Source organism: Adiantum capillus-veneris, chromosome 7 (assembly GCF_014529385.1).
Source record: "Adiantum capillus-veneris isolate H3 chromosome 7, ASM1452938v2, whole genome shotgun sequence".
NCBI lineage: Eukaryota > Viridiplantae > Streptophyta > Polypodiopsida > Polypodiales > Pteridaceae > Adiantum > Adiantum capillus-veneris.
In genome coordinates this window covers 124715558-124787646 of record NC_140937.1, presented here as the reverse complement: position 1 = coordinate 124787646, position 72089 = coordinate 124715558, and the positions used below count along the sequence as shown (strand labels likewise).

General features: G+C 40.9%; 2 pseudogenes; both read right to left on the bottom strand.

Moving 5' to 3' along the window:
- Positions 1-36600: 36600 nt before the first annotated feature.
- LOC147454566 (uncharacterized) lies at positions 36601-36945 on the bottom strand (annotated as a pseudogene).
- A 24-nt stretch (positions 36946-36969) lies between these two features.
- Positions 36970-47544, bottom strand: LOC147454565 (uncharacterized; annotated as a pseudogene).
- Between the last annotated feature and the right edge of the window lie 24545 nt (positions 47545-72089).

Genomic DNA, 72089 nt, shown 5'->3' with positions numbered 1-72089 from the left:
ATTTAAATAGAAAAAAGATGGCCCCCCTCGCTCATGGCTAATCATGTGTATCATGAGTAGATCGAGCTCCTCCTAGGGAAATGTGGAAGAGTAGCCGCCCGCAATGTCATCTGGCAGAGTAAGTTAAACCCAAGCATCTCACGGCATAGTAAAAGATTGTAATAAGTAATTTTTTCACCCATTGTAACCATCATACACTTTTAAGGGTCCTATCTTATGTTTCAACAGTAGTAGGTCCCCTTAAATAGAACCTAGAGTATTGACAAGCAAAGTACTCCTTAATTTGATGCTTAAAAAGGCTATTAGCAAGTGGTTAAATGTGTGTGTGTGTGTGTGTGTACCAGCAAGTGTGAACTAAGCTTTGAAAAAATTATTACCAGCAGGTGGTGAAATGTGTGTGTGTGTGTGTGTGTGTGTGACAGAGAGAGAGAGAGAGAGAGAGAGAGAGAGAGAGAGAGAGAGAGAGAGAGAGAGAGAGAGAGAGAGAGAGAAATTAAAATTAAAATTTTGTGAGCGGTAATAGAGGCGGTAATGTACAACTACTGAGTTGAAATTATTGTGAGAAATATGAACCATGATGGTTTTGTAACAACCATCGCCAACTATCGAACTCTATGTGTCTCTCTCTATACTTGACCATCTCTCTAGTAGGATGGCTCAGAGTGATATTTTCCTAATTTAACAATAACCAAAAAGGTTTCATAAGCCAAAACATCTTGCACAATTGAAAATAAGTTACATATTTATCTTTCCAAGGCTCTTTGCCTCCCGAACCATAGTGCACGGGACTTTTCCTTGCCCGAGCTTCGCGTTGTTGACTGTGGGATGAGCTTGTTGCAACTTGATCACTATTTTCTTGCATTTCCCACTCCCACTCTACATTTGCCATGTTGCCACTACGATAGCTCTTTTTTGAATTTGTTACCTGATTTGTAGTTGCACGTCGTACACTTGATTGCTTGTTTTTTTAAAATGTTTTGATATACCCCTACAACCACTGTTTCTAGAAACATTGATCGAGGGAATTCAAAAATCAAGCATGAAACACTTCTTGATGTATCATGCATGATCGGGCACTTGTTCTTTGAATTTTATAAAACAATCCTTATACGTCGAGTGTATAAGAATCTGCAGATGGCGCTAAAATGATCTACCTTGTGCGGTCCCAAAGTTGACCTTGCCACCATACTTTACCTTGTAGTAGCATCCATGCTTGTCTGACAGGGGTGCATCAATGTCCTTGTCCTCATCAGCAGTTGGAGCGGCACGCTCCAAAATAGGTGAATTCATCCCCCCTCGACCACCAAAACAAATGTTCCAACAGGAGCCTTTGCCACTCCGTCTATCATGACGCTCGCTACTCTGAGACAAACATTGTTGTGTGCTGCTAGAAGATGCTCATTGACCACTTGTGGACTTTTAACAAAGCTCAAGCAAAGCATGAGTGAAATTGAATGGTGTGGGGCCATGTGATGCAAGGGGGATGGTTCCCTGCAATGGAAGGGGGGTGGGTCAGTAAGAAGGGAGGGTAGAAGGAGGTGCTATTGGTGGAACTCTCTGGACATATAGAGTCCCTCCTTGGATCCCCCACGGTGTAGTTTGCTATGAAATACCATAGGTCACAAGCTATTGTGGAGTGTAGCGACCGAAAAATGCATGCGTTGAACGTAGGTAGTCCTTATGTAAATATATTGCATGCTCCAAATCCGGATCTACCACCGGTGGAGTAACCTATGTAGATGCACCGACACCTCCAAAGCTGTAAGGGCTATGCCTACAAATAATAGAAAGAAATTTATACTCATGCTCACATAAAACTAGCTACAAATAAATTTAAATCTATTGTTTGGATGTATCGTCTCAAGACTCGGGTCCAATAGAGGTGAAGTACACTCTGGATGGATGGGCGTCCACCTGGGACGCGAACCAACCAAAGGACGAGTGAGATGGTCACTCTCCACCAAATGGTCTCTCCTCCGGCATCTACAAGAGATTTGTTGGAAATTATTAGGCCTTAGGAACCCTAATATTTTCACAACTCTACTCTTAAACATGAAATTTTTTATTACACTGTGTAGCTGTTGTGGGCATTCATCTTCAAAAACTTGCTGACATATCCAATTTGTACTTTTGGACCTGGTAACACTTTTTCCAACCCTAGGTAGACCAAGGGAAAGACGTCCTTCCTACTATATATGAGGTTATGATGTGCACTACTACCATGTCTTGCTCACAAGAAACAAGAATTTATCATTCTACAACAGGACCTAGATAAGGTGTATGATAGGATCACCTGGTCATTTGTTCAATAAACATTGCAAAATTTGGGGTTTGGCCCTTAAACCTATCAAGCAGTTAGTACTCTTAGGAAAGGGAGCTCCTCATAGCTTCTTTTCAATTCCAGATTAGTTGGCATCTTTGATGCCAAAGATCCTTAAGCTGTGTTCCTTGTATCCATCTAGCATCTTCAAAAGGATATTTTTTGAACTTAATAAGATACATTCGGATGATCTTACCATGTCATAGTACCTTGTCTTCATGGAAAAGGATGGATTTGGGTTGGAGCTCCTCTTCCTATTCCTCGATCTTGGGAGGGTCCTCAATCTTTGGTTCTCTTGGTGGCTTTCCTTTGTAAGGCTTAAGTAGGCTCACATGAAAATCATTGTGTATGAGCCAATGATTGGGAAACTTTAGTTGATAGGCCATCTTGTTGATTGGTTTTAAGATTTAAAAAGGACCATAGTATCTTTTTGCTAGCAAGAAAAATACTTTATGTGCCCCGTAGGATTTTTGCATGTCGTTTGCCTCAATCGAGCCTTGGGAAACTTGAGTAGGACGCAATCATTTTCCTTGAAAGTTAAGACCCTTTTATGCTTGTTAGCAAGCAGCTTTTTTCCTTTGTTGTGAGATGGATATAGCCTCCTTAATCTTTTGAAAATATTCTTGTAGGTCTCGGTTATACTCATCAGCAGAGAGAAGATCTTCACATGTACCTTAAGTAGCAAGGGACTTTTAGGTCTTCCCTCAATGATTTCAAAGAGTGCCTTCCCTATAGTAGTATGAACAATATTATTGTGTGCATACTCTACAAGAGGTAGCTACTTCTCCAATTGTGAGCTTTGATCTACTTCTGTGACATAGGTCTTGAGTAGATGTAGAATTGTAAGGTTAGTTATCTCACTTTGTCCATCCATTCGTGGGTGATAGGCCGAAGAGATATTTAGCCTTGTACCGAGATTCTCAAAGAGACCTAAATTACTGGTCATTTGAGGATCTCTATTTGACACTATGGATGTTGGCAAGCCATGGTGTTTGAAAATCTATGATATGAAGAGGGTTTCCATTTGATGTGCCTTAATAGTCTTTTTGATGGGTATAAAAATGTGCTTGTTTTCTAAACCTATCAACTAGTGTCCATATTCTCGTATTTCCATGCATAGGCTTGGGTAATCCAAAGATAAATCCATGGATATACTCTCCCATTGCAAATTAGGAATTGGCAATGGCTGGAGTATCCAAGTTTCTTCCCTCTATCATCCTTGGTCGTTTAGCATACCACACATTTTGAAACACACTCTTGGATGTCTAATTTCATGGTACATTAGGAAAAATTTGCACTCATTTTTGGGCCTTTTAAGAGTGCCACATCATCAAAGTTGTACAAAAGAAAGTAACCCGGTAGACCCCTGTAAATATTGCTTAGAACCCCATGATATGACCTATCATTGGAAAGTTCTTGAAAAATGGATTCTAAAGAGCCAAGGTCCGAAAAGTTTGGATGACTTCTATGAAAGTTATGCCATTTTTTTTCAATCAGCAAGGTTTTGTTACCGCTACGAAAATCTAAAATCACCTTTTTCTAGATCTACATGAAGGCAATGTCCGATACATGCATGCTATATATCAATAGATAGCAACCTCCGACAAGTTTGGATCTTATTTGCAAAAAATTTACCGATCCCCACTTTTTGAAAGCTATGCCACATCAACAATTCTTACAAGGCCCATTTTTTAGTCCAAACTTTTCCTAGTGGGCCAACAAAAAACCTCTCTACTCCTCAAAGAGTAGGTTGAATTCCTCCATGCCCCACATAGGGAGGAGCATGAAATTCATATATTACTTTCTCACAAAGTGAGTAAGTAATATATTACTTTCTCACAAAGTGAGTAACACATAGTCTATTTTTATGGAGAAGATAACCATCTTGCAAGGTGAATGATTATTTTTCTTCCGTAAGAAGGGCTGACATTCTATCCTTGAAATGAGGGTCAATATCATACTCATCTATCATAGAAGATAGATCATTGTGAGTTGCTATAGACAATGCATTTACTTTTTGGTTGTCGTGATAGTGCATCAGCCACTTGATTGTGCTTGCCAACAATATGGGCAATATGAAAATTAAATTAAAAAAGAAAACTTTTCCACCTCATTTGTTTGTTGAAAATCTTGGTTTGCATCATGAAGAACTTAAGACTTTGGTGATCCGTTCGTAGGATAAATGGAGTCCCCAAAAGATAATTATTCTAGGTGTCAAGGGCATGTAGAACATCTAGTAGCTCCTTTTTGTATATGCCCAACACTCGCTCATCAAAATTGAGTCTTCAAATTTTGTATGCTATGGCATTCCTTTCTTGACGCAAAACTGCTCCAGGGAAATCTCCACAAACATCACATTGGACCTCAAATGATTTTGAGAGATTCGGCATTGCAAGCATAGGTTGAGAGGTAAGCTTTTCTTTGAGCTTGTCAAAAGCATTTTTCTCTTTTGCAGTCTATGTATACTTAACGTTCTTCTTTGTTAAATCATGTAATGGTCCTTCTATTTGGGAGAATTTTTCGATGAAGCGTCTATAGTATGCACACATACCAATAAATATTTGTAACTCATGTAGATTCCTTGGATTAGGCCATCCTTTTATTACCTCTGACTTTGTTGGATCCATATGGATACCGTCTTGAGAGATAATGTGACCTAAGTATTGAATCTCTTGAAGAAAAAATTCACTCTTCTTTTGATTAATGAAAAGTTTATTCTCCCTCAAAGCTTGAAAGATTACCTGGAGATGTTGCTTATGTTCCTCGAGAGAATTGGAGTAGATGATGATATCATCAAAAGAACACTTTATTCTCCCTCAAATCTTGAAAGATTACCTGGAGATGTTGCTTATGTTCCTCAAGAGAATTGGAGTAGATGATGATATCATCAAAAGAACACTCCAGTAAAATTGCGGTGGGCTCTAAAAAATTTCTCCATTGGGCGGTTGAATGTGTCTGAAGCATTTGTCACACCAAAAGGCATGAAAAGATATTCATAAAGACCAATGTTGTGCGAAAAGTGGTCTTTACAATATCTTCATTCACTATCCTTATTTGATGATAGCGAGCTTTAAGGTCAATCCTATTGAAGTAGGTAGATCCTTGTAGGTTATCAAGCAGATCTTCTACCCGCGATACGCGAAATTTGTTCTTGATAGTAATCTGATTTAGTACTCTATATTCAACACACATATGGTATGTGTCGTCTTTCTTTTGCACTAATAGGACGGGTGAACCAAAGGGAGAGGAACTAGGCCTCACCATCCCCTTGTCTACCAGTTCATGCACTTGCCTCATAATCTCCTCTTGTTGAGCTTGAGAAACTGTATAAGGAGTCTTATTAGGTAGTGAGCTCCTAGGTAGAAGCTCTATCTTATGGTCAGCATCCCCTTGTTTTGAAGATAACTCTCCATAAAATGTCATCTAAAAACATATGGGAATCCATTTAGGAAATTAGAAAACTCTAATTCATCTTGATTCCTACCATTTCCATTGGATAAAACATTAGAATCATTTATAGACTCTTTGAAAAAAATCATATACGCGAAAATTGAGCTTTTCATTGACTTATCAAAAGCAAGTGACAAAATTGAAACTTATACTAATGTATACCATATACTTATGTGCATCAATCACACTACAAGAGGTATAGTATGACCCGACTCATTAGCATCTATATACATGTTCTTTTCCATGTGGGTGAAATAAATTCTCCTTTTAGAGGACTTCATATTGGCAGCCATGCGGTTGAACCATGGTGCCCCTAGGATAACATCCTCATGTTGGAGAGGGAAGATGAAAAATTCCTCTTTGTCAACATAGCTTTGGACATAAATCCTTAATTTCCTAATCAAGGGAGTAATGAAGGCTTGTTGTCCCTTGAAAGCTCCATCGGCAGTCACAATATCTGCCATTTTGAAAGCTTGTAATGCCAGCTTCGTTGATATGAAGTTGTGGTTAGAGTCAGGGTTGAAAAGGATAAAGGCATCCCTCACCTTTCCCCGAGCATAGGAAAGGGATGATACTTTGCAATGAGTATCCTCTTTTGGAGCTTCGACCGTGGAAGCTCTAGGAGTCTCATTGCATGCATTTCTTTTGGGGCAAGAACAATAGCCATGTCCTTGCTCCCCACACTTCAAACATTTATGATCTTTGCAAAAAGATTCTAACTCTACAAGAGATTTCATTTTTACCTTTGTAGACTCCTTTCTCCTTGGTCTTGTTGTTGTTGTAGTTGTTAGTGTTGTTGTTGTTGTTGTTGTTGTTTTTGCTAAAATTTCCTTGGAAAGAGTTTTGAGAATTTTTCTTCCTTCTATGTTCATTTTGGTCTTTAGTTTCCTTGAGCTTAAAATTTTTCTTAGCCCCTTGTTGGAAACGGATTCATGAAGAAACCATAGTATGGTGAATCACCTCAGTGATGGTCCTAGGCCTTTGAGAGTTGACATGATCGGCCATATCTTTAGTCCCGCACAAAATTGTTGCTTTTGTTCGGCAAAGTCTATCTTTTAGTAGATAGTAGCTTTGAGATGTAAATCCAAAAACTTGTCCACATACTCATGGATAGAATCATTGGGAGTTAGCTTCAAACTTCACCATTCGGTAGCACTTTGTCTTTGGCATCTCTTGCAGGAAATTTCTTCATTATGAAAACTCGTAGAGTTTTCCATGTCTTTTAAATTCTCATTGGACCTCCTTAAAGGCCATCTAATAGGCTTTAGGCACACTATGAGGGAAACCTTGTTAGGGGCTTGACATGTGTCATATATGTCTCTTGTGGGAAGGGTGCCCCTTGGTGAGTGGTAGTGTGTTCTCTCTCATCCCCTAATCTTGGGGCTTGCCCCCTCCTTTGTAGGCAACATGTTGACTTCAAGCACCTCAAGATCCTTGGTCATCAATCACCTCAAGCATATTAGTCATCAAGCATCTCCAGCACCTTAGTCAACTCAAGCACGACAAGCACCTCAAGAACATGCCTAGTTTTCTTGCCTAAGGTCTTAAGTACCTAAACATCCTAGGTCTAAGGACTTTTAACACTAACCCTTGAATGTCTTTAATGAAGCTAACCCTAAGGTCTTTTAAGCTCCATTACCTACTCATTGCTCTTTGGTAGACCATCTCCCTTTTGGACCCTTCATGAGATGTAGCCTTCTCCCTCTTTGGTCGAGGGCTGAGATAGGTCTAAAAGCACATATCTATATTCTAACTCGTGTTCCCATTTAATTTTCTACACGAGATGATCAGTTCAATATGAGAAAATCATTTGGGATAGTTAGATACTAGATTTTATGACAACTCGAGAGGTTGTGAAGAGAGGTAACATCTTTCGTCTCTTGGGTATGCATATTGGGGAAGGAATTACTCACAAGACTGGGGTCAAGAAAAAATTAAAAAGAAAATGAAATGCCGGCAGTTCATCTTGATCCCCTTTCACTGTATATCCATGATAATTAACACCTTCTTCATCCTATTTATAACATTCACGTCACCATTCCTAAAATTATCCCGAAAAATTTGGAACTCCTTGTCACCAATCAAAGAGTTTTTGTGGAGAAATAAACTTTTTGATAGCAAACCTTGGAACTGGGGTAAATGGGCGGCAATTGCTAAACCAAAAGCTCAGGGAGGACTTCGCATCCTTGGCACTGTCACTCATGATACAACATTATGTGTCAAACTTATCCACGCCCTTGCCAATTCTGAAGAGAGTTGGGCAGTGATGGCAAGGGAAATGGTAATGGAAACCCCTATGAGGTCTAAAGGAGGTTATTGGTCCAGCCTCGACATACAAAATTAGGCTTCTCCCCTCCTTTGAAGTTAGGGCTCAAGTAGGAGGTTTTGCTGAGAAATTTATCAAAAAATGTTGTAAAGCCGCAGATTCACTCAAGTGGAAGGAAGAGATAAGATACTGGAAAGGTACTGCCCGGCACTGGTCCTCGTGGGGTCCCATTGTGGAAGGCTTGGGTCTAAGTAACCACTAGATTGAATAAGCCAGGAACCTTAACAACAAGGGATTTGTCAACTTAGAATCTCTTTGGGATTATTAGAAAGGAGATTGGAGCTCATTTGAACATATGAAGCTCTACAACGATCTATCACTCTAGGAGGAAATTCTCATCTCAACCTTACCCTTCCTCCCTCCACTTGATTGGAAAGCTTGGAAATGGCCTAGAGAAAGCCTATTTTGCATGCCCAAGATGAAACCAATTTATGAAAAGCTTTGCACTGTAGCGGTATGGATAGATCCCCTCAACGGGTTTGGTCCAAGAAGTGGGTTGCAAGCAAATAGAGCCAAGTGGTCGGCAACATCTAGAAGGCCAAATGCAACAAGAAAATTAAAATGTTCCTTTGTAGACTTCTCTTTGGGTTCATCCCCACTGGGGACAAGACTAAAGCAAGAGGTATATCCGAAGGTATATGTGTCAGATGCAAGCACCCGTACGAATGCCTCGTGCACCTGTTCTGGGGTTGTCCAAAAATCAGAGCTTTCACAGGCTCTATTTGCAAGTGGGTATAAACTCATTTGGGAACTCCATTCTTTAGAAGTAACCTTGCTATGGGGTCTAGACACATCGACAACACCAATATCTTGACGGACATTTGCATTCTTAGAGCTACTATGTTGAGAGAAATTTGGAATTCCATAAATGAACTACTTTTTCAAAAGAAGGGGAATCCTCTGGACCCCAATGTTGTTCTAGAATTGTGCCAGTGGAATCTCTTAAAAGCTTAAAATGTAAGCTTTGTATGTAAATGTAATTGAGCACTCGTAACCCCCTTTGATCTATCATTTTCTTGAGAATCGTGTGCAAAGGATATGCCAGGGTAGTTTGTAACCCTTTGGATTTAATGTAATTCAAGCTCAAATGAGCATTTTTAAAAAAAACGAAAGATGTAAGGAAAGAAGAAAGTAAAAGATTAGAGCAAAGACATTGAATCCAATTGTGTTCCCATTGTTAAAACCAATCTAGAGCCCACTCCATTTTCAAACAAAGTTTTATTATTACACTAAATTCTCTTAGCTTTCGTCTGTTCACACCATGCAAAATTATCTGATCTATATAATCAAGCTTGGTAGCATTGCTAAACCACAATAGACCAAAAGGAAGACTCTCTCTCTCTCTCTCTCTCTCTCTCTCTCTCTCTCTCTCTCTCTCTCTCTCTCTCTCTCTCTCTCTCTCTCTCTCTCTCTCTCTCTCTCTCACACACACACACACACACACACATAGAAGTAGCGCACCTCATGAAAAAAATAATGTCTATAAGAAGCTCCCAAGCTTGGTATCAAAGAATGCTTTGCAATATATTACATATACTTATGTTTCTTAGAATTTGTCAGGAGGTTTTGTCATGCATCACTTTTAAAACTGCAATAAACAATCTCTCTCTCTCTCTCTCTCTCTCTCTCTCTCTCTCTCTCTCTCTCTCTCTCTCTCTCTCTCTCTCTCTCTCTCTGTGTGTGTGTGCACACGCACCGCATTCGCGCACTCACAATTGGTATCAAAGCGCATTGTGATGGTGAAGAGCACGATGGCTTTGAGAGTGATAGCTCGCTCTCTCTTGATGGTGGAGAGATAAAGAAAGCTTGGAAACTTTGTGAGAATGCAATGGAAGCTTGTGAGCTCAGTTGAGAGTGATGTATGCTCTTGTGGAAGCTCAGAAAGGAGTGTGGAAGATTGTGTGTAAGTGAAGGTGCTGCCCTAAAAAACTGTGTGCGCAGCAACACTGTTTTCAGATTCGTTTTTCTCCTTATCGAATGTAGATCTGCGAAGTTTGCCCCACGTGCTCATCTGTTGTAAGATCTCTAGCTTTCTGACTGCCGGGAATGAACTCAAGCTTTAGGAGAAAGCATTGATCAGGCAATTAGGTAAAAAAACTATCTCAAAAGCAATAAAAAAATGGTATCTTTGGAATCGTAAGCACAGCAAACCTCGGGCTAGAAATTTTCAGAACTGAATTCCGATAAAAACTAGCATAGTTATGGCCCTTGGAAGTCTACACTGTGGATTAAACTAATTAAATAAACTGTAAAGTTTTGATAATCATTATTGTAAAAGACTTTTATCATAAAATCCCTAGATATTTATAGATAATTGCATATATTTCTAAAATTGATCATGAAAAGCGTCAGATAATAGCAAAAAATCAATTTTGTGTATCTAGGGGGTTGTGTGGGGCAATAATGAACTTACCTAGGCTGGAATTAGCAGTCGGGGGCGCTTGTGGACCTGTCGGGCTGCCTTGGGATGCAAGCTACTGCCATTTCCAGTCTCTGACTGCCCAAAAACCTATAAATATGACCCATTGCTTCATTATTTCAGACAGACTCGGAGTCCTGGCCATTTCTCTCTTACCTAAAGAGAACTCTACTCAAAAATCACTAGAGAGCAAAAACTCTAGTTGATTATTCCACGATAATTAGCTTAACCTTTTTAATTAGTAAATTAGATTAGATATCTTTGGGATAATTTTCAAAGTTAGAATACATCATTAGAAAGCTGTGATAATTAGCTTAGACACAGAAAATTGGTTTAGCTAATTATCTTAGTAAAAAAACCCTATTTTTGAAGGTGAATCAAAGGGGGAAATTAGAAAATTAGATTAGATAGATTTGGGATAATTTTTAGAGTTAGAATACATCATTAGAAAGCCATGAAAATTAGCTTAGCCACAAAACATTGTCAATCAAAAGTCTCTAAGAATATTACAGTAGTGTGAACCACTGATATAAAGTTGAGAAAATAAAATCTTTAAGAGAAAATAATAAGAATAAATATTAAGTTCAAAATAAGCAGATTCCAAGCTTAAAATTCTATGGGGAAATATCAAAATAGATATAAAAAATTATAATAGAATTAGGAGAGCTTAGAAAACCCTTAGGGAAGCTGTGGAAAAAGTTATCATACCTATATAGGCAAATAATAAATTACTAGGTTAAGAATTTACCGATTAGGACTACAAATTTAACTTAGATTTGGGTAAAATTGGTTACAAAGGTTAAGTCTAGCTTTTGGATAATTTACCTGATGATTAGACGTCCTTTTTATAAGGATAAGAAGTTATGGCACCTAAAAGGACCCGAGCCAATCCTACATCTGATGATGAGAGCAGAGCTCTAAAAAGAACTAGAGTGCCGCACAATGATGAAGCTGGGCCTAGTAGTAGGCCTACAGAGGAAATTCTTCAGGTGCCAACGCAGTAGCAGATGGCCGATCAATCCCAGGTCGGTTTTCCATTATTCACTTATGTCTTTAAATAGTTTAAGTTCTTTTATAAGTTAACATTGCTTCTAACGTGCATTTGGTTGTAAATTAGGAATGAATTGTTCGGGTTAAAACTGGTTGAATTAGGAAAGGTATGATTGATCATCCTTAAGAAAGCTTGTCTCAAGACACCTCCGACTCCTCGGTATAAATTGATGATAATGATAGCTTTCCAGCCACGGAAAAGTCGGTTATCCCCATGAACGATGAGTTTCTACTCCTTGTCCAGTCTTGATGTTTCTACATAAGTTTGGATACAGTTTTTATTCTAAGGGAGCCACCCGGTTGTATGGGCAGCTAGTTTGGTGTATTGGCACCCAGAACCTTGGGTGCGGGTTTATCCACTCCGGATTGTGAATAAGGAATGGGTGTCATTTTCTCACCCTTAGGTGGTCTTGAGACAAGAAGAGTACTGGTCATGGATATTATGGACAATGTTTTGATTAACAGTACCCTTTCTTAAGTTTAAATATGTCTGTTTTTTAAAAGAATGCTTTTCAATAATGTCTTTAATACTTGATTGAAGGAATTACTGTGATGGGAAGTTGAAAGAAACCATTAATTTAAATGTTAAAACAATGTGACAGGAATTAGAAAACAAAAGAATCATGTGTGAGTGCGGGGTGGTAAGTGGGGATGGACTAAGGTTGTCAATCATGGACGGGTGGACCTGATTAGTCAGGTAACTATCCATCCCTGCGCACTAAAAACGTTTAGAAAACTTCTTCACTTGGAAGAGAAGTCCAACAGCGGCTGTGCCCTCACATATGTTAGGGGGAAAAAAGTGTTGGTTGAGGATATCTTAGCTCAACTTGTGGAAGTTATAGGGCCAAAATAGTTTTGAACTTCTAAAATGTTGTCCCATTTCCTCTGCAAGATAGGACTAGGTCTTCGTCTAGGGCTATAGACCCAAGCCATTGTCAATGGTAAAGGTCTATTCCCTAGATTTTTCTTGTTAGGAACTCTGATTTTTATTAGACCTAGAGACCTGTCAAGGATCCCGTCCTGATCTTGGTTTAACGGGTTGGGGACCTCACAAGTGGTATCAAAGCCTGTGTTAATTAAAGTCTTGGACCTAGGGAAAAGTTTAAGGTGTTAGATAGAAATAAGTGATCTTTGACAAACTCAATTATAGAGATATTTAATTGAAACAAGAGAGAGAAAGAAAGAGAGAGAATTATCACCATCTTTGCAGGAAGATTCCATCAGGCCTATCGCAAATTCATGGATTTTAACATTAGATTTATGAAGGATTGCCTATCCCGACACTATTCTATGCGAAAAAGCGTGATGAAATGGCTAGACAAGAGATTTTTTCCTCCCACTTGGAGGATCAAATGGTCAGGATCTGGTGGAATTTTCTTCATTAATGCGGGAGAGTTAGAAGGTTTAGAACTAAATATGAAGGGACTCGAATGGGCCGAAGATCTTCATGTGATTGATGTATACTTTTTCATTGGGACGGAGAATCCAGAAGAAACCCTTGTAATAGATGATGTCCAAGTATCACAAAATCAGTGGGTGTTTGATCAGGTGTCTAAAGTAATCTACCCAGGTAGAATTAGACTCATAGGTGTAGGCCCTAGTTTTAGTGGACCAAAAGATGTTGTATATTTTGATCCTATATCTGATCCACTCAAAGTCCACAAGATTCTAGTGTAGGATTATCGTCGCCTTTGTACATAGTAGGATCTTCATGGATTGTATTAACTCTTGTACATACTATAATTCTCATGGGTATGCTATAAGCAGTTTTGTTTATGGTCTGGCAATTGCCTTCATCCTGTGTGCAAAATTTTTGAGTATAAGATAAGTTAAAAGCATGAGGAAGAGATATTTCATCTGGTACTAAATCCCACTAGTTCAATCTCAGGGAAATACTCGTGTAAATAGCCTTTACACTGTTACTCAAGAGAAAAAATTACTACTAAAGCAAGTCCAACTCCCTACCTTCAAGGGAGAGGGACCCAATTTAGAGTGAGATGCCGAAGCATGGTTAGATGCTATGCACGACTATTTTAAAACTGTAGGAACTGCTCAGGAAAACCAAACAATGTTGGGTATGTTCCATCTCAGCGGAGATGCCAAACTTTGGTGGAAGCAACACTGCAGAGATAATCCCACGAGTAGTCCATCTTGGGAGAAAATGAAGTAGGAAATCAAAGAACGCTATCTCCCTCCTGCACATCAGGCTATCAAGATGAACGAATTCTTTGGTCTACACCAGCTAGGACTCTCTTTGGAGGAGTACTACACAAAATTTGTGTCCTTACGACACTATGCTCCTCAGATGATAATGGAGCCGCAGATTGCTTGCTTTTGTCAAGGCCTCAACAAACCCTTGAGTACACGTCTCGAAGCCATGAGGCCTACATGAATACAGGATGCCCTTCTCAGGGCCAAGCCTCTCGTAGCTAAAGGAACCAACTCTACAAGGAACTATAATGGATTTGATAACTTTAGGGGAAGAGCCAAAGGAACTTTCAACCAAGGATATCAACAATGTGGTGTAGCTGCAGCAGTGAACTTGGAGCAGACCTTTCCAAACATTAGGTGCTATGGATGCAATCAAATGGGACACTATAGAGATAACTATCTTGAAGAGCAAAACCCTCGACTACTGTTAGAGCCATTTCTCAAAATCAAGGAGATAATCTAAGAAATGGAGGACGAGGTAGAGGAAGAGCATTAAGAGGAGCCAGAGCTTATGCATTCATGGGAGAACCAACCTTATTGAACAAGGAAGATGAAAGAGCCACTCGCTTGGCTACAGTTAGTAATCCTAGAGCTCAGTAATAGTAGGCAGTTTTGTAAACCACAATAAAATGATAATGTAAAACTTGGAGTTACTTATATATTATAATGGTATACATTATTTTCTTTTCCAATTTAATTAAGGAATGTAAAGTTAAGTTAGTACTCAATCAAGAAATTAAGGGTAGATCTAGCAAATGAGAAAGAGGTTCTCTTTAGGAAGGGAGGATTCAAATCTTAGAAATGAGATAGTTATCCAAAAACCAACTCACATTCCTTGTGCACAAGATAGCCTTCTTGAAAAATGACCTAGATATGGAAGTATTAATGTACAAGACACTTAGGAATCCAAAAAGAACTCTTGGTATGATACTTCTTAAAATCCTTTACATATTGTTGGTTAACCAAGTTAGAGCACAGAGGGGGTACCTCTGGTGCAATAGCGGAAGCTTGTTGCCGAATTCAAATTTCTCAAGATGGCAAGAACACGCCGAGAGCATTCAAGATTGGCAAAGCTGGAATACATGATACTTGTCGAACGTTGATAACTCTGAATGGTCAGTTAGACCGAGCGCGTTCATGTTGACAAGGTGGATATATGGATCTTTTATGGAATGGATTTAACCTGGTTTTTGAGATGATACATTGGTTTGTAAAGGTTTTTAAGATGGGCTCAACACTGAGAGTTTCTCTTGACTAGCAAGTAACTCCAACCAGATCGAATCCTTGAAACTAGGAACTCTTACAGTAATCAGTAACGCTTGGTAAAGTGGAAAGATTATCCCACTAAAGATGCCACTTGGAAAAATGAAACCCTTTTTCTCAAAGACTTTCCCAGTTTCGATTGAGATGAGGGCATCTCAAATTTTTAAGTTGGGGTGATTGTAAGGTCTCCACCTTTCTCGCTATCGGGAATGAAGTCAAGCTTTAGGAGAAAGCATTGATCAGGCAATCAGGTAAAAACACTATCTCAAAAGCAATAAAAAATGGTATTTTTGGAATCTTAAGCAAAGTAAACCCGGGCTAGAAATTTTTAGAACTGAATTTCGATAAAAATTGGCATAGTTATGGCCCTTGGAAGTTTACACTGTGGATTAAACTAATTAAATAAATTGTAAGGTTTTGATAATCATTACTATAAAAGACTTTTATCATAAAATCCCTAGATATTTATAGATAATTGCAAATATTTTTAAAATTAATCATGAAAAGGGTCAAATAATTTAAAAAAAGTGATTTTGTGTATCTTGGGGGCTGTGTGGGGTAGTAACGAACTTGCCCAGGCTGGAATTAGCAGCAAGGGGTGCTTGTGGAGCTGTAGGAATACCTTGGGATGCAAGTTACTGCCATTTCCAGCATGTGAGTGCCCAGAAACCTATAAATATGACCCCTTGCTTCACAATTTCAGACAGACTCGGAGTCCTAGCCATTTCTCTCTTACCTAGAGAGAACTCTACTCAAAAATCACTAGATAGCAAAAACTCTAGTTGATTATTCCATGGTAATTAGATTAATATTTTTTAATTAAATTAGATAGCTTTGGGATAATTTTAGACTTAGAATACATCATTAGAAAGCTGTGATAATTAGCTTAAACACAAAAAATTGGTTTAGCTAGTTATCTTAGTCAAAAAATCCTATTTTTTTGAAGGTAAATGAAAGGGGAAAATTAGAAAATTAGATTAGATAGCTTTGGGATAATTTTTAGAGTTAGAATACATCATTAGAAAGCCGTGATAATTAGCTTAGCCACACTATTTTTTTAGGATAAAATAAAGGGAGAAATTAGTAAATCATGTTAAATGATTACATGCTATTTATTAGAGCTAAAGTACGTCATAAAAAATCCGTGATAATAATTTCAAGGTTAGAAAATTAGTATAGATATTTATCTAAGTCAAATTATACTAATTCTATCTAAAATCTAAAGGAGAAAATTAGTAAATCATGTTCAATGATTACATGCTATTTATCAAAGCTATATTACATGATAAAAAAGACGTGATAATTATGTCAAGGTTAGAAAATTAGTATATATTTTTATCTAGGTCAAAATTATACAAATTTTGGATAACAATTAAAGGGGGAAATTAGTAAGTCATGCTAGATGATTACAGGCTTTTTATTAAAGTTAGATTACATGATAAAAAAAGGCATGATAATTATTTCAAGGTTATAAAATTAGTATAGGTATTTATCTAAGTCAAATTATACTAATTTTAAATAAAAATTAAAGGGGAAAATTAGTAAATAAAGTTGGAAAATTAAAAGATAAATACCACAAGTTCAAAATATCATTATCTACTTGTAAAAATTATACCAGGTTACTTAGTTAGTTAATAAAATTATGATTGACCAAAAGTCCTATTTTTAGCAAAAGATTAATTAAAATAAATAGACTTGCCTGTCAAAAGTCTCTAAGAAAATTACAGTAAGTGTGAACCACTGATATAAAGTTGAGAAAATAAAATCTTTAAGAGAAAATAATAAGAATAAATATTAAGTTCAAAATAAGCAGATTCACAGCTGAAAATTCGATGGGGAAATTAGGAAAAAGTTATAGAAAATTATAATAGAATTAGGAGAGCTTAGAAAACCCTTAGGGAAGTTGTGGAAAAATTTATCATACCTATATAGGCAAATAAGAGATTACTAGGTCAAGAATTTACCAATTCAGACTACAAATTTAACCTAGATTCGGATAAAATTGGATACAAAAGTTAAGTCTAGCTTTTGAATAATTTACCTAATGATTAGACCTCCTTTTTATAAGGATAAGAAGTTATGGCACCTAAAAGGACCTGAGCCAATCCTACATCTGATGATGAGGACAGAGCTCTAAAAAGAACTAGAGCGTCGCATGACAACGAAGTTGGGCCTAGTAGTAGGCCTACGGAGGAGAGTCTTCAGGTGCCAGCGCAGCAACAGATGGCCGATCAGTTCCAGGTGGGTTTCCCATTATTTAATTAATTCTTTACATAGTTTAAGTTCTTTTATAAGTTAACATTGTATACGTAAGGAGTGAGTAAGAATCAGAAAAGAAATAATTGGCCAAAAACAGAAGGTAACTTCCAACGTACATTTGCTTGTAAATTAGGAATAAATTGTTTGGGTTAAAGCTCATTGAATTAGGAAAGATATGATTGACCATCCTTAAGAAAGCTTTTCTCAAGACACCTCCGACTGCTTGGTATAAATTGATGATAATGATAGATTTCCAGTTCACGGATAAGTCCATTACCCCCATGAACGATGAGTTTTTACTCCGTGTCATGTCTTGATGTTTCTATATAAGTTAGGATACCGCTTTTATCCTAGGGGAGCCGCCAGGCTGTATGGGAAACTGGTTTGATGTATGGGCACCCCGAGGGGGTTTATCCACTCCGGATTGTGAATAAGCAATGGGTGCCATTTTCTCACCCTTAGGTGGTCTTGAGACAAGAAGAGTATTGGTCATGGATATTATGGACAATGTTTTGATTAACAGTAACCTATCTTAAGTTTAAAGATGTATGTTTGTTAAAAGAATGCTTTTCAATATTGTCTTTAATACTTGATTGAAGGAATTACTGTGACGAGAGGTTAAAAGAAACCATTATTTTAAATGTTAAAACAATATGACAGTAATTACAAAACAAAATAATCATGTGTGAGTGCGGGGTGGTAAGTGAGGATTGACTAAGGTTGTCAATCATGGACGGGTGGACCTCATTAATCAGGTAACTATCCATCCCTGTGCACTAAAAACGTTTAGAAAACTTCTTCACTTGGAAGAGAAGTACAACCAACGGCTGTGCCCTCACATATGTTAGGGAGAAAAAAGAGTTTGTGATGATATCTTAGCCCAACTTGTGGAAGTTATAAGGCTGAAATAGTTTTGAACTTTTAAAATGTTGTCCTGTTTTCGCTGCTTACCTCTGTCATTGCTACATAATCTGCTTCCATGTAGAAAGTGAAACTTTTTGCAGCTTTGAAGCCCAGCTTACTGCTATGCCTCCAACCGTGAAGACATAGCCAGTAGTGCTTCTTTGAGTATCTTTATCACCTGCCATATCTGCATCAGCATACCCTTGAAGAAAAATATCAGTTCCTCCAAAATACAAAGTATTTTTTGTTGTCCCTTTTAGATACCTAAGTATCCACTTCACAGCTTGCCAATGCTCTTTACTTGGGTTTTCCATGAACCTACTTACAACTTCCACTGCATGTGTAATTTCTAGCCTTGTCCAAGCCATAGCATACATAAGAGAACCTACCGTTGTAGAATATGGAACTTTAGACATATAGGCTATCTCCTCTTGTGTCTTTGGACACATATCCTTGGTTAGTTGACCAACCAAAGGTGTAGAAATCGTTTTTTCATTTTGCATTGCAAACCTTTCTAGTACCTTCTTGATGTAATCCTCTTGAGATAGCTTTATTGTCTTCTTCGTCCTGTCCCTTGATCTCTTCATACCAAGTATCCTCTTTGCAGCACCTAAATCTTTCATTGAAAAATATTTAGAGAACTCCTCTTTTAGGTCTTTCATGTCCTACATGTTAGCACTTGCATGTCATCAACATAAAACATTAGTATGATGAACTTCCCATCTCCCAAATTCTTTGTGTAGACACAGTGATCCGAGTTGTATCTTGTGAATTCATGATCCAGCATCCATCGATTGAACTTCAAGGACCATTGTCTTTATGCTTGCTTTAAACCATACAAGCTCTTCTTTAATCTGTAAACCATTTTCTCCTTACCTTTTACTTCATACCCCTTTGGTTGAAGCATGTAAATATCCTCTAAGTCACCGTGAGGGAATGCTATATTTACATCCATTTGCTTAAGATTTAAATCATGAGCATCCATAAAGCTTAAGACAAGCCTAATTGAGTTCATTTTTACAACAAGAGAAAATATTTCATTCAAGTCAATACCTTTCTTTTGAGAAAACCCTTTTACCACAAGCCTAGACTTGTAGCTTTTCTTACCACCTTCTTCTTCCTTTAGCTTATACACCCATTTGTTCTAAAGTGCCCGCTTACCTTTAGGCAACTCAACCAACTCCCATGTTTGGTTGCGATGTAATGAGCCCATCTTCACTTGCATGCTCTTTATCCATTCTTCTTTGGATGCGTGTTGCATAGCTTCCTCGTATGATTTTGGCTCTCCAGAATCTGAGATTAAGAGATGGTTGAAGGAAGGAATAAACCTTTTTGGAGGTCTACTTGCTCTTGTGGATCTTCGGGGAATAGGTTGAAGCTCCTCATTTGGTTGATGGTGTTGTACATTGCCACCATTTGCACTCATTGAGTCTTCACCGTCCTCAAGCTCCAGGTACTCATCACCTGTGTCTTTTGTTTGTTTTCCTTTCAAGTAATCTTTGTACATATTTTTTTCGTTAAAAATTACATCCCTACTCCTAAAGATTTTACCATCTTCAAGATTCCATAGGCCATACCCAAAGTCACCTTCTCCATATCTGATGAAGAAACACTTTTGGACTTTTCATCTAGCTTTGACCTTAGGCTTCTATCTATGTGCATGAAAGACTCGCACCCAAACACTTTGAGAAATGAATAGTTCATCGATTTACTAGTCTACGTATCCTTTGGAACTCCCCCATCCAATGTCGTTGAGGGTGACCGGTTGATTAAGTACACAGATGTACTTATTGCTTTCTCTCGAAGCTCAAGCGGTAGGCCTGCATGTAGCCGCGTGCTTCGTGCTTGCTCCATGATTGTCTTATTCATCCTTTTCAAAATCCCATTTTGTTGAGCTGTCCTTGGGGTTGTCTTTTGCCTCAAAATGCCATTGCTAGCACAAAAGATTTTAAAAGCTTAGCTGCAATATTCGCCTCCATTGTTTGATCTGAGGCATTTAATCTTAGTATCTATTTCATTCTCCACAAAGGCTTTCCACCTTTGAAATATGGAAAACACGTTGGATTTATTCTTCATTACATAAATCCATGTTTTCCCAGTCGCATCATCTATGAATGTTAATAGTACAATAAGCCACCAAGTGACGGTGAACTTGGAGGACCCCAAACATCAGGATGAACCAACTCAAGTTTTTTATAGTTTCTTTCATTTCTTTATTTTTAAAATTTTACCCTCTTTTGTTTTCCATACACACAATCTTCATAGAACTCTAAGTCCACTTCTCACAAACCTGGTAGAAGCTTCTTTGTTTGAAGGATTTGCATTCCTTTGGCACTCATATGCCCAAGCCGGTAGTGCCACACCGGACTGTTGACTTCTGTAGTTGTTGCACAACCTGAAGATTGTGAGCTGACAGTACACAAGTAAAGTGTACCAACCTTTTCTTCTTTGGCAACCACCAAGATCTTCCACCGTTTGTTTCCGAGTGCAATGTTGTGACCTTCATCATCCAATTGTCCTGTAGAAATCAAATTCTTGCAAAGAGAAGGAACATGCTTAACATCTGTAAGTTTCCAATCATTTTTGTTAGCTGTTTTGACACAAACTGTACCTTTGCCGACAATTTCACAAGCTTCATCATCTCCCAAGTATACATACCTGAAGGAGTACGAGCGGAAGTGCGACGCGAGAGAGAGTGCGAGAAGAAGAGCACGACGATATGGTGAACTCGCTCTACTGTAATGTGTAGACCATAGTGAGTTCTTATTAGGTTTTAACAAAAGAATATGTGTACATCCCTGGCGGCCCGCCCACTTACCTGGGCGACCACATTGGGCTTTATACCCCAACAACCTCCCACTTAAAGTCCAATGTGGTACTTTAAGTGTGAGAGAAGCTACTATACAAGCTAATATACAAGAGATGTAGAGAAGTGATGTACTACCCTACACCTAACTGATTGCGAAAATGCGCAAAGCTCTCTGAGGGAAGTCCTTTTGTAAGTAGATCAACAGGATTTTCTGTGGTGTGAACTTTGACAAGCTGAAGTTCAAGCTGAAGTTGCTTATCCTCGAGCATTTCCCTGATGAAATGATACTTCACATCCACATGCTTTGTCTTTGAGTGATAAACTAGATTGCGAGCCAATTGTATAGCACTTTGACTATCACAATATAACACAGGCATCTCTTCTTTGATTCCCAAATCTGTTACTAGTCGATTAAGCCAAATTGATTCTTTGCATGCCTCTGATGCTGCAACATATTCAGCCTCTGTAGTAGACTGAGTAACACAATCTTGTAATCTAGAACGCCATGATACTGCTCCACCAGCCAATGTAAAGACATACCCTGACGTAGACCTTCGGTTGTCTAAGTCACCTGCATAATCTGAGTCTGTAAAACCCTTTACACTTAGCTCCTGACTCCCATAGCATATACGCATACTCTTTGTAGCTTTCAAGTACCTCAATATTCCTTTCACTGCCTCCCAATGTTTCTTGCCTGGGTTTGACATGTATCGACTTACTACTCCCACTGCAAATGCAATGTCTGGGCGAGTAGCAATCATTGCATACATCAAACTACCCACTGCATATGCATATGGAACCTTATCCATTTCAGCCTGTTCTTCCTCAGACACAGGACGATCTTGTTTGCTAAGTTTCACATATGGTGGCAATGGAACACTCAGTGCCTTTCCCTTCTCCATATTGAAACGTTGCAAAACCTTGTCAATATACTCTGTTTGAGATAACCAAATCAACTTCTTTGACCTGTCTCTCTCAATGCGCATACCAAGTATATATGACTTGCCTCACCCATGTCTTTCATGTCAAACAATTTTTCCATCTTTGACTTCAAAGCTGAAATTTCTTCCAAGTGCTTGCCAGCAATCAACATGTCATCCACATACAAAATAAGGATCAACCAACTACCATCCTTAGCCTTCTTTGTATGTAGACAGTGATCCAACTCACTACGTTTGTAGCCTTGAGAAAGCATAAACTTGTGGAATTTATGGTACCATGCCCTCGGTGATTGTTTTAAGCCATAAAGACTCTTTAACAACTGGCATACCCAATCTTCCTTGCCTTTCTCAACAAACCCTTCTGACTGCTGCATGTAAATTTCCACATCTAAATCACCATGCAAGAACGTTGTCTTGACATCCATTTGGTGCAACACCAAATCTAATATGGCAACCAATGCAAGAAAGCATCTCAATGTAGTCATCTTGACCACCGGAGAGAAGACTTCATCAAAGTCAATGCCTTGTTCTTGCTTAAAGCCCTTGGCAACAAGCCTTCCTTTGTACTTTGGCTGACTATCATGAGCGGTGATCTTATACCTGTAAACCCATTTACAGGGTAGAGCCTTTTTGCCCCGTGGTAATTTAACTAGCTTCCATGTCTGGTTTTTATGCAGAGCTGTCATCTCTGACTGCATGGCCAATTGCCAATTCCCGGAGTCCTTCATTTGCAATGCTTCCTTGTAACATGAAGGCTCATTGCAATCAGTGAACATGACATAGTTCATAGATGGAACAAACCTATCAGGAGGTTGCGTGACACGTCCAGATCTATGCACAATAGGTGGCTCAGGCTCAGCCACAACCTATGCTTCCACTCTATCCTGTCCTTGCTCCTCTTGAGCCCTCACATTTTGTCTTGCACGTGTAGGTCCATCTTCTTGGAAGACAACTCTTCTAATCTCCTCAACCCTCTCTGGTTTAGAATGATATTTGGATTCATTAAAGTGAACATCATTGCTGCGGACAACCTTTCTGGATTCGGGATCCCAAAGTCTGTACCCCATCTCACTAGAATTACCATAGCCTAGAAAGATGCACTTTCTACTCTTTGGCTCAAGTTTGTTCCTAAATTCCTTTGGAACGTGAGTATATGCCTCACAGTCAAAGACTCTGAGATGCTTGTATGGGGGCACCTTGCCTGACCATACCATCTCTGGCACTAAATCCTTCTGCAAAACCTTGCTAGGAGATCTATTTACAAGATGAACAGCTGTTAATACAGCTTCAGCCCAAAACCCATTTGGCAGCTGTGCATTAGACAACATACTTCTGACCTTCTCTTGTATGGTCCTATTCATGCTCTCAGCAACACCATTTTTAGGAGGATTGTAAGGAGCAGTAAGTTCACGTTTTATACCTTTTGACTCACAAAAGTCCTGAAAGGCCTTTGAAACATACTCTCCACCATTGTCAGTGCGTAAGCATTTAAGCTTCTTGCCACTCTGATTCTCCACAAGTGTCACAAACGTTTTGAAAACACTAAACGCTTCATCCTTGTGCTTGAGAAAGTAAACCCATACTTTTCTCGAGTAATCATCTATAAATGTCACAAAGTAAGAAGCTCCCCCTAGAGATAGGTTAGGCATAGGTCCACACAAATCACTATGAACAAGTGCCAACTGTGTATCTCTTCTACTGCTTCTATGCTTATGTGGCTGCTGTGTTTGCTTACCATACAAGCAATGTTCACAGAAATTAAAATCATTAAATGAAAATCCAGGAAAATAACCAGAACGAGACAAGATTTCCATTCCCTTCTTGGACATATGTCTTAACCGGCTATGCCACAAAGAAACGTTCAGCTGCTCGGTTACATTGATTACATTTTTAGAGACATTTAATACATAAATCATGTAAAGTCCTCTAGACTTTACTCCATGTGCTACTGTCATAGAACCCTTGGATATCTTCCACATGTTCTGTCCAAAAGTGGTGATGTAGGCAGCATCATCAAGTAAACCTGTGCTGATCAAGCTCTTTGTAATTGCGGGAACATGTCTCACATTCTTCAGCGTGAAAGAAGAGCCATTCTGAAACTTCAATTGAACATCTCCAACACCTAAGATCTCACATGTCTGCCCATTGCCTAGCCGAACATGATCTTTAGTGGTCACATAAGAGGTAAACCACTCCTTGTTTGGAGACACATGAAGTGATGCCCCTGAGTCTATAATCCAGTCACTCAGTGCAACTCCATCAGATGCTGTAAGAAGAGCTGAGTCCATTGTATTCTTCAAGAAGTAGATGTCTCCTGACACTAGATTGTCATCCACTGCAACAGTGTTTGTCACATTTATTTCTTGAATCTTCACTGAGGACTTGTTCTTCTCACCATGGTCTTCAGCTTTCTCTTTGCCTTTTTCTGCTTTCCATTCTCTGCAGTCTCTTTTCATGTGACCCTTCTTGCCACAATGGTAGCATTCTATGTCACTCTTGCATTTAGCACTGCGGGACTTGCTACGAGAGTGATTCCTCTTTCCACCTTTGTACTTTTCTTTGGTCCTTCCCCTGACAACTAAGGCTGTTCCTTTGCCTTTGTCCATTGTCTTTCTATTGGTTTCTTCAGTAAGCAGACTTCCTTCTACACCTGCTATGTTCAAACCATCTGGAGGTGTAGAATTACTCAAAGCTGTGCGAAAAGTGTCCCAACTTTCCGGCAATGTGATCAACAGGAACATAGCTCTAACAGGTTCATCAAACTTGACACCTTGAGCTGACAACTGACTGTAGATTGTGTTGAATTCATTCAGATGATTGGACATAGGTGTCCCTTCTTTCATCTTCAAGTCAACAAGATTCTTAAGCCAGTATACCTGTGAAGCTGCACTTTGCTTCTCATAAAGATCACTCAGCTTTAACCATGCTTGATAAGCCGACATCTCGTCTGCTACATTGAAGTAAACGCTTTCTGCCAAAGTCAGCATAATGGTAGAAAGTGCCAATTCATCCATTTCGCTCCATTCATCTTCGTCCATATCTTCTGGTTTTATCCCCTTGAGCTTTATAGGTTTTATCTGCTTCTTTTGTACCAACACGTGCCAAATCTACTTCTTCCACAATGGGAAATTGGTTCTATCCAGCTTCTTGATATTGTAAAGAGCAGTGTCCTGTGATCCAGCCATAGCTATGCTTCACAGTGGTTTACTTTCCTGGGAAAAATTCGGCAGAGTTTCCCCTGTAAACTGACCTCTGAACCAATATCAACCTGTCAAATGAACCAAGAAAGCTTCAGATTTTGCATAAATTTCGGCAGAGTCTCCTTCGTAAAATGGCTCTGGTGTACTAAAAAACAGACCAAAAAACAGCTCAAAAAACACTGTCTCTCTGACACTGTAAGCTGTGGGTAAACCTTTCCTGCACCTGTACTGTCTCTCACTGTCCTGTCACTGTCCTGTAATCATAGACTGTGACAATGCCTCAACGGCAGTAAAGCAAAGATGCAATCCCAACTGTCTAACTCACAGTCAATACATCCTAGCTGCCTATCTAAGGGTGCTCGAGGGATCGCTCCAAGACTTGTATCACCGAAAGGATCTCAACATTCGAGAATCCCCCAGCTCAATAAAACCTCACTCGACCCTCAACAAAGGCTGCAGTAAATCTGACAGTACATAGACTTCCCACAAAGTCATACATCCACAAATTTCCCACTGTATGTTGTAACCGTTGCGGCGGTTGTTTGCTGCGTGACTCACAGCCAGCAAACCCTCAACAGACATACATCATCTCTGACAATACATCCCATGTGGAAGTACCTGCAATGTCAGGATGAAATCTGGAATATCAAGCAGCAAACACAAGCTACCTGATGAACTAGTGGATGTCGCCTACAGTCTGTGTGTAGATGCGCCCGTGTCGTATGTGACACGCCTCCAAGAACTGTGAGCCATCCTTCGATGTGTAGACAACCACAAATCAACACTCTGGGAGTGTCGATATCCTCAGCACCTGCAGTCGTAGGCCGAAAACCCCAAATTTGCAGAGTCGGATCTGCACCCGTCAAGACCACGTAGTCGAAAATGGCCTGCGCAGACCTTTGTCGAAGCCGAACGGTGGCTGAGATGACCTCAGAATGAAATTCTGACAACACTAAGCCCTTCGGGCTTGCCCACGAGATTTGGGGCCGTGTCTTTGCCTGTCGAATTTCACTCCAATCTGAGCTGGTGACTCTACCTCCTGCAGTGCTGCCCCGAGCCTTGATCTGAACTCTGATACCAGTTGAAGGAGTACGAGCGGAAGTGCGACGCGAGAGAGAGTGCGAGAAGAAGAGCACGATGATATGGTGAACTCGCTCTACTGTAATGTGTAGAGCATAGTGAGTTCTCATTAGGTTTTAACAAAAGAATATGTGTACATACCTAGCGGCCCGCCCACTTACCTGGGCGACCACATTGGGCTTTATACCCCAACAATACCCAAAATTACCTTTGGTGTAATCTTGGAAATCTTGCTTGTGTGGTGTCACATGGAATGAAGCCACGAAATCTACTATCTAGAAATTAGACACGTTGTCTAATGAGAGTTTTAGAGCATCTTGCTCTACTTTACTTGCCACATTGGCCTCCGATGTTGGCTTGTTGTCTTGAGACTCCGAATCCTTCTTCTTCTTGGACTAGCAATCCTTCTTGATGTGGCCCTTCTTGCCGCAGTTGCAACATTCAAGAACTGACTTTGTGTATGACTTGCTCCACCTTGAGCGATCAGCGATCACGACCCTTTTGGGTTTTAAACCTCTCCTTAGGCCTTCCTCTTGTTTCCACTAATAGTGTAGCACTTGATGATTCTCGCGTGCTTCTCCTTCGCATTTCCTCGCTTAGGAGAACACCCACAACATCATCAAACTTGTATTTGTGCCAAAGATAGAATTACTTACAGTCATCACAAGGCTGTCCTAACTATCCGGTAGAGACGATAGTAGAAAAAAGGTTCAAAAGACATCCTCATTAATTGATAAGTGCTAGCAAATTTTAAAGAGCAAAGGGTTAAGAGCCCCCTGAAAGACCCTTTAAAGGGTGGAATAAACAAAGGGCCCTTCATGCAGTTGAGCCTATGTGCGAATTGTAGTAGCCAATGACTTTTAGAATCTAGCACTCAATCGCCATCTGTAGCTAGGGTATGGGGGAGAATGATAGGATGAAGTCCATTGTGTGGACAATCAACCTCTAAATGGTAATTAGAAGTGGGACCAATTATTAGACAACAAACAGCAAGAGTCCCTGTGGCTAGTGCAACTAGAAAAAACCCTTGACCATCAAATGCAAGCTGGATTTGTGATGGTAGTGTCGTTTTTTAAATGGCTTGCACATCAATTAGGTCTTGATTACTGCTATGGATTGCCTCCCTCCATGCCCAAAATGGAGTAGGACACAAAAAATCCGCCCACCGCCAGCTTAGGAGCCTATAATATGGCCCCTTTACCCTAGTTTAAATTGAGTTTCTTTATTGTGGGGGATAGTTGAAGCACTCCCCATCAAAAAAATAAATTATGCAATCTGTCGGTCACTATTGGTCCACTATCGGATATGGGGCATTAGATCGCATCATAAGGGCCCTCTATAGGCATCGTTACATTGTCTACAGGGGAGCCTTCTAAGTATGACTTATTATCAGATGACTAGAGGTGTGTATGTTGTTGGGAAGTACTCACGATAGTCTAACTAAACGATGTGTAAGTATTGTCTAGTAGGAGTACCAAGTAGGGCCGCACACATTTATTATATGTATTGACGATTTTGACCCATTAATTTTAACAATAATCAAGAAAGATGCTAGTGGGAGGTTTAAGTGAGTTAAAAGAAAAGAAAAAAAACAAGTGAAAGGGTCACGATGGCTTTCTAAAATGATAAGAAAGTGATAAAATCATTAGATTGAGTTTATCTAGAATTATTTAAGGTGAAGAGTGTTTGGGAATGTCTCTTTAATTAAGCGATTGAGCCTCCTCATGCAAAGAAGCAAACCAAAATACTACCATTTTTTTGAAATTTGTAGGATGTTTGAACTAAGTTTTGACATCATTGCACCCGTTTTTCTTCTCTTTACTATGGTTTGCTCATTAATATACATACATACATACATATATATATATATATATATATATATATATATATATATATATATATATATATATATATATATATATACATATATACACACACACACACACACACACACACATACATACATACATACATATATATACACACACACATACACATACATACATACATATATATACACACACACACATACACATACATACATACATACATATATAAAGGGCTCATTAATATATATATATATATATATATATATATATATATATATATATATTGATAAATATTTATACAATATAAACAAAAGATCTTATTAACATATATTATATATTTACTTATTTATTGTGCACGCGTGCTCGTGCATGCGTGCGCGCGTGTGTGTGTGTGTGTGTGTGTGTGTGTGTGTGTGTGTGTGTGTGTGTGTATATATATATATATATATATATATATATATATATATATATAGAACTTACTAGAATTATACAGTAAGCTTCACTTTATCATTCTAAAAGAATAGAAGGCAAGAGAAGTCAAGTCATGTGAGGAAGTGAAATGAAGGTGAAATAAAATTATCCATTTAATACTTTAAAATTATCCATTGAAAGTATGCCTTACCCAACACTTCTCTAAGGCTTTTTTTAGAAAGCCAAAAAAAAGGGGAAAGTTTGGGGGAGCAATGGTCTGAGCGAAGTAAGAGCGATGGTCTGAGTGTTCTAGGATTGTCCATTGCAAAGTCTGAACAGCATTGTCTGAGGAGCCTTGAGCGTGTAAACAAATTTTCCTATTAACAACCGCAGTTAAGGGGGACACACAAGAGCGAAGGGTTTGGCTGACATAAAGCTCTTTGAGCAGTGTCGATTTGGCCTATCCTTGAAAGATCGAGCTCACAATGGCTAGTCAATGCTACATTTGGCTCGCCCATAGCTCTTGTTGGCTCACAGAAAATAATCGCCCAGTTAAAGTTAATAATCATGTGTGCTTACTTAAGTTAATAATCGCCCAGTTATAAATCACCCAGTTAATAATCGCTTGTGAGCATTTTGTTTACTTTTTGACCTTCTACTTGAGCTCCACAGCCGCCTCCTGTGCGCTGCATGCTCCTTATTGCGCACACATTTTACCTATCAAGGGAGCGATTATTGTCCCTGCCCAAATCGTTTGTGCTTTTTAGTGTTAGTCTTTATTACACCCACTTAAGGTGTGGCTATAAAGGGCTTTAAAGCCTTGTGGCTCCTACGGTCTTGAGATTAACCAAGTGGCTTGATAATGGAACCCCATATTGTCGAATTTTCAAAGATGTTAGCGAAGGGTAAAATACCCGAAATGGAGCTAGCCATGCCGCGGATGAAGGTGACGGCTCGGTCTTGAGACCGTTGGAGGATGCGACAATATTGAGCCCCAATTTGCCAAAAGCTTCAACCACAAAAAAGGACACAACTGTTTTAATCGAAAAAGTACCATGTGAGGAAACAAGGAAGAAAATGACCTCAGTGCAAGGGTTCAAATTCGAGGTAAAAACCCTCAAAGACGGGGTCCCTCAGGGTCCCATCTGTACAAATATTAATAAGGCGTCAAGTGCATCTGCAGCTTGCCAGGCATCTCATTTGTTAGCATACTCAAGGGGCCTAACTCTAAGGATTATGGAAAAGGCTTATCAGAAGGGATGTCGAGTGAAGGAGATATTGAAAACTGCAGAATACAAGAGCTCATGGAAGTCAACAAAAGGATTGAGTCCGGCCCTAACAACAACAAAAGAACTTGCTCCCAAACAGATCATAGTGGGCTGGTTGAAGACGGGTTGGCACATCGGGCCTATTCTGCTTTAAGAAAGTCATTGCCACAGCAGGTGGAGCTTGTCGAGGCTATTACTGTAGTGATTCCACCAACACTTATCAAAAAACAGTTAGCCAGGCAAGCTTAGCTAACGCTGGTATTTGGGTTCAGTGGAAGAATCCCGAACAGGTTTGAGATGATTCAATGGCTTCAGGGCCCTCAAATTCTTGGTCATGGAGGAGCAGTGGAAAGTACTTTTTACCTAGCTAAAGGGTTTTGTTCAGTGAGATTCAAAGAGGCCTCATATGTGGAAAAGATCCTCGACAAAGGGCCCCTAGTATTTAATAGGACTATGGTCTGTGTGGTGCCTTGGGAGCCAGTGTTCGACTCGGCTGAATCTCTACAAGGGTTTCATCCGGTCTGGGTTGAATTTGTGGGACTGCTTAGTTGGCTGTGGGATAATCTCAGGATTCCCTCTAGTCAACTCGGCACTCCCTTATTTATACCTAGCAAGAGAGGGTTTGTCAGAACCTCAAACAGGGTTTGTATAGGCTGGGATGTGTCTAAAACGCCACCTAAGAGCATGGTTATCAATGTAGGAGGTGGGCTTGTTACTATTCCACTCAACTTTGGAACATACTTTGGAGCATGCTTTGAATGCAACAACTTTGAACACTTCGCCAAGGATTTCTCCTTGAAGTCTAATGGTACTGCAGCTCCAGTAGCACGGGCCACCAATGAAATGGAAACCCAGATGGAAGGGCTAGAGAAGCAAGGAGGTAGTGACAAAGGGGAAAATGCAGGGAAGGATAAAGAAGGTATGATGGATTTAAAAATGTAGGAAAAGATTGTGGAGGAATCGATTCCCATACAACGAATCTCGAAGGTGCATGCAATAATAATAAGATCATTACTCTCGCTGCTACCCCGAAATTTATGACAATGACAATGATGACGGCAGTTCAAGTCCCTGGTCTGAAAAGAGCCAAAAGGGTGAAGGCAGTGTGGCAAGAGACCCCAAAGTACTTCAAGCCGTGAGAACACTTGAGGTGAAAGGTTCTAGTCCATCCTCCACCCCATTGAAAGGAGGGGGGTTCACTGTCCCACTGCACAATCCATTTGCAGCAAAGTTTGTGCGAAAAATGGGCGATGATCGACTTATGGGAAATCGGCCCATAGAACGGCACGCCTTGGTTCACCTACACAAGCCTCCAGTATGCCCGCACTACCTCCAGGCTAGATAGATGCTATTTCTCACACCAAGTTGACTGGATACCGTCGTTGATGGAGATGAAGGTAGTCCCAACAAAAAGCCTATCGAATCATATACCTCTTCACATACATTTTAATAAGAATACAGTGGAGGAGCAGACCCCAAGAGGTGGGGAAAAAACTATTAGTAACTGGGAACACCTATTCAAAGACCCTCTTTTCAGGAATCTAACCAAGAAAGCACTAGATAAGCTCAAAAAAGATGTTGACCTCAACAAGCACAATGCGTGGTACCTCTTTGCTCGGAGCATCTAGAAAGTAATCAAAACCTCGGGCCCCCGAATCAAGAAAGTTAGGGAGGTACACCTTCTGCATCTTACAGCGGAGGTACAGTTGCTTATCTCCAAAAAATCCAATGGGCTTGCTACTGAGGATGAGCAAAAACAATGGCTTGAAACCAAATCTAACCTTGCTAATGAGCAGTTAGAAGATATCAAAAAGGCAAGGCTTCTCTCCAGGGAGACTTCCCTTCAACCTAAAGCCTCGAATCAAGCTCATTTTTTTAGGGCTCTAAAAATCAAGAAGAGCCGAGGCCACGTCCACTCGCTCGATGATGAGACAGGGACAACATTTCATAACCAGGATGAGATGGCTGGTCTGATGCTGAGCTATCTTTGTCAAATCATTGAACGGCCAGAGATCCAGTCCCAAGAAGTGGAAGAAACCAGAGGGTCCTTACTTCAGAGTGTCAAGAAGAAGATTCCCCACTTAGAAGCTAATCTCTTGGAAAGGGCATTTTTCGAAGACAAATGTTCACTAGCAGTGCAAGCCCTTGGCAAGGAAAAGTCCCCTGGTTGGGATGCGATTACGGTGGAATTCTATAGAGAATTTTGGGACGATCTCAAGGTCCCAATCACAAGGCTATCCAATAAAGCCATTGTCGAAGGGTTGTTGGAGATAAGTGTAAAGAGAGGGCTTATCAAACTCATCCCCAAATAGATCTGTTGTTCTCAATTGAAACATTGGCGCCCTATAATGATGATGTCAGTGGCCTACAAAATTATTGCTAAAGTTGTAGCCCTTAGACTAGCCCTCTTACTAACCAAGATCATCTCTCCCCATCAATATGGGTTCATCAAAGGAACGTCCATTTACGATAACATCTTGGCAGCAATGGTCGGCATCGAGTACGTAATTGTCACAAAGCAAGAGTGTGTACTGTTAAAGTTGGACCTGGATAAGGCTTATGACACAATAACATGGATATATATAGAAGCCGTTATGGAAGCTTTGGGCTTTGGGCCGCGCCTATATCATACGGTAAGTGTATTGGGAGTTGGCATCCAATCAGAGCTCCTATTCAACAATAGATTTGTGGGCTCTTTTGAGGTCAAAAGGTCTATTAAGCAAGGATGCCCTCTGGCCCCCCTACTTTTTGCCATAGGATCACATTCTTTAATCACGAAGCACGAAGCTAATGTAGAACAAGGGGAGTTGCAAGGCCTGGCTTTGCCAGGAAATAGCCAACTCCTAGAAAAACTTTTTGCAGATGATTCTCTCGTCTTCTTGAAGGCTTCCCCCAGGTCATCAGGAAAGCTCTGGAGATTGTACAAATATTCTCAGTAGCTTTGGGGTCCCAGTGTAATATAGAGAAGTCAAGGCTGATCTCCCTATCGGAAAATGACTCATTTGACCCTCCTGACTGGTCGGGGGAGATTGTCACAAATGGGAGTATCTTCAGACATCTGGGAGCCCCCTTGGGGGTGGACGTAACTCACAAGCAAAGATTTGAGTGGTTCTTGAAAAAATCAAAACAATAATGAGTAGGTGGGAGTATGCTCTTCTGCCATTCCCAAGTCGGATAAAAGTGATAAATGCCTTTATGATTCCTTATATTTCCTTTGCTAGCCCGCTTCTCAAGATGGCTAAGTGTCACTAGAAAGAGTTCTTAAAACCAGTGAAAATGTTTTTATGGAAAAACAATACGAAATACGGGGGGACATGTGGTAGGCTTGGTTGGCAAGAGTCGATGCCACACATATGAATCCCAAGCCCGGTGGGGGAGCATTGCACAATGGTGGCAAGTTGAGGTTTTTTAAAAGGTTGTGCATGGACTAGGAGCCACCACAATGTGCTGGCTTAGTTGAGATGACCTATTTTAAGACTAAGGTCACAAGTTCGAGGTTGATGACGATTCACTGGAGAAAACTTCAAAGTAAATTGAGGTGGCTCTCGTTAAGAGTCCTACCAAAAAACTGTTGCATGTTTATAGGATAAGCTGCACGTTAGGCATAAGATGCATAGGAGCATGGCAATCAACTATACACGTCATAGTTGTATAAGGAAAATTTTTCAGCCAAGCATGCTCTTCTCTCTCTCAAAGAATAATGAATTTTTCTTACGAATATTTTGATACATGTTTTGCTCGTGAGTCAACCTGAGCCACGGTTCTCTCACTCTTAGCTAGGAAGTGGTCAAGATGCCACTCCAATTTTTCTTCATCAGTTTCTCCATTGAACACTAATTTGTTATTCACATAAGGGCTATGAGCCCCACAGGCTAAGAGCCATTGTCAAGACCTGGGGTAAGACCCGAGGCTGGTATTTCTTGGGTGATTGTTCTCCAGCTTGAACAAATCTATCCCTTGGAGTTCCCATTGATGTTACTGGCCAAGCAAGAGTCTTGCCATTACAAATCTTTTGGATCTCAAAAGATTCCACCCAATAGAACGAGAAAGATTGCACCTCCCAGGATGTTTGTATTGCTTAGGCTGGTGTTGTTGTTTTTTTGGCTTTCTAAAAGAAGCCTTAGAGGAGAGTTGAGTTAGGCATACTATAAATGTTTTCAATGATGATTGAGACTTACCTTAAATGTTATTCCATTTAAATAGAACGAGAAAGATTGCACCTCCCAGGATGTTTGTACTGCGTAGGCTGGTGTTGTTGTTTATTTGGCTTTCTAAAAGAAGCCTTAGAGGAGAGTTGAGTTAGGCATACTATAAATGTTTTCAATGATGATTGAGACTTACCTTAAATGTTATTCCATTTTAAAATATTAAATGGATCTTTTTATTTCATCTTTAATTTCACATACTGACATGTCTTCACTTTTCTTTTTCTTTTTTTATAACATTAGGAGAAGACTCACTTTTGGGCCTTTCAGTTCTAAAGAGAGAGTGGCGCTCGACCAATGAGGAAGAGGCTAACGTTACGTTTGAGAATCGACATTTTGGAGCCAAACTCTTCAGAAAAAATGGAGAAAATATTATTTTTGTTCATCAAATTGCACAATTTCACGCTTTCAAGGCATAAATGCCATAAGTTGTACTAGCTCTGTACCGACGAATTTCAGAACTTTCATTGAAGACTCTATCTGGTATTCATGTTCCCGCCCAAATATGACTTTGAGTAGCTCTACTTCCCTCTCAAAACTTCTTTCCTTTTTCATATTTGTGCTAACCTTTCTGTGTATTCTAGTGCACACCATGACTACTTCTCGAAGGCCTAGCACTACCATTGACTCTGTTAGCATTTTTAACAGTTATACTACAGATGATCAAGCATGGATACCATCTTGAATAACTATTGGAAGTTGGGTTCTACTACAAACTAGGCAGAGGAAGAGGAGTCAACGCAATGATTTCGTGGAGGCTTTCAAGGGACAAGTTAAAGAGTTTAAAATTGTGCACAAAGCAAGCGGGCGAAAGAGGTCCTCATACAACATGCTTTCCAACATGCAGAGCAACTGTAAGTTATTTTGAGCATCTCACTTAGTGCATGATTATATTTGAAGGTTAAGTGGTGGATATCATCTTTGGTATGTTTCAGTTATTTATCCATCGAATAGGACGGATTGGCAACCAGTTGAGAGCATAGTTGGGATTTTTTATGCTTTCCATGCATTTATTGGTGAGCAAATGTACAGAGGAAGACAACACAAGGAACTTGCAGATAATGGAATATTATTTTATGATATGTCATATTTGGAACCGAGAACTTCCTTTGGTTGGGGTCGTGTAGCTCCTTTGTCACTTACATCCTTTGACAGCAAGGACTGGTCTCTGCCAGCTTTGTAAACTAGTGAAAGCTTTAGGAATAGGTTTTTTAGGATATACAAAAGTCCCTCAAGTATTCAATTGCCATAAAAATAGCTCGGCTCGCACTATTTATGCCTCTTGAAGTGTTTATAGATTTCTTCTTTGATGAGCAAATAAGAACTACCACAACAATGTTCATTTGCAAGTCTGAAAGTTGTTTGGCCTTTTTAGATGATAATTGGGATAGGAAATAGTCACAAGGCAAAATCTATATTTTGCAAAAGAAGTACATAATTTGCAAGTTCATTATAAGCTCTCAAAATTTCATAGTGTCGTTTTACTATTTTAGATATCGTCTTCTTAGTGGGCAGATTATTCCACTCGACCAAGATACAGAGTCTAGCCTCGAGAACAAACCTTTATCAATGGAGCTCTACTTTTGAGATAGCCTACTTACTGTGATGGAGACAATGTCAAGCACAACTCTTGCACAGCTCAAGGTAGATCTTACATGTGAATAACTTTCACTTTTGCCGGAATTGTATGCATTCAGTCTCAACAATAGAAAGGTGCTTACTAAATGGATGAATTTTGATTGTCTTTTTTAATATGTTAAGACATAGAATCTAACTCTTTCTTCTTCTCAGATTCCAAGACGCAAGGAGAAAAACAACATTGTGCAAGGAGTCACTCTCAAATACACTTCACTTAATTGCTTCCACCAAAAGCTAGGTCACATACCTTGTGCACGCAATGAGCTTTGATGCCATTGCAAACCATGATGTACACTTCAAAATGACTAATACATAGACATTTTGTGCCGCTCAAACAATGTGTAAAAAATGTACACTTTTCATTGTCTCAAAACTTTACAAATTGTGTTGTTTTTGTCAAGATGTATACAAGTTATTGCCCCCTTCCCTTGCTACTGCTCCCCTATCCTCTCCTCCGGTTGGTGCCACTAGTCCCATGTCCTCTCCCCCGATTGCTGCCACTAGTCCCCTCCCCTCTCCCCCGGTTGTTGTCACTGCTCCCTATATTATTTCCTTAACTCTCCCATTTAAATATCATTCAACTCTGACAAACAGTCTGACAAACACTCTGAAGATTCACAGAATTCCGCCATCGCTACAAACTTCAGAACATACTCACAGACATACTCTGGAAAGACTCGCTGCTTCCATTATGCATTTAGAATACTACATTGATGAGAATACAGAAAGAGAAAGAAGACAACAGTGTTGACAAAAAATTCTACACTTCCTTAATACTGCAGGAATCTGCCATCACATCCTCTTCATCATCGTAACGTGAGCTGCCTATTTCCGAACACCCCTTGACATAAATAAACATCCCTACACTTAAGGTCCCAAAAGACACACCCCATATTAAGGTTCATTACATAGTCACTTTTAAAGTCAAGATCCTACTTCACCGAGGTGTAGCCTTAACACTTGGCACAGCAGCTTGAGCCATAGGCTGACCTCGGACCCATGATCCCTTGATCCATGTTCAGCCACTTTGATTTTTTGCATTCAGTCCCTGCTTCTGCTCCATTTCAACAATTGCATCCTCTACCACAGGTAACTGTACCGCCAGCGGTTCTGCATCCACATCAACCACAAGAAGTGAACCTTTTGTAACTGTCTCCATGCTACTCTCATGTAGTTCCTGCACATTTGCAGCTTATGATCCCATTTGAATACTAGTCTCATGCTCCATCAGCTGCTTGCGAATTGATTCCAATTGCATTTCCAATTCAGCATTCCCCTCACGCAGCTCGACATTGTCCTCGCGGACCTTATGCTCTCCAGCAGCTTCAAACCACGACTTGTACTTATCAATCGGCTTCGCCATGTGTTCTTGAAAAAGCCCTGCTGCTTAGTGCCACAATTCCTTGGTGTAATCAAACACCTCTTTCTTCAAAACATCCACATCTGCATCAGAGATCAACACACCTTTGATACCCTGACCATCCAAAGTGGCCCTCTCCAGATCCACCAATGGAGTTAACCTATTCATCAAGAAATTGTTATATGCAATAAGATGTGCAATCTTATCATCCACTTCATGAAACTGCTTCTCTGTGGCCTCCTTAATCCCATCTGCCCATATCTCAAACGCTTGTGCAGTTCCTGCCATCTCAGAAATCCAATTACGCATATCCGCACTGACCCGAGCTAACTCCTCTTGTAATAATGTCTTCTCCTTCAATACTTCATCCACCCGGCTATGCAGCTGACCGATGTCACACTCCAAGCTATCAATGTGTTCCCCCTCAGCCTTTTGTATCTCGAGGGTGAGGATCATAGCCTCCTGATAGCAGATAAACCGATTCAAGTCCGACAAACTCTAAACATCATCTTGAACTGAGAACACCCCATCCAACTTAACACTTGTAGGTTTAGCAAAAGGGGTTGTTTTAATGGCTTGTGTCACCGGGGTCTGTTCCCCTGAACCCTCGTGAACCTTCCATGGAAACAGAGTTATGGTATGGCATTTGGTGTTGATTTTTGGCAATCCTGTCATAGAAGGGAAAAGAGTGACCTTCCCTGATGACTACACCTTTTCATCTGTGCCAGCTGCTGACTTACTTCCATGGCCCAATGCAGATTTAAGCCTGCCCCCACTAGGCATATCCCAATCCAACTTCCGATGCTTTGCATCACCCAAGCTCTTCACATCTGGACTCTTAACGAAGCTCGGTGGTGTGGGTGTGAGAGGTACCTGCAGCACATAGGAGAAAATTCAAGGAGTACAAGCGGAAGTGCGACGCAAGAGAGATTGCGAGAAGAAGAGCACGACGATATAGTGAACTCGCTCTACTGTAATGTGTAGAGCATAGTGAGTTCTTATTAGGTTTTTACAAAAGAATATGTGTACATACCTGGCGGCCCGCCCACTTACCTAGGCGACCACATTGGGCTTTATACCCCAACAACCTCCCACTTAAAGTCCAATGTGGTACTTTAAGTGTGAGAGAATCTACTATACAAGCTAATATACAAGAGATGTAGAGAAGTGATGTACTACCCTACACCTAACTGCTTGCAAAAATGCGCAAAGCTCTCTGAGGGAAGTCCTTTTGTAAGTAGATCAGCAGGATTTTCTGTGGTGTTAACTTTGACAAGCTGAAGTTGCTTATCCTCGAGCATTTCCCTGATGAAATGATACTTCACATCCACATGCTTTGTCTTTGAGTGATAAACTGGATTGCGAGCCAATTGTATAGCACTTTGACTATCACAATATAACACAGGCATCTCTTCTTTGATTCCCAAATCTGTTACTAGTCGATTAAGCCAAATTGATTCTTTGCATGCCTCTGATGCTGCAACATATTCAGCCTCTGTAGTAGACTAAGTAACACAATCTTGTAATCTAGAACGCCATGATACTGCTCCACCAGCCAATGTAAAGACATACCCTGACGTAGACCTTCGGTTGTCTACGTCACCTGCATAATCTGAGTCTGTAAAACCCTTTACACTTAGCTCCTGACTCCCATAGCATATACGCATACTCTTTGTAGCTTTCAAGTACCTCAATATTCCTTTCACTGCCTCCCAATGTTTCTTGCCTGGGTTTGACATGTATCGACTTACTACTCCCACTGCAAATGCAATGTCTGGGCGAGTAGCAATCATTGCATACATCAAACTACCCACTGCATATGCATATGGAACCTTATCCATTTCAGCCTGTTCTTCCTCAGACACAGGACGATCTTGTTTGCTAAGTTTCACATATGGTGGCAATGGAACACTCAGTGCCTTTCCCTTCTCCATATTGAAACGTTGCAAAACCTTGTCAATATACTCTGTTTGAGATAACCAAATCAACTTCTTTGACCTGTCTCTCTCAATGCGCATACCAAGTATATATGACTTGCCTCACCCATGTCTTTCATGTCAAACAATTTTGCCATCTTTGACTTCAAAGCTGAAATTTCTTCCAAGTGCTTGCCAGCAATCAACATGTCGTCCACATACAAAATAAGGATCAGCCAACTCCCATCCTTAGCCTTCTTTGTATATAGACAGTGATCGAACTCACTACGTTTGTAGCCTTGAGAAAGCATAAACTTGTGGAATTTATGGTATCATGCCCTCGGTGATTGTTTTAAGCCATAAAGACTCTTTAACAACTGGCATACCCAATCTTCCTTGCCTTTCTCAACAAACCCTTCTGGCTGCTGCATGTAAATTTCCACATCTAAATCACCATGCAAGAACGCTGTCTAGGCATCCATTTGGTGCAAGACCAAATCTAATATGGCAACCAATGCAAGAAAGCATCTCAATGTAGTCATTTTGACCACTGGAGAGAAGACTTCATCAAAGTCAATGCCTTGTTCTTGCTTAAAGCCCTTGGCAACAAGCCTTGCTTTGTACTTTGGCTGACTATCATGAGCGGTGATCTTATACCTGTAAACCCATTTACAGGGTAGAGCCTTTTTGCCCCGTGGTAATTTAACTAGCTTCCATGTCTGGTTTTTATGCAGAGCTGTCATCTCTGACTGCATGGCCAATTGCCAATTCCCGGAGTCCTTCATTTGCATTGCTTCCTTGTAACATGAAGGCTCATTGCAATCAGTCAACATGACATAGTTCATAGATGGAACAAACCTATAAGGAGGTCGCGTGACACGTCCAGATCTATGCACAATAGGTGGCTCAGGCTCAGCCACAACCTGTGGTTCCAATCTATCCTATCCTTGCTCCTCTTGAGCCCTGACATTTTGTCTTGCACTTGCAGGTCCATCTTCTTGGAAGACAACTCTTCTAATCTCCTCAACCCTCTCTGGTTTAGAATGATATTTGGATTCATTAAAGTGAACATCATTGCTGCGGACAACCTTTCTGGATTCGGGATCCCGAAGTCTGTACCCCATCTCACCAGAATTACCATAGTCTAGAAAGATGCACTTTCTACTCTTTGGCTCAAATTTGTTCCTAAATTCCTTTGGAACGTGAGTATATGCCTCACAGTCAAAGACTCTGAGATGCTTGTATGAGGGCACCTTGCCTGACCATACCATCTCTGGCACTAAATCCTTCTGCAAAACCTTGCTAGGAGATCTATTTACAAGATGAACAGCTGTTAATACAGCTTCAGCCCAAAACCCATTTGGCAGCTGTGCATTAGACAACATACTTCTGACCTTCTCTTGTATGGTCCTATTCATGCTCTCAGCAACACCATTTTTAGGAGGATTGTAAGGAGCAGTAAGTTCACGTTTTATACCTTTTGACTCACAAAAGTCCTGAAAGGCCTTTGAAACATACTCTCCACCATTGTCAGTGCATAAGCATTTAAGCTTCTTGCCACTCTGATTCTCCACAAGTGTCACAAACGTTTTGAAAACACTAAACGCTTCATCCTTGTGCTTGAGAAAGTAAACCCATACTTTCCTCGAGTAATCATCTATAAATGTCATAAAGTAAGAAGCTCCCCCTAGAGGTTAGGCATAGGTCCACACATATCACTATGAACAAGTGCCAACTGTGTATCTCTTCTACTGCTTCTATGCTTATGTGGTTGTTGTGTTTGCTTACCATACAGACAATGTTCACAGAATTCAAAATCATTAAATGAAAAGCCAGGCAAATAACCAGAACGGGACAAGATTTACATTCCCTTCTTAGACATATGTCCTAACCGGCTATGCCACAAAGAAACGTTCGGCTGCTCGGTTACATTGATTACATTTTTAGAGACATTTGATATATAAATCATGTAAAGTCCTCCAGACTTTACTCCATGTGCTACTGTCATAGAACCCTTGGATATCTTCCACATGTTCTGTCCAAAAGTGGTGACGTAGCCAACATCATCAAGTAAACCTGTGTTGATCAAGCTCTTTGTAATTGCAGGAACATGTCTCACATTCTTCAGCGTGAAAGAAGAGCCATTCTGAAACTTCAATTGAACATCTCCAACACCTAAGATCTCACATGTCTGCCCATTGCCTAGCCGAACATGATCTTTAGTGGGCACATAAGAGGTAAACCACTCCTTGTTTGGAGACACATGAAGTGTCTATAATCCAGTCACTCAGTGCAACTCCATCAGATGCTGTAAGAAGAGCTGAGTCCATTGTATTCTTCAAGAAGTAGATGTCTCCTGACACTAGACTGTCATCCACTGCAACAGTGTTTGTCACATTTATTTCTTGAATCTTCACTGAGGACTTGTTCTTCTCACCATGGTCTTCAGCTTTCTCTTTGCCTTTTTCTGCTTTCCATTCTCTGCAGTCTCTTTTCATGTGACCCTTCTTGCCACAATGGTAGCATTCTATGTCACTCTTGCCTTTAGCACTGCGGGACTTGCTACGAGAGTGATTCCTCTTTCCACCTTTGTACTTTTCTTTGGTCCTTCCCCTGACAACTAAGGTTGTTCCTTTGCCTTTGTCCATTGTCTTTCTATTGGTTTCTTCAGTAAGCAGACTTCCTTCTACACCTGCTATGTTCAAACCATCTTGAGGTGCAGAATTACTCAAAGCTGTGCGAAAAGTGTCCCAACTTTCCGGCAATGTGATCAACAGGAACATAGCTCTAACAGGTTCATCAAACTTGACACCTTGAGCTGACAACTGACTGTAGATTGTGTTGAATTCATTCAGATTATTGGACATAGGTGTCCCTTCTTTCATCTTCAAGTCAACAAGATTCTTAAGCCAGTATACCTGTGAAGCTGCACTTTGCTTCTCATAAAGATCACTCAGCTTTAACCATGCTTGATAAGCCGACATCTCGTCTGCTACATTGAAGTAAACGCTTTCTGCCAAAGTCAGCATAATGGTAGAAAGTGCCAATTCATCCATTTCGCTCCATTCATCTTCGTCCATATCTTTTGGTTTTATCCCCTTGAGCTTTATAGGTTTTATCTGCTTCTTTTGTACCAACACGTGCCAAATCTACTTCTTCCACAATGGGAAATTGGTTCCATCCAGCTTCTTGATATTGTAAAGAGCAGTGTCCTGTGATCCAGCCATAGCTATGCTTCACAGTGGTTTACTTTCCTGGGAAAAATTCGGCAGAGTTTCCCCTGTAAACTGACCTCTGAACCAATATCAACCTGTCAAATGAACCAAGAAAGCTTCAGATTTTGCATAAATTTCGGCAGAGTCTCCTTCGTAAAATGGCTCTGGTGTACTAAAAAACAGACCAAAAAACAGCTCAAAAAACACTGTCTCTCTGACACTGTAAGCTGTGGGTAAACCTTTCCTGCACCTGTACTGTCTCTCACTGTCCTGTCACTGTCCTGTAATCATAGACTGTGACAATGCCTCAACGGCAGTAAAGCAAAGATGCAATCCCAACTGTCTAACTCACAGTCAATACATCCTAGCTGCCTATCTAAGGGTGCTCGAGGGATCGCTCCAAGACTTGTATCACCGAAAGGATCTCAACATTCGAGAATCCCCCAGCTCAATAAAACCTCACTCGACCCTCAACAAAGGCTGCAGTAAATCTGACAGTACATAGACTTCCCACAAAGTCATACATCCACAAATTTCCCACTGTATGTTGTAACCGCTGCGGCGGTTGTTTGCTGCGTGACTCACAGCCAGCAAACCCTCAACAGACATACATCATCTCTGACAATACATCCCATGTGGAAGTACCTGCAATGTCAGGATGAAATCTGGAATATCAAGCAGCAAACACAAGCTACCTGATGAACTAGTGGATGTCGCCTACAGTCTGTGTGTAGATGCGCCCGTGTCGTATGTGACACGCCTCCAAGAACTGTGAGCCGTCCTTCGATGTGTAGACAACCACAAATCAACACTCTGGGAGTGTCGATATCCTCAGCACCTGCAGTCGTAGGTTGAAAACCCCAAATTTGCAGAGTCGGATCTGCACCCGCTGAGACCACGTAGTCGAAAATGGCTTGCGCAGACCTTTGTCGAAGCCGAACGGTGGCCGAGATGACCTCAGAATGAAATTTTGAGAACACCAAGCCCTTCGGGCGGTCCCACGAGATTTGGGGCCGTGTCTTCGCCTGTCGAATTTCACTCCAATCTGAGTTGGTGACTCTAGCCTCCTGCAGTGCTGCCCCGAGCCTCGATCTGAGCTCTGATACCAGTTGAAGGAGTACGAGCGGAAGTGCGACGCGAGAGAGAGTGCGAGAAGAAGAGCACGACGATATGGTGAACTCGCTCTACTGTAATGTGTAGAGCATAGTGAGTTCTTATTAGGTTTTTACAAAAGAATATGTGTACATACCTGGCGGCCCGCCCACTTACCTAGGCGACCACATTGGGCTTTATACCCCAACAAAAATTGCCTGCAAGTAAGGATCTACCTTGGTAACAGACGGTGGACTCCTTTTATCCCTTGGCTCTGAAAGCTGCAGTCTATCAAAAATGAAGGATACCCAATCCACCTTCTGCCCTCGTTCTGCATGATGAATTGGGGCAAACGCCTCTTTGGACATATAGGTGGTTTTTGCCAACAAACAAACCCTATCCAAATACCAAAATAAGTGAGTACTGTGGAGTTTGCCACAATTCCGCACCATATAATAAACCCTACTGCCTTCTGGCTGCCCAAATTCGGACCTCATCACCGCATCTGTCACTTTCTTTACCTTGTGCAAAGGATTGTGAGCAACCTTGAAGACCTCTGCCACCAACTTTGGGGAAACATCCATGATATAGCCAGCATTTTCCCTAAGGTGGCAAAGCTGCGGCTCTGCAAACTCATTCTTCTCCCAAAGTGCCCATGGTAAACATGCATACTCATAAAGGCCAACCCGGTGCAGCCATACCTTTGCATTCGAGCCTTGGCGTATCTTTTAGAGAGGGGTCTCCATCAAATACAAAAAAGTCCGTTCAATGGGCACAAGGCCCCTCAAGGGATTTGAGACCATTGACCATACATAAATCCTTACAATATATTACACATTCCGAGATATTTGTTACGGATTCCTCCTTCACTTTCTTGTGAATATTGCATTTGAGCTTTCTTCTTTTAAGAATAAGCCACCAGCAAGATTGCAATACATGTTCTTTGTCCAAAGGATCACACTTCTTTTGAAAGAGTAGTGTATTTCTAGACTGCCAAATTGTTTTTAAGGCCGTCGCTCTTACTATACAAATTTCAATCAAGAGATCCTCATTATCGATGTGTCTAGAGCTCATCACAAGGTCGCATTTAAAGAAGGGGGTGTCCAAATGGATGTACACCCATCTACAAACGGAGCCCGTGAAGCCTCTGATTGTCGGACATTCTCAAAACATGTGTGAGAGGGTCTTGACTTTTCTTGCATTCTATTGTTTTAGAATGCTAAAGTGAAGCTTCACCTTGTATAATTCTAGTAAATTCCACACACACACACACACACACACACACACACATATATATATATATATATATATATATATATATTAATAAGTTCTTTTTATTTCACCTTTCATTTCATAGCCTCACATGGCTTGACTTTTCTTGCATTCTATAGCTTAGTTCGAGTCAGTGTTCGGAATATTCTCTTGTATTAAGTGGCCATCGACTAAGTTTCCTCCTCGCAAAGAAGCAAACGAAAAATACTAGAAAAAATTTTGAAATTTGTAGGATTTTTGAACTATTTTCTCACATATTTCACCGGTTTTTCTTCCCTTTACCATGGTTTGCTCTTGGCTAGTCTCGATTTTCAATTGGCTTAAGGCTGAGGTAATCCTTTCCCGAACACTGATTCCAATTAAACTCAACCTAATGATTTTATCACTTTCTTATAAGCCACCGTGACCTTTTTCTCTTTCTTTTTTCTCTTTTTTTTTTTTTTTGGGGGGGGGGGGGGGGGGGGGGTTTATATCACATGGGCAAATTCAAATGGGATCAATGATGGAGGGGGACACGCCAATCGTGGCTGTCAGATTGAGCCGCATGAATGTGGGCCCAAATTTACAAATCCATCCACATTTACAATATCACATACTCAACTCCCCTATATTTGAATGTATGCATGCAAGCATAGTGGTTAGTGCACATGGCTTGCGAGACGGGAGGTCTTGGGTTCAAGACTTAGGGCGCGGACCGCCACGAAATTTACATCCTACCCAAATTCACTTTCCGCTCCGAATTGACCAAACGACCCGAAATTTACAATCCTACTCGAATTCACTTTTGGCTCTAAATGTCCCAGATTTACAAATGCGAATCCCCCCAATTGAGATAGTTGTTTTCTTTTTTCTTTTATTGTGGAAGGAAGGCCAGGAAGGGTCGCAAGAGGACCGGACATGTGTGAAAGGTTGTGAGGTTCCGTCAACGGTCGCCGTTGAAGAACGCTGGTAGTGGTAGGTAACTGCAGCGCACATTCCCGGTTCCCGAGCCTCTGAACGCGTTGCGAATCTCGGTCTGCAGCCTGCTCTATAAATTGAGAAATAATAAGCAACAACTTCCCCCTATAGTGTCTCTCTCTCTCTCTCTCTCTCTCTCTCTCTCTCTCTCTCTCTGGGGCTCTGTTTTATACGTTGCATGGACGGACGTGGTAGAAGGTCAGCAGAGAAACTGAATGACGTGCGGCGACTGAAATTGGGCAAGCTCCTTCATCCGGATCGTGCTGTTGCTTGGCTCACGACCGGCCCTCCGCCCCATCGCCACACTCCTTCACCGAATTGCATCCTGCCACGTACGACCACAACATTGGCACTCTTTTTCCCACGTGGCAGCCCCATGCCAGCTCAGATTTGAGAGTCCGCTTGGACGATGTCCGGAGCCCCTCCAACACCTCTATTGTCCTCCAGCTTTTTGCTCAATCGACATAGCTCCACCTTGCCCAGTCGTAACTAGTCTTGCTTGGTGGGCCCTTGCCGTACATAATCTAATAGATTTTGGAGCGCAGTTGGTTACTTGGTTAGTTAGTTGTGATTGTTGTCGCCTTGGGTTTTGTTGTGGTGAGACGAGAAAATGAGTAGAACCTATTGATAGGCACCAATAATAGTTCACTTTGGGACTTGATGAGCATTGGAAAGAAGCAAGTTGTGTTTCACAATTCTCAATATACGACAAAGGGCTACTAAAGAGGGTAATTGATTCGAGTAGAAGGGTTGCAACTTAAGCTACTTTGGTAGTTGTTTGCAGATTGTACCATTCAACCTAGAAATATCGACCATTTAGTCTCTAAATCGTGGAACCATCTTTGAGATACCCATCTTATTCTCAATAAAGCGTAATCAATTTTCCTTTATTTCAATATATAGGTTGAATTGCTAACTGTAAGAAAAGAAATGCAACTATATCTGATATATAGATACAATGATCGAAATTGAGCATGCACTCGTGAGAAAAACATATGGCTAAACTGAACTTAAGGAAGCTTTGACAAACTCAAAAATACAGAAAGCATAAACAGACTATAAAAACTGAACTACACTACCGACCTGATAATCGTGTATAAATGTCATCCAATTGTGCAAGCCGGAGGACAATGTTTTGAGTCAAGCTACCAAAAAGCAATGTGAATAGTTAAACATGTCGTCTTGCAATGTAACGTCATAGACTCAAATTGCAAAGTATACAGTGCACGTCATGCAGAGGTGCCATACAAAAGTATGGTGGAGAGCTGGCACTGTGGTCTCTCCAAAAATTATAAGAAACGGAAGCCGTGCCCTGCCCCATAGCGTTTATGTGTTGCGCCAAGCAAATTCATAGTCATGGGGTGTTGTATACAGATAACGAACCTTGTAGCGTTGTCGAGCTGGAGTTGTGCTTGTGCAATTGAAATGCCCGCTGTTGTGAATATATTTCCTCCCTGCCAAACACAAAACACAGATCAAGACAAATACAGGAGATGTGACATATTGATTAAGCCTAAAGAGAAGCATATCTAATTTTATATTATATGTCGAAGGTTCTCTATATAAAGAGTTATGGATGCTTTTCGATAGATGTTTCCTTGTTAAAATTTCACTATCTATCTCTGCTCGGCCGTCAACTCTTTCTCCTACATTATGTTGTATCCAGTTTCCTATTGGGGTTAGGCGAGTCGGGATGGCAAGCGAGAGAGCGAGCTTAGTGGGAAGGATGGGCGAGTGGGAGAGGGTGGGCAGTTGGGTAAGGGCAAGCCAAAGAGGGGCTTGGTGTTTTACCATGAAGACATACTTAATAATTCTTCCATAGGGACGACAAAAGAGCCTTTGGCTCACCAAGTAAAGAGTTGCCTGATCTTGAACCTTGGAGGTGACACCTTGGATGTCTCTCTTCTTACAATTGAAGAAGGTATGTTTCAGGTGAAGGCCGTTGCTGCAGGAGACTCTCATCTGGGAGGCGAGGACTTTGACAATCGGGGGAAAACTGTTGGAGATTTACCACTATGCCGTATTTAATGATTGATGGCATTTTGACTACCCATATTGGGCATACCTTGCGATGAGAGCTCCATTAAAAACACACCTAAAATGCTTGCCGCCTTCTGCACAGATGATGATCTTTGCTTTGTGTATATCATCTCGATCCCTCCTTGCCAGCATACTGGTCTGATCGATACGCTCATCATTTTCATCATTTCTAGCCTCATCAAATTTTTGGGTTGGCTGAGGAGTGCGACTGAAGCCAACGGCTCATCAAACCATGACTTGCACTAGTGGCGATATTCCCCCATGCCTTTCTCTCGACATTGAGGTGTCTGCTAGTAATCCCCTCACACTCTCTGCAAAAAGCCTAAGCAGCTAACCATCATAAGCTTGAGGATAATAATCATAAGATTTGTGTGTGATCGATCTTGCTAAGCTTTTATGCCCTCATGTCAAGTTCGACGTTTACTCTTTCCTCTGCCGTCTGCATTACTCTTTTTTGGTTCTTCCCGGCTTGCTTCTACACGAATAAACAGCGCGGAAAAGAATTGGTGTGAATCTTGAGAATTAGGCATGGCTCATGGGGACTTGCTGCAATATATCATTTCCATGAACATTGAAGGATGAATCTACATGAGCTATACTTGGAGCAACATAATGTTGGCCATAACTAGTTGCGCTAGCTTCAGAAACGAGCTGGGTATGGTAGTTGAAGCTGGACATACTGTTCAGCTGGCCACTAGGTCTTATTCCACACAAAGTTGTTATGATTGCTACGCGGGGAAGGCGTAGGTAGGTTTATAGTAATTAGGTAATCAGGCTTCACTGCAAAAGAAGGCCGATTTCGATATGCTACATCTCTCCTCTCTCTCTCTCTCTCTCTCTCTCTCTCTCTCTCTCTCTCTCTCTCTCTCTCTCTCTCTCTCTCTCTCTCTCTCTCTCTCTCTCTCTCTCTCTCTCTCTTGCAAAGAGTGTACAGAGACAAACCTGCAGTCAAAGCTCCAAGCTGCTTCTCTGCGAACTGCTTCTGAGGGAAATTGAGCAGCGCAGCGTGCTTTTTTTTATTTTACTCACTTGGTAGCTTTTTACGCGGTGTTTTTACTGGGGAAGGCGTAGGTAGGCTTATAGTAATTAGGTATTCAGGCTTCACTACAAAAAAGAAGGCCGATTCCAATATGCTCCATCTCTCTCTCTCTCTCTCTCTCTCTCTCTCTCTCTCTCTCTCTCTCTCTCTCTCTCTCTCTCTCTCTCTCTCTCTTGCAAAGAGTGTACAGAGGCCAACTTGCAGTCAGCTCCGAGCTGCTTCTCTGCGAACTGCTGATCGAACTGCTTCTGAGAGAAATTGAGCAGCGCAGAGTGCTTTGTTTATTTTAGCTATTTACGCGGCGTTTCTTTTATTTAGAGCTTTTATGTTTAAAAAAATAAATAAATCTAATGCCACGTGGTGGCTTCTGCGTTCAGATACTAGAAAAAGAGCCTTTGGCTCACCAAGTAAAAAGCATCGGCTCGTGGGAACCGTCACCATTCCACTCAGTGACATTGTTAGCGACACTGGAGAGCCTACAAGCCACCATATGTGGCAATTGCTTAGCTACAATTTGAGAGGCCCATCAGGTCGCAGTGAAGGAATACTCGCTCGCCTTCGATGACTTTAGGCTCTTTATGGATACGCTTCAACAAGAAGAAACAATTTACAAGGAACCTTCCCCCATTTGAATTCCCCTTGGTCCTACTTGCTAAGGTAGATCAATTAGGGTTCCCTAATATTATAGCAAGTGGTCTTCTGCTTTTGAGCTATGTCTTTTGGCACACATCCACGATGTTGCTACAACCTTCTAGAGGTGAGTATGGCTAAGTTTCCTAAATGTAATTATGGATACAAAACCTTGCTTTATTTGATTGTGGCCACCAAGAGAGCCCTCTCCTCTTTCCATGTATATGCGTTCCCTATGTGCCCAAGATTTAGTGCCCTTTGTATAGTTAGATAGAGTGCTAAGACTTGTAAAATGTACTTTTCATTATCACTAGTTACAGGTTTCATATGTTTAAAATCTTCGTCGTGTCACTCATTTCTACGGTATATCACTTTGTCTTCGAACTCGTAGTTTGATGTAGTTTCTTAGGTTCTATATCTCGATCATGTGACTTGATAATTGATTCATGCTCAAAGTGGGCCAACAACATTAGAAAACCACACATGAGGTCAACCCTTGACCTTGCCTAATAGCAATGACTAACTCTTGGCGAAGCTCTTCGCTGATGACAACCTTATCTTCTTGAAAGCTAGCCCTCAGATAATTAGGAAGATGTTGAGATTGTACAAAGGTTTTCCATAGCCTCGGGTTCGAAGTACAAAATTGAGAAATCAAGACTAATTTCACTCTTAGAAAACCACTCATTTGACCCATCCGTATGGATGGAAGAGATTGTGTCAAAAGAAAGATTTTTCGACACCTAGGAGCCCCTCTAGGGGTAGACATAACACACAAGAAAAGATTACATTGGGTCTTGGATAGGGTAAGGTGCAAGAGGCGAAGGTGGGAGTATGTCCCTTCCTGAGCCGAGTAAAAGTGATTAATTCATTTATGTTCCCTTACATAGCTTTTATTGATTGTGTCCTCAAGATAGCCAAATGCAACTAGAAAGAATCCTTGAAACCGGTGAAAATAATATTGTGGAAAAATAGCACCAAAGCCTCGGTGTCCAAGCAGTGGGCCAAATGAGAGTCAGTTGCTAGGCTAGTGGAGCTAGGTGCTATCGACATTTTTTACCTTATTGTTCATGTAGAGGCCCAGTGTACCGAATTTGTGGTCGTAATTGCAAAGCTAGACCAGGCATGGGCTATTTTGACAAAGGATATGATGGACAAGCCAAAGCTCTTTTCTCACGGTGTCCACAAGAAAGGGTTAGAGGTACATGACAAACTTCTAACCACCAGGTCCAACATGAGATTAGGTGGCACGATGCACGAGCTGGTATGTATGAGCACCAGAGCAATAGAGGCACTGGAGTAGGGAGAGTTAACCAGATGTTTCCAAAACTCCATAACACATTGGTCCCCTTGGCTCTCTAAAGTAGGTAGCAAACTATTGAATCCTTTTTTAAGAGAAGTTGCGAGAACGGTGAATAGCAAAGAACTGTGACGCCTTGCCCATTTTTGGAACAACATCAGCAAGAGCTAGAAAGAAAGAGACCAACTAGTTCCCCACTTTCACCTCCATGGCACTGAAAGGCTGCTGATTAACAAAGTTTTAGAAGGGTTAGATAATTTTTTGTTGCCTATCTGCAAGTCCAATTTCGAGTGGAAATCTTGGGAATGGACAAAGAGTAGACGTTTCTATAATCCACAAACCAAGAGTATCTGCCACACTCTAATGGTCAATCGATTGGTTCTCCCCCCTCAACAAGCAATGGAGCATGAAATGGCCGGAATCAAGATGGATGGCGGTAGAAAATAACATGTGGAATCTACACTGGCCCACTGTTGATGAAGATCTTTCTGTGGAAGATGCTATGGAGTGCTATTCCAACAAGTGTCAAGATTTTGGCTAGTGGTACCGGTTTAGATAGGTGCTTGGGAGGCAAAATGGCAAGTGAGGACCCCTCTCACCTTCGCAAGGAGTCATTAGATAAAACTTGGACTCAAATTTGATCTTTTTAGTGCTAGAGAGAGAATGTTGCGCGACCAATGGGTGGTGGGCTTCCGTAACAGTAGCTCGATTTTTCCTTATTTATGTCAATTTTTTGCATTTTCAATGAAAAATTTGTAGTTGTTTCAAAAAATTTAATAATAATATAGGTTGCGATTTGCTCGAATCTCTCTTCTGTCATCACTGAATACATAATAAATGTGTCATAACTCACACTCCATTCGGTTGCGTACGTTTTTTTATATGAGAGATTTTATTGTATTTTTGCCCATTCCCATCCACTTGCGCTCAACTTACTATTATGCTTACATTCGACGGCATGATCTTTGTGCTCTTTGTTGTTCATCTTAATGTCGTCAAAGAAGCACTAATGGAGAGCAAAAGACCTATAATGGAAATGGCCTATGAACTTTGAAAGAAGCGGAATTAGGAAACTAAATGAAGCACTTTTGTGAGATTACTTTGTGAGCATAGAGGGTGAACTTAATTGATGATAGCAACATAAACATGGTACTTAGTTAACTTGGCATGAAAATAACTTTTGCAAGAGAGAGAGTTTAGAGAACATGACAACATTTGAGGACCGGATTCATACGGAGTCAGTCCCCCCTCCAATAGGCATTTGTATTATAGTTTCTCCCATCAAGAGAGACTTGGTACAATACAATCTTTGTGTTCCTTGTGACCTTGGTGATGCAATGAAGATGGAAAGCTTCATGCATCACAAGCAAAACATAAACTTTGTAGAAAGCATTAACTATCCCAAGCCTCGGTCCCAAGGCCTCAAACACCTTCGAAGGTGGAGAGAGTTAGCAGGGAATGAGGGTAGGGAAGAGGAAGAAGAAACATTCCATAGGAGAAATAAATAGTTCTTCTTTTATCATCACTCTTCTTGCTAGCATACATAATAGCATAGTAATGAATATGGAGAAGATGGAAAGCTTAAGCATTGAAGCATGGCTCTTGGTTGGATTTGCATTCCACAGCCAAGAGTGTTGGTGTAGGCTCTCACTTCTCACAAGCTTGGCGAAGGAGGTGCAGTTCCTCTACTTTCACCAAGTGAGAATGAATTCACAAAATGTGTGTGTGTGTGTGTGTGTGTGTGTGTGTGTGTGTGTGTGTGTGTGTCCCCCCAGCACCCCCGTTGCTTGCTTGGGGTAAGTTATAGCTTTTACACATGTTTCAAGCTCATTAGACCCCTCTCCCCCCTAGCCAATCACATGCAGCATGCATTCAAGTACATGAGTAGTCTTTGGACAAGTGTCCTCCTTACCCCTTAGAGAGAGACAGAGAGAGAGAGAGACCTTGAAAATATCTAGATATTTGTTGGATGGAGCTAAAAGCTCATTGGATCCCTCTTTAGCTCAACCAATACCATTCAAGCACATCATGTGGTTAAGCATAGGGAGAGTCTGACATGTGTCCCGTGTGCCCTATGAGAAAAGGGGTGCCCTTTGGGTGAGTGGAAGGTTAAGTCAAAGATTCTCCTAACTTTGACTTTCCCCCTCCTTTGTAGGGTCTCTTTTTTACTCAAGCACCTTACCCTCCATGCATAGAAAGCTTCTCAAGAACCTCCCTCATTAAGTTTGTAGGGTTTCTTTTTGACTCAAGCACCTTACCCCTCATGCATGGGAAGCTTCTCAAGCACCTTCCTCATTAAGTTTGTAGGGTCTCTTTTTTACTCAAGCACCTTACCCCTCATGCATGGGAAGCTTCTCAAGCACCTTAGTCATCAAGCATGACAAGGACCTCAAGTACCTTAGTCATCAAACACGACAAGCATCTCAAGTAGCTTAGTCATCAAGCACGACAAGAATCTCAAGCACCTTAGTCATCAAGCACAACAAGCACCTCAAGATTAGGTTGAGTTTCCACCTCAAGCTCAGCCTTAGCTTGCCTAAGGTCAAAGGACTTCTAACACTAACTATTGGAGGTCTTTAATGAAGCTAACCCTAAGTTCTTCTAAGCTCCATTAGATGCACGTTGCTCTTTGATAGACTACCTCCTTTTGGACCCGTATTGAGATGTGACTATCTCTCCTCTTGGTCCCCTGCTAAGATAGGTACAGAAGCACTTATTGCACATTGCTCTTTGGTAGACGATCTCCTTTTGGACCCGTATTGAGATGCAACCATCTCTCCTTTTGGTCCCCTGGATGAGATAGGTTTAGAAGCACATGTCTCAATTCTAACTCTTGTTCCCGTTTATTCTCCCACATTTAAGGATCAGTTTAATATGAGAAAATCATTTGGGTAAGCTAGATATTAGATTTTATGACATTACCTCTCTCTTGAAATCATAGTCGTCCTCGACTATGAGGTAGAGAAGGTAAAGCCTAGTCATTAGTCCATGTTACTTAGCGGATAGAGGGTCCCTTTTTACCCTTCAACATCATCCCAAGATGGATGACTTATCCATTTGGTGCTTGGGAGATGTAGCTGCCGCAAGCATGTTTGCTCTTTAGTCCATATCATTCTTCTAAAGTAGAGTGACAAGTTCTACTTCGTGTTTGGGAGACGTCGTCACCACAAACATGATTCTAAGCATGCATACTATTTAAATTTGTGCCCAATAAAAAGAGATATAGTCTTATAAGACAAAAACATTGTTCATTTAAAATGCATTTTCATATGCTTACTCTAGTGCAGCATTGTAAGCATTGACAAGGTTCATATTATCCTTAAGCTAGGTTCCTTGCATCCATCTAGCATCTTTAAAAGAATAATTCTTAAACTTAATAAGATATCGTCAGATAATCTTACCGTTTCTTAATACCTTGTCTTCATGTCATAGGATGGACTTAGATTAAAGTACTTCTTCTTGATCTTTGATTTTTGGAGGGTCTGCAACTATTGCTTCTTTTGATGGTGCTCCTTTGTAAGGCTTACGTAGGCTCTCATGGAAAGTATTGTGTATGAGCCAATGGTTGGGAAACTTTAATTGATAAGCCATCTCATTGATTGGCTTAAGAATTTAAAAAGGACCATAGTATCTTTATGCTAATTTAGCATAATACTCTTGGTGGCCCGAAGGATTCTTGCCTGTAGTATGCCTTAGATGAGCCTTGAGAAACTTTAGCAAGACCCAAAATTATTTTACTTAAAGGATAAGGCTCTTCTGTGCTTATTAGCAGCAGCCCTTTTTGCCTTTGCTTTGAGATGGATATAACCTCTTTAATTTTTGGAAAAGATTCTTGTGAATCTTGGCTATATTCATTAGTAGCGAAGATCTTCCCATGTACTTTAAGTAGTAAGGGACTTTTGGATCTTTCCTTTTTAACTTCGAAAGGTGCTTTCCCCATAGAAGCATGTACAATGTCATTGTATGCATACTCTATAAGAGGTAGGTACTTCTCGCATTGAGAACATTGATCTACTTCCATGACATAGGCTTTTTAGTAGATTCAAGAATCGTTAGATTAGTTATTTCACTTTGGTCATCCGTTTGTGGATGATAGGCCAAAAGAGAAACTTAATCTACTTCCTAGATTCCAAAAGAGACCCTTCTAGAAAATACTAGTCATTCTAGGATCTTTGTCCAACACTATGGATGTTGGAAATCCATGATGCTTGAAAATTTGAGATCTGAAGAGGGTTGCCATTTGATGTGCCTTAATAGTCTTTTTGACAGGCATAGAATGTGTTTTCTTGTTAAGCTTGTCACGACTGAAACAATCCAAGTTGCTTTCCTCGATTAAATTTCAACTTTTGATATAACCACGCATTTTGAAACATACTCTTGTATGTTTACTTTTCATGATAGAACAACAAAAATACATTTCTACTCCTCGAAGAGTAGAATATGGAATCCCTCTTTGCCTTGCATAAGGAGAAGTATGGGATTCATACATGACTTTCTTATTGTATGGGTGATTAACACATAGCCTATTGCCATTTGGAAGATAATCATCCTTCAAGGTGAATGGTTCTTTTTTCTTCCCTATTGCAAAGGTTGTAATTATGTACTTAAAGTCTCAGTCAGTAGCATACTCATCTATCATAAAAGATAGATCATTGTGAGCTGCTATAGACACCACATTTACCCTTGGTCGTGTGAAAGTGCATCGACCACTTGATTGTGCTTGTTAGCACTGTGAGCAATATGAAATTTAAATTGAAAAAGAAAATTTTCCCACCCCGTTTGTTTGTCGGAGAGCGTGGTTTGCATCATGAAGTTCTTGAGGCTTTGTGATCCATTCGTAGGATGAATGGAATCCCCAAGAGATAGTGTTTCCACATGTTTAGGGCATATAGAATAGCTAGTAGCTCTTTTTTGTATTGCCCAATACACACTTATCGAAGTTGAGTCTTTGACTCTCATATGCGATGGCATGCCCTTCTTGAAGCAAAATAGCTCCAAGACAATCACCACAAGCATCACATTGGACCTCAAATGGCTTTGAGAGATCTAGTAGTGTGAGCACACGTTGAGAGATAAGCTTCTCCGTAAGCTTCTTAAATGCTTCTTGCACTTTTGCAATCCATGAATACTTAACATTCTTTTTTGTTAAGTCATGTAATGGGCTTGCTATTAGCGAGAAAAAAAAATTATGAAGCATATATAGTATGCACACATACCTATGAAGCTTTGTTGGATCCATACGGGTGCCTAAATATTGAGTCTCTTGTAGGAAAAAATCACTTTTCTTTTGATTAATGAAAAGCTTATTCTCTCTCATAACTTGAAAGATTACCTGGAGGTGTCGCTTGTACTCCTCAAGAGAATTTGAATGGCCTGAAGATTTTTGTTCATCATGAGTTTGAATGCGTCTGGAGCATTTGTCAGGCCAAAACTTGTAAATTATCAAATAGATCTTCTACCCGCGGCACGGGTAATCTATTTTTGATAGTGATTTTATTTAGTGCTCCATAGTCCACACACATGTGATATGTGTCGTCTTTCTTTTGCACTAAAAAGAAATGGTGAACAAAATGGAGAGGAGCTAGATCTCACCATCCCTTTTTCCACCAATTCATGCACTTGCCTCATGATCTCCTCTTGTTGAGCTTGTGAAACTCAATAAGGAGGCTTGTTAGGCAGTGAGATTCCTGGTAGAAGCTCCATGGTCATCATCCCTCATTTTAGAGGTAGCTCATTAGGGATGTCATCAATGAAAACATCTTGGGATCCTTTTAGGAAATTAGAAAACTCTAATTCCTCTTGATTCCCTTTATTGCAAGGATATGGTGTTCCCCAACTCATGAGCATCTATGTGCATGCTCTCTTCCCTGTAGGTGAAGTAGATTCTCCTTCCAGGGAACTTCATGTTGGAAGACATGCGGTTAAACCATGATGCCCCAACAATAACATTCTCATGTTTGAGAGGGGAGATGAAGAAATCCTTTATGTCCACATAGCTTTGGACATGAAGCCTTAATTTTCCAATTAAGGAAGTAACTGAGACGTCTTGTCCCTTGATAGCTCCATTGGCTTTCAATGCATCTCCCATCTCATGGGCTTGTATGCCTAGATTGGTGGTCAACTACGTGGATATGAAGTTGTGAGTTGAACCAAGGTCAAACAAAATAAAGGCATCATGCTCTTCCATCTTTCCCCAAGCATAGGAAAGGATAAATCCTTGCCAATGAGCATCCTCTTTTGGAGCTTCAAACATAGAGGCTCTAGGAGTCTCATTGCGGGAAATTCTCTTGGGGCAAGGACGATAACCATGGCCTTGCTCCCTACATTTAAAACATTTGTGGTCCTTACGAAAAGCCTCTAGCTCTTTAGGAGAGATTTTATGTTTACCTTTGTAAACTCCCTTCTCCTTGAACCGATTGTTGTTGTTGGAATAGCCTTGGTAAGATTTGGGCATTGGTTTTCCTCTTAGCATCACTTTTGTCTTTATTTTCCACGGGCTTGACATTCCGTCTAGCCCCTTGTTGGAAATTGATGCGCAAAGCAACCATGGTGTGGTGGATTACTTCGATGATAGAACCAAGCCGTTGAGAGTTGACATACTTGGTCATCTCTTTGGGTAATCCCACACAAAATTTTTGCTTTTGCTCGGCGAAGTCTATCTTTCAAAAGACAACAACCTTGAGATATAAATCCCAAAACTTTTCCACATATTTCTAGATGGACTCATGAGAGAGAAGACTCAAACTCCACCATTCGGCGAGCACTTTATCCTTTGCATCGCTTGCAAGGAATTGCTTCATGATGGAAACTCGTAGAGTTTTCCATGTCTTTGGGGCTTTGCCGTTGCCATGAAGGCTAGCCCACCATTGACGAGTCGAGTTTTGGAAGTGCATAGCTACATGGTGTAGCTTGGAGGACTCCGTGAAGCCCTCGTCTGTCAAATTGTTGGATGAAGGCCAATAATTTGTCAGTAGCACCAAAGGTGCCATCATAGGTGACAAAAGAGATATGCTTTCCTCCCTCTTTGAACTTCTTGAGCTTTTGGGAACTTCGCCATGCATAGTAAGCTTTGCGATATCCTCCCTCTTGTATTCTCTAGGAGAATAGCCATAGCTTTCATCGGTAGAGGAGGAAGGTAAAGAAGAAGTAGAAGAGGGTGACCTCTTTCTTGCCCTTTTCTTCCTTGGTTTCCCCTCGTCCTTTTTGGAGTGACGAGGAGAAGGACTATGGGTTAACCGTTTCCTCTTGGGAGGAGTTGGCGATCTTTTAGTCCGCCTTCTTTGTGGAGCCACATCTTCGGAGGAATTTAGTGATTACATTATTCCTCCTCTCGTAAGGGAGAGAGTCTTCTTTTGGGAGTCTCATCAAGAGGCCTCCTAAGCTCTCTCTCCTCTTGGAGAGGAAAGGAAATCCCATAAGCACGAAGTTTTTGAGTAACTTCGGCTTGTAAAGCGGGGTTGCTCATAGCTTGTTGCAACCTAGTGAAGATAATTAACAAACATGGGGGCATCATCATTAGCACCTTAATGTGCAAAATCAAAGTTATCAATGTTCATTCTACTCTCTTGGTTATTGTCACCCATGTTAATTAAACTTATGTGTTTACTTAGTGTATACTTTGGCAATTCAAAACCTTAGTTGCTACTCCTCTTAGCCTTTGAAAATAGGAACTTAAGTATCTACACCCACGGATCGAATTGGTTAATTATAGAGAGTACTAGAGTGAGTCTAACATAGCAAAGTTTCCGAGAGATAGCTCCTTTCGGACTTCTTATGGCTCAATAATGGTAAAGCCGTAGTCAATTCTAAAAAGACTCCTTTATTAAAACCAAAACTCCCAAGGTGTGCACCATATCCCACATAGTGGCCTCACCAAAACTGATAATAGATCCCATTCCCACTTACCCTAATATAATTAACAAAATCAACCATAAATAGGCTACTTAAGGACCCCTCTCCTTAAGCAAGAAAAGAGAAACCAAATGCTCTGATACCAATGTAATGGAAATGGCCTATGAACTTTGAGAGTAGCGGAATTAGAAAATTAGATAAAGCACTTTTGTGAGATTACTTTGTGAGCATAGCGGGTGAACTTAATTGATGGTAGCAACATAAACATGGTACTTAAATAACTTGGCATGAACAATACTTTTGCAAGAGAGAGAGTTCAGAGAACATGACAACATTTGAGGACCGGATTCATACGGACCCGGTCCTCCCTCCAATAGGCATTTGTATTGTAGTTTCTCCCATCAAGAGAGACTTGGTACAATACAATCTTTGTGTTCCTTGTGACCTTGGTGATGCAATGAAGATGGAAAGCTTCATGCATCACAAGCATAACATAAACTTTGTAGAAAGCATTAACTATCCCAAGCCTCGGTCCCAAGGCCTCAAACACCTTTGAAGGTGGAGAGAGCTAGCAGGGAATGAGGGTAGGGAAGAGGAAGAAGAAACATTCCATAGGAGAAAGAAATAGTTCCTCACTTATCATCACTCTTCTTGCTAGCATACATAATCGCATAGTAATGAAGATGGAGAAGATGGAAAGCTTAGGCATTGAAGCATGGCTCTTGGTTGGATTTGCATTCCATAGCCAAAAGTGTTGGTGTAGGCTCTCACTTCTCACAAGCTTGGAAAAGGAGGTGGAGTTCCTCTACTTTCACCAAGTGAGAATGAATCCACAAAATGTGTGTGTGTGTGTGTGTGTGTGTGTGTGTGTGTGTGTGTGTGTGTGTGTGTGTGTGTGTGTGTGTGTGTGTGGTGTGTATCCCCCCAGCACCCCCGTTGCTTGCTTGGGGCAAGTTGTAGCTTTTACACATGTTTCAAGCTCATTGGACCCCTCTCCCCCCTAGCCAATCACATGCAGCATGCATTCAAGTACATGAGTAGTCTTTAGACAAGTGTCCTCCTTACCCCTTAGAGAGAGAGAGAGAGCTTGAAAATATCTAGATATTTGTTGGATGGAGCTAGAAGCTCATTGGACCCCTCTTTACCCCAACCAATAGCATTCAAGCACACCATGTGGTTAAGCATAGGGAGAGTCTGACATGTGTCACATGTGCCCTTTGAGAAAAGGGATGCCCTTTGGGTGAGTGGAAGGTTAAGTCAAAGATTCTCCTAACTTTGGGACTTTGCCCCTCCTTGTAGGGTCTCTTTTTACTCAAACACCTTACCCTCCATGCATAGAAATCTTCTCAAGCACCTCCCTCATTAAATTTGCAGGGTCTCTTTTTGACTCAAGCACCTTACCCCTCATGCATGGGAAGCTTCTCAAGCACCTTCCTCATTAAGTTTGTAAGGTCTCTTTTTTACTCAAGCACATTACCCCTCATGCATGGGAAGCTTCTCAAGCACTTTCGTCATCAAGCATGACAAGGACCTCAAGCACCTTAGTCATCAAGCACGACAAGCACCTCAAGCAGCTTAGTCATCAAGCACGATAAGCACCTCAAGCACCTTAGTCATCAAGCACGACAAGCACCTCAAGCTTAGGTTTGGTTCCCACCTCAAGCTCAGCCTTAGCTTGCCTAAGGTCAAAGGACTTCTAACACTAACTATTGGAGGTCTTTAATGAAGCTAACCCTAAGGTCTTCTAAGCTCCATTAGATGCACGTTACTTTTTGATAGACTACCTTCTTTTGGACCCGTATTGAGATGTAACCATCTCTCCTCTTGGTCCCCTGCTGAGATAAGTCTAGAAGCACTTATTGCACATTGCTCTTATGCATTCCATGCATCTCTAGACAAGCTACACTATAATCCTAGCACAAGAAGAGCGTTGGCTAAAAGGGGGTTTGTTTTCTTTGATTAGTTTTACAATGCACCACGTTTTGTGCTTAGCTTCGACACTCTAAGATATCTTTACAAAGCCCAAATTTGAGTCCAAACTTTTTTAAAGGCCCGGCAATTAGAGGCCTGGCAGGCAAGTTATGCAAATGGATCTAAAGGCCCTGGAAAATAGGGTTCTTTAAGAACGATTTGTTCTTAGGAGAAAAGGAGCCAAGAAATTTTAATTTGTACACAAATAGTGAGATTCTGCTTCTTCCAGCAAGTTTAGAAGACCAAGAAGCACCGGGTATTCAAAAATGACATATCAATAGCTAGCTTCAACAAGATTATTCAAGAAAGAAAAGAAGAGATAATTGCCATGGAAAAAAGAATACAAATGAGTGGAATCAAGGCAATTCTCGCCATCATGATATCTAACAATGAGATAACATTTGCCATGGAAAAAAGGAAGAATACAAATGAGTGGAATCAAGCAATTCTCGCCATCATGATAGTTAACAATGAGTAAGGTTTCATGGGTAGTGTCTAGCCTCTGTCTAGAGCTTTGTAACTTATCGGTGTATCGAGTGGTGCCTCAAGACTCAACACGACCTTGAGGCTTCTTTGTACATTTCTTTGATGGAGAATTCAATACATGCACTCACTATTGTGAGGTTCGAAAAAAGAAAACCCACATATTAGGTTGAGTTGCCATAGACGTTTTGGGTCGCATGCATTGAATATACTTGTGTATTAGAGCCACATATGCGTTCATTAGCTTCTAACTACAAAAACAAAAAAATTCTTCTTTAGATCATTAAGAGCAAGATGATTGTACCCTTAGAGTTGGTCATCTTCATTATTTTCTAGGGTTTCACTCGAGCTCCTTCGCTTGCATCTCTGCAGCCTATGAGGCCTTGTGGTGGGGAGGAAAATGGAAGGTGTTGCGGCAAGGCGGAGCGCATGCAGGGGAGGCTGGAGGTCTTGGGCATCGAGGGCGTAGAGGGAGTTGGTCTCTATGGTGAGCCATCGGGTTTCTTCTCCCTTGGTTCTTGTAGCCCTCCTTTGTTAGGGCCCTTCCTTTTGGAGCTGGTGGAGGCCACCCCTCCAGGCCTTGCAATGGGCACCAATGGCCACCATGATGCTTCTTGATTCATGTGCCTCTTGGGCGAACGATCCAAAGGAGGAAGGGCTTGGTGGTGATGTCACTTGCTCTTTCGGTGGCATCCTTTGGCCTGGTTCCTTGGCGGTGTGTGGGTACTTGGCTCGCCCTAATAGCATGGTATGTATGCTTTGTTGGCTTCAAGTTGGTGGTGATGGTGGCTCTTTGGCCCGTGCGGCCAATGATGGGGACCTCGGGTCCCGCCCACTTTGTGGCTCGATTGGCTTTCTTTGAAGGAAATGCTTCTAGGTGGCAATTGGGGTTACTTCCATGGTAGCCCAAGTTAGCCTCTTTCTTTTGATCAGAATGCAGGGTGGCTCCCTTGTCAGCCTCCTTCTTTTGGTTGTGTTATATGGTGGATGTATTTGTTGGATCTTATGGTTATAAAGCTTATAGCCTTGGCTCGAGATTATGAGGAGGGCTTATTATGTAGGGAGGAAGTCAAAAGAGGCAAGGAGATCAGCTTTTGGTCTATCCAAGAGCATAACTTAGATGCCACAAGCAAAAGAAAGCAAACATTTGGTAAAAAATTGGCGTTTTATGGAGAGGGAGTCAATGGATTTAGTGGTGTCCTCTCTATTGTGGACAGGGATCTTGAGCCAAAGGCAATCTTCAATCATCCCTTTGGGAGGTCTCTGGGAATAAAGATTAAATGGGCTGATCATGTTGTCACATTAATCAACATGTATGGACCCAGCGAAGGAAAGGGCCAAAGTGTGGGAGCACCTGAAAGATATCTATGTTGAAGGATAATGGCTCTTGGTAGGTGATTTTAATATGGTGGAGAAAAGAAGGGACAGAAGTAGCACATCAAACATGTTATCTAGATCTGAACGATCCAAATGGCTAAGAGAAGTGGGCATTTGTGGACATGTGGGAGATAGGCCCGTGGAGCAGCATGCCATGATTCACATACACTAATTTGCAATATGTCAACACGGCTTCTGGACTGGACCATTGCTACTGCTCTCATCAGGCCGATTGGCTACCTTCATGGCTCGAAATGAAGGTGATAACTTCACAGTAGTTGATAAAATTTTAAAAAAACCAAAGAAGTTGGTCATTTCCCTCAAGGGTCTAAAAAGCTACTCTCAACAGGGGCACACCTATTCAAAGACCCTCTCTTCAGAACCCCGCCCCCAAATCTCTGAGAAAGCTTCAGAAGGATGTGGACCCAGGAACCCCTAGGGCCTGGGATATCTTCACCAAGAGCATTCAAAAATCCATCAAAACTACAGGTCCTAGAAGAAAGAAAAACCAAGCGGAACAACTCAAGCAGCTCACTAATGAACTTGAGGTCTTAACCACACAAAGAAAGGAATGCCTCGCTTCAGAGACGAAGCACAGAAGATGGCTAGAAGCTAAAGCAAAATTAATTGATCTCCAACTAGAGGAGGTAGTAAGGCTAAAATCCTATCCAAAGAAACCTTCCTCCAGTCGAAGGAGGCCAACCATACACACTTCTTCAAGGACCTCAAAGTTAAAAGAAGTCGGGGCCTAGTCCACTCTCTCACAAATGCGGATGTAAATGATACTAAAAATCCTGATGAAATGGATGTATTAATGCTCAACCACCTGCAACATAACATAGGCCAACCCGAGGCTTGCTCCCCTATGATAGATGATGTCAGAACAAATCTCCTTCGGAGCATCAAAAGAACGGTATCCCTCTCTGAAACCAACCTCTTGGAGAAGGCGTTCACCGAAGACGAATGCTCCCTGGCATTGCGTGCTCTGGGCAAAGAAAGATCCCCTAGTTGGGATGGGTTGACTACTGAGTTCTTTATGGAATTTTGGGATGATCTTAAGTCTCCCACACAATAGTGGCTAATCAAGCCCTTGGTGATGGGTTCATGGACCTAAGCATCAAAAGAGACCTCATTAAGCCTATTCCCAAACAAGTATGCTGCTCCCAACTTAAGCATTGGTGCCCCATAATGATGATGTCTGTAGCTTATAAAATTATCGGCAAAATTGTAGCCCTTAGGATCTCCCCTCTTCTTGAAAAAGTTCTCAACCCCCACCACCATGGATTCATCAAGGGAAGGTCAATCTATGATAACATCTTGGCAGCAATGGTCGGCATCGAATATGTCGCTTTCACTAAGCAAGAGTGTATCCTACTTCAACTAGATCTTGATAAAGCCTATGATAGGATTACATGATCATTCATTGAAGATGTCATGAATTCATTAGGCTTTGGGCCGCAAATGTGCCGCCTAGTCAGTACTCTAGGTGCTAATAACCAATCGGAGCTCCTTCTTAATGAGAGAATTGTGGGTGCATTTGAGGTTAAAAGATTCATAAAACAAGGATGCCCATTTTCCCCTCTAATGTTCCCCATTGGATCCCACGCTCTAGTTACATTAATGGAAGATGGTGCTGCTAAAGGAGAGATTCAAGGTTTGTCTCTGCCAAATAATGAAAAATTGATAGCAAAGATTTTCCCGGATGATTCCCTGCTCTTCCTTAAAGCTTGCCTAGAGGTTATCAGGAAAGCTCTGGAAATTGTGCAAATGTTTGCCTTAGCCTCAGGGTCAAAGTGTAGTATTGAAAAATCAAAATTGACCTCTCTCCGAGAACGACTTTTTGGACCCGTCTATGTGGACCGGGCAAATAGTGTCAGAAGGAAAGATTTTCAGACACCTGGGAGCCCCTCCGGGGGTGGAAGTTAGCCACAAGCATAGATATTTGTGGGTTATAGAGAAAAGAGTAATTTGCAAAGGTGGGAGTTCGTGCTTCTACCTTTCCCAAGTAGAGTGAAGTTCATCAAGTCTTTCATGTTTCCCTATATAGCCTTCAATGATCTGCTACTTAAGCTAGCTAAATGCAATTGGAAAGAGTTCTTGAAACCAGTAAAGGGATTTCTGTGGAAGAACAGCACGAAAGGCACAGTGCCCTGGCAGTCAGCAAAATGGGAGATGATTTCAAGACCTAAGGAGCAAGGTGGGCTTGGGATCCTTAACCCCAGTACTCACACGAAGGCTCAATGTGCCAAGTTTGCGGTAGCCCTCGCTAAGCAACAATAGGCTTGGTCTATTATGGCTAAGGATATGATGGAAAGGTCCAAAATATGCTCGTAGGGCGGGCAATGGAAAGGGATCAAGGTGCACGATAAGCTGTTGGCCCGGTAGTGGGCTATCTTGAAACTGGGGAGTGCAACAGGTGAGCTTAATTAAAAATGCAACATAGCAACAGTGTCTTTGTAATGGGGAGACTTGTCAAGGTACTTCTACAACTCTATATCTCAATGGTCCCCTTGGCTCTCCAAGGCTAGAGGCATCCTTCTAACCGCTTTTTGGAGGGAAGTTGCCAAAAAGGTTAATAACAAAGGCATTAGGTGTATAGGCCAATTGTGGGACTATAGCAGAGGTTGTTGGAAAGGAATAGATCAACTAGCTATTGACTTTAGCCTCAATGGGTTACAAATATTGTTGATTAGGAGAGCCCTTGAATGGCTCACTAGGTGGTATCTGTTAGACTGTGAATCCAAGCTCGAGTGAAAATCTTAGCACTGGCCTGTGAACAGACACTTCCTTAAACCCCAAATTAAGGATGTGTATCTCGCCCCTATGGAATCACAGGATTGGTTCTCCCCGCTCAATAATAGTGGCAAAAATTTTGGCCAGGGTCAAGGTGGGAGACGGTCGTCAAGAACATATGGTGCCCTCAATGGCCGGATATGGGATGAAGGTCTTCTTCTAAAGGTGCTATGGGGATCCATGCCAAGTGGAGTGAAGGTCCTTGCTAGGGCAATTGGTCCAGATAGATGCTTGCAATATAAAGGGCTTGTAAAGACCTCTCTCACCTATTCAAGGAGTGTCCGACGATCTATGGTCTTGCAGGCAAGATTTGCAAATGGGTCCAAAAGACCTGGAAAGTAGGATTCTACAAGAACGATATCTTCTTGTGAGGGAGGACGTTCAAGAGCGATACACTACTCATTGCTACACAAATCGTGAGGTATTGTTACTTTAAACACATTTGGAAGACAAAGAACGGTTGGATCTTTGGGAACTCCTTAGAAGTAGATAGTCCAAGAAAGCAGAGCAATGATCATCACCATTGGAAAGCAAAGAAAGAAGAGTGGAAGAAGACCTTGGAGGCCACAATCACGTACATGCAAAGGTGAAAATGTGGGCTCATCTTTGGTAAAGGGATGACTTCCTCATAAGTCGATGTATGAAGTGGTCATGGTTCCTTACAAGCATGAATATGTAATTTTTTGAATCTATCAATAGAATCCACTTACCATTGTGAGTTTTGAAAAAAAAAAAAGGGCTTATTATGTTTTTTTTTGAAAAATACTTATACAATCTACTCACAATGGTGCGTTTTGCAAAAAAAAAAAGTAAATCTACTCACAATGGTGCGTTTTGCAAAAAAAAAAAAAAGTAAGATGATTGTCCATGGAAAGTTTTTAGGTTCAGCATTTCTTAGCAACTCTCTTTTCTTTTTCTTTTTTTCTTTTTTTCTTTTAGGACTCAAAATGGTGAATGTAATATATTAACATAATCAAAAGATTACAATGTCACTCCAATCAAGCCATGGCATCTCACAAAGACCTCAAGAAAACATTAATACATTGGCTACATTTGTTACTTCCGGGTTTGCTATGAGTTCGAAAGAAGGTAGTTTGAACTTTTGCAAGTATACTGTGAGGTTTTTCTTTCTTTCTCTCATGTTGGCTCCTTGATAAGACAATTTCAATGCCTCCTTGATGATTTCTTTGGTGATCTGGATCTCCATCACTTCATTATCCATGCCTGCCACTCTGCAAGTTCCATCTTCTTCGATAGTCTCAATCAGGTGTTGTACCCTCTTGAAATCTATCCCTACTGGTGGTAGTGATACAAAGTTCCACAAGCCAATTTTTTTGAGCCATGACCTTTGCGGTGATCTTTTCAAGTAATTTTTTGCCTCCTTGGGGATCATCACTGTATCCACTAAGTTTCTTTTGTCATCCACATATAAACCTTGATAGATCTGAAAGGCTGCTGCCTGTTGCACATCTACAGGTATCCAGGTGGCCACTGGCTGTAGTGAATTGGGTAAAATTGCATACGGTATTGCACCTTCCGTTGCCAGGTTCTTGCCTTTTCTTTTCCCCGGAGAAGCATCCATGGATCCTGTATTCACAATTAACAGTTAATATACAAACATAGTACTTCCCTTCTAAATTGATTACCACTTAATCGTGCATCTAGATGAGCCTTCTTAGTTCCAAGATGAGTTAAGGTAAAATGTTAGCAGATAGACAAGCTCTTCCCTTGTGCGACTCTGACGGCTTCAAATTAATGTTGTTGGTGAAGGAAAACAAGTCCAAATGCTCTGAAATTTTGGTAGTGTATGTTCACAGGGCATGTAAGGTCACTCTATGATCCCAAATAGAAAATCATTTCATTTGCATCTTTTGCTCAGTCTATCGCGATAGACTAGCCATTTTTTAATAGGGGTCCTATTTTGCAATTGTGCCTCCACCAATTGGTTTCTCATACCTTGCACATGATCTGATCCCATTTTCACCTCAAATGAATGTCAAGTGACCCCCTTTTGGATCAACTCCCATTTTTCCAGATTCCTTCCAAGAAGATGTTGGTCTATCTCCTTCATTTTGTGTTGTTTTGGGCTCAAACTTAGTGGGTAGTCTTCTTGCATCATGCTGAATCCAACTGTTAATTCAAAATTTTGGTTAGATGGCCTAGTATCCCTCTGCTTAGTCTATTGCGATAGACTGGTAATTAGTGTCAATTTGTCATTTTTTGGCTTTGTGATCATCTGTCTACCTTCTCCAAGTTGATGTAAGGTTTCTTGACCTCTCACATGTGAATTTTAACTGTCTGCCCTCGAGATGTCCTGTTCTCACTCTGAGTTGTCGTCATGTCTTTCTCGGCTTGCCATATGAGTCCATCCTGTCACCAAATTTGGTGTACTGCCTTCATGTGCTTCCCCAAGTCTATCTTGTTCAAATTTTGAAAAGTCTTTCCCCCAATTATTGGTGTAGCAAGTCTATCACGATAGACTAGGTTATTTGGCCAAAAGAGATCCCTCTTGCACTTTGATTTGATAATGGTGGTTAATATTCCTTGTTAGCACCCCTCATGAAGCCAAAATCTAAATTTTACTTGTCTAATTGTAAATTCAAGTCTATCACGATAGACTAGCACTTAGTCAGTTTTACCTTCTTTCTTCTTTTTTTTGATGTTAGTTGACCACAATTGTGTTAATAGGCTCTCCTACACACACACACATCAAGTTTTAATCAATTTAGAAGAGTGTACTCCCTGTTTGCACACTTAGCTGGTCCTGGAGTCGAAGTAGACCACTTAGGTGATGGTCGCCGTTCCTTTTGGTCATTGTATGACTCCGGCTGTCTTTTATTTCCTTTTGACCTTCCATCCAAGCAGTCAGTTGTTGTTTTGGTGTTTACAACACCAAAAATGACCATTTGGACATCTTTATGGCCTGTTGCTGGCATTTGCCCTAGTGGAAGAGCTTTTTTCCTAAGTGGACACATTCCATCTCGTAGTTGACCTCTTTTGGATGTACCTTGTTAAATTTGGTGTCATTTTGTCACTTGGTCGGCCCGTTAGAGTATTGTGACGCTTTGTGCAGTTTTCGTCAGATAGGGACTTTAGGCTCCGTTTTGACGAACTTTTTCATGGTCTAACCTTCAATCGGTTTGTCGAGGTTATTGGCTTGTTGTCTATGAGTTTTGGCTCATTTCCGATCACCTTGGTTCAGTTGCACTTTTGCAGGTCCTGTGAAATTAGGGTTTTCTGAGCGGCTTCCTTCGCGCTTTCCGAGGTCATAGGCTTGATCGCTAAGCTATAGGCATTGTGCCTTTCAATTTTGGTTTTATTTGGTGGCCTCTAGGTCTCCCTAACAACCGGTCTACCGTATGTGTGCACAGGTTGTGATTGTGATGCCGGCGAGGTTTTGCGACTAACTGAAGTAAACAACACTTAGAGTCAGTGTTGACGAGCGTACCTCTCATGTCTGATGTCGATCTGGTGACCGTGCGCGATGGATGAACTTCTGGAAGTCTCAACTGCTGTAGCGAGCTCTCTCTCTCTCACAATGGAAAATGACTCAAATGAGAGATTTCTAGCCTAGCCTCTCTATATGTAATCAAGACTCCGACACAAAATTTTCCCATCTTTTACCTGTTGGCCAAAACTTTTTGCGAGATGCGGTTTAGGCTCGCAAATTTCCTGATTTGGACCTCGGTTGCTCCAGTTCTACCATTTTTGTAGATTTCTCCTGTTGGAGGTCCCTTCATGACGGTGGTCATTTTGCCCTATCACCTTTGCAGTCCCTATTTTTTCTGTGTCTTCTTTACCTTGCTCCGATCAGGCGTCTCTTCTTTTGTGTTTCCATCTGGATTACGGATTTTTTTCTATAATTTTTGCTAGAAAATGGCTAAAATAAAGCAAATAAATCCCAAAATAACCCGAAAATAGCAATTCTAACCTATAAAAATACAAATGAAAAGCAAAACACTTTGTAGCTCACTTTTCTCTCGTCTATGTACATTCTCACTCATAATCGTCAACCTTGGCCTATTTTTTGCTGTTTTTAGACATTTTTTTGCCAGATTTGACTCTCTATATAGTCTATACACGTCCCTAGGGGCTCATGTATGATGTTTTGGTCCCCAATTCTGATTAATTACAAGGGCATATTCGTTTTCCCAAAATCACACAATAAAACATAAAAATGGTTGAAAAATTGCTCACAAACATTGCCCTCTAATATATGACATGAGTCCGCATTTGGAATGCCTCCCGCTCTCCTAGTTGGAGTCCTCCCGGACGACAGGGTATCGTCAAGGGTATGTGTTGTGCATGGGTGTGAACTCGTGCTAATGCAGGCCTTGTAATATAGCCCTATATGCATGTGCAGTCAATGCATGTAGAAAGAATTTATGCGGTGTAAGAGGAAGGTATAAGCGATTCGCTTATTGGCATTTGTCGTTGAGGTTTCCTGTGGTAGCTTGAGTTGGCTGGCAGATTTTCTTTGCAAGGAGTAGTTGTAAATCTGCCGCTCTTTGTTTGATTGTTTTCCACTGGTTTTGAATTGGCGTATGTGGATCCTTTGAAGTCGATATTGTCGTATATTTTGTTGCATTTTTTGGTGGAACATTCTTTCTTTCTCCTTTGATGACTTGGGTCTTATAGATCCTTGTAGTTTTTGTTGTTGATTCTGTTTGTTTCCTCGTGCTGGTTGAATGATGTGGCTTGACATTGACAGTTGTAGATAACTGCTCGATGGTCATCTTTGGCCTCCCTTCTTGTGTTGTTGGCCCATTTTGAATTGGTAATTTTGGCCACCATACCAATATAGTCCATTGCGTAATCGACCTATTGACTTTGGTTCTTTGAAGTTTTGCTGGCTTTTGGTGTTTTGTCTGTTCTTCTGTTCCCTTTTTTATAGGAATTAGGTTGTCCTGTCTTATCCAAACTTTGTATTTCCTCTTTTGATGTAATTGTGCCTCGGCCAGATCTGTATGCCGTACCCAAACTTGTCTGGTTCCCTGCATGGATGTTGATTTTTTATAAGACGTTGCTGGACTTGTAAACTCTGTTTGTTGTTGGGCATATCCTTGCGGTTGTATTGAATCCTGTTTCCTCCTTGACATGTATTGGTTATATTTTAAGAAGGGTTCTGAAAAGTTTTCATTTCGGAACAGTGCTTCATTAGTATCCAAATCAATGAATACCGTGTTAGCTTTCATCCATGACACTGCTAAAATACACGGCGTTGCTGATCTACTTGGTGGCAGTACATGGAATTTTGTAGTGTACCGGTGTGCCTGCACCGTGATTGGTATTATAATAGACCCCAACGTGGTCACCTCATCACCCGATTCTACTTTCAACCTGTGTGTCTCTCGGATAGTCCTCATTGGTCCAAGTTTCTGAAAGAGCTCAAAGCTGATGACGCTCATTTTTGCTCCAGTGTCAAGCAATGTATAGATTTCAACTTTTTTTGTGCCTGCATACGTTTTTATGTAAGGACTACACCACGTATCTTCCAATTCGTCAATGATGCTATCATTCTGAGCCCTAAAGTCTGTCATGGTCTTTTCTAATTCTTCGCTTTGTATATCCGCTTCGATTGTTTGGGATGTCGAAAGAGGATATTCGTCAGTCATCATTGGGGTGACCATGTTTATTGTCGTTAGAAACTGCTTTTGTTTAGCAATCCGTTCCTTGGCTTCTTGTTGAGCCTGGTCCTGGATTCTTTGCTGTTCCTGTCTATAGGCTTTTCCATAATGCAATTGAAACAACATTTCCGGTGTTAAAGGTAGATGATATTTTTTTAAACAACACCCACTAATCCAGTTTGGCATTTCTTTTCCATCTAGTGTCGACAGTTTTACTGCTCCGCTGGACGATATTTCTTGGATCAAATAAGGCCCCATTCCCCTTTTCTTTAGCTTTTTGGCATGTTGTTTAAGGGTGTATACTAAGACATAGTCGCCCGTTTTAAAGTCCTTGTTCTTGACATGTTTGTCAAAAACTCTTTCTGTTGTCTTTTTTTTGCATATATGGCTGCTACAGCATTGAGTCGTAACTCACCTAATTTTTCAAGGTCCTCTAACCGTTCTGAAAGTTCATGCCGCGTCCAGTCCAACTTTTTGGCTACCCTTAGTGTGGGGATCAAAAAGTCAATAGGCAATATTGCATTTAACCCATATACCATATTAAATGGTGTAGCATTGAGTGTTCTTTTATATGCAACTCGATAAGCCCACAATGCCGAATAGAGCATCTGATCCCAATCTATTCTTGTTTCACTAACCAGTTTCGTAAGAACTGTGCACAGTATTTTGTTGGTCGCTTCCGCTTGGCCATTGGCTTGTGGATGATAGGGTGCAGATTTGTGATAATTTACCATAAACTCATTTAAGAGATGTTGGATAACTTCATTTACAAAGTGTGTCCCTCTATCACTCACCAGCTCGATTGGAAGGCCATAATGTGTAAACACATATTCATATAAGAATTGTGTCGTGGTTCTAGCGTCTGCTTTCGTTGTGGCTTTTGCTTCCACCCATTTGGTCATGTAATCCGTGGCTACTATGATATATTGTGCTTGTGAACGATACGCTAGTGGAGTGATAGGACCAACAAAGTCCAATCCCCATTTGGCGAATGCTCGAGCACTCATCATTGGTCTCTTTTAATTGGTACCTTAGTGCGTTGACATTCATCACACCTTTTCACAAATTCTGTTGCATCTTGAATCATGGTCGACCACCATATACCTGCAACCCTAATGATTTTCAAGGTTCTCTCTGCTGAAAAATGACCTCCTGCTATGCCTGCATGAGCTTGTTCCAATAATGGAAAGTAGTCATTTTCATGAGGAAGTAACCTTAGCTGGTCATCAGTTCCTCTTTTATACAATTGGTCACTAATGAGGGTATACCTATTCGCTTCGATTTGTAAAGCCTTTTGTCTGGCTTTTGACCAGTATCCTGGCAGCTCCTTATTAGTCAAATATTCCACAATAGCATGACTCCATGCGGGTGCTACTGTCACTTGGTATAATGTGGCATAATCCACAGTAGTATTGGATGTGCAAAAGTCGCATTTCTTGATGTAATTAGCTACATCACCTGCCATTCCTGGCCAATACACTCCATGTCTTCTTAATTATTCATACATCATTTGATTTCCTCTATGGAATCGCCCTGTTTGTGTATGAGCCTCCTCTAGATACGCTTCGTACTCCTCTGGTCCTATAC